Source organism: Pinus tabuliformis, chromosome 1_1 (assembly GCF_031772625.1).
Source record: "Pinus tabuliformis cultivar Carrire ecotype Pingquan chromosome 1_1, CPIR1, whole genome shotgun sequence".
NCBI lineage: Eukaryota > Viridiplantae > Streptophyta > Pinopsida > Pinales > Pinaceae > Pinus > Pinus tabuliformis.
The window spans coordinates 213,705,649-213,777,737 of NC_142297.1; positions in this window are offsets into that span (position 1 = coordinate 213,705,649).

A 72,089-nucleotide genomic window follows, 5' to 3' on the forward strand; every position below is an offset into this window, starting at 1 on the left:
CAACTTATTCTAATTACATAATTGAAATTTTATGTCTGATTGCATAAGGGAAATACTAATGCTAAATTGCAGAAAATAAATCTTAACACTAATTGTAGAAAAGGAAACTTAACTCTATCGGGAAAAATGAAATTTAACTCTATCTGCAGAAAATGAATACTAATGCTAATTTATTGTAGAAGGAAAATAAATTAAACAAAAACTTGTAACTTCAAGTGATTACAAATGTGCACTAATAGCTCTAAAAAACCATCTCTCATTATCCACGAATTTAATTGAGTTATAAAATTAAATTGCTTGAATGAAATGCATGCTAGAAATACATCTTTTTAGTATTTTCGTTTATGGATGCTATGGAAACAAAACAATAGGTGATTAAAACACAACATAAATGTAACTAGTCTAAGTAACATAAGGAAAACTATACAGAATTGTGAAATGAATGCAAACTATCTATCAATATAAACAAAAACTAACAAAAAATAACTATCCTTACAACTCTCCAAGGGGCCCTCTCGTGAGCGTAAGTCTGTCACTGATCAAATATTTCTCAACCATGCATTGAAGAACAAAGTATTCTATTAATCCATAGATGTTTCTTTAATTTTTTTTTGCAAAAACTAAAATAAACAATGATCATCTTAGCTATCTTTTTGGTTTTGCCTCACGTATTTTATACAATTATTTATCAAACGATTCTAATAGTTCTTTACCAATAGGAAATTAAAATGATCTTCCATCTAAGAGGTAAACTTAAATTAAAACTCTATCTTCTCATGATTTTCTACTGGAAGAGAAAATAATGAAGGATCCTTCTTGAAAATTTCTTCTCAATTGAACAAGTCTTCTCCACGCTTGCTTGATCTCGTCATGATCTTCTGTTGATCTTCGCTTGACTATTGCATCGTCATAACCTGAGTTTGACTTTTAGATCTGTCAATCTCTATAATTTTTCATGTCAAGCCAATAGGTGGACATTCATGTGGGAAACATCTGTCATCTTCAGGTACCTTTAATTTCCTCATTGGTGCAATGAAACTTGTATAACCATGGAGATGGATGCAAAATCCAATATTAGCTATGGAATGATCAAAATTTTATAGTTGTAGAGATTTTTTCATTATAATTCACAAAGAAACAACAAATTCTAAAACATGGATTATTAATACCTTTTACATGCTTGAGTAAATCTTAGATGACCTTGATTAGGTTGAAACTACTACAAAATGGTCACAAAAAGATAAATGAGAGGGAAAAAGGATAGTAAATGTCAGACTAGGCAGTAACTCCTCAACCAAAAATTGATTCATGTTTATTCCTTCAGGTAGGTCTTCATTATATACATGAGGGAGAGACTGTTCACTTCATCTCTCGATGATTGTTCATATTATTTACTTATCTACTTACATTATATTCACCCAATCATGAGGATTATATGTCAACATTCATCCCCTTAATCTGAAGGGTTGTTGGTGAGTCCAAGCATCATTCTGAATCGTTCAAGCTTTTCTCTTCCAAGCGCTTTGGTGAAGATGTCTGAAATTTGCTCATTAGTGGAACAATGACGAAGATGGATTGTTTTGGCCTCAACATGATATCAAATTAGATGATATTTAGTATTGATGTGCTTTGTTCGATCATGGAACTTTGGGTTCTTGACCAACTTTATTGCAGAGGTATTGTCAATCATGAGTGGAGTTGATTGTACTTGTTTTACCTGCAAATCTTCAAGAATTTTCTTGAGCGACACAATTTCTTTTGTTGCTTCAGCTGCTGCCACATATTCTGCTTCTGTTGTGGAATCTGCTGGAACTGATTGTTTGCGTGATCTCAAGGAGACAACTCTTGATCCAAGACTCATAGCATATCCTGAAGTAGATACCCCAGTTTCTTTGTCTCCATCAAAGTCTGAATCAGAGTATCCAATCAAGCTGAAGTCGTCCACCTGTGTATACTTGATTCCAAAGTCTTGAGTTCCCTTCAAGTACCTTAGAACTCTTTTTGCATCAGACCAATGTCCCTCACAAGGCTTTTGCATAAACCTAGAGAGGATTCCAACAACAAACGAAATGTCTGGTCTGGTAGTAGTTAGGTAGTTGAGACTTCCTACAAGCTGTCTATACTTTGTTGCATCCTCAAATTCTTTTCCTTCAATAGATGTGAGCTTTAAGTTTTGTTCCATTGGAGTAGTAAGAGGATTGCATTCTGTCATGCCAAACCTGTTCAACAGATCTCCAATGTATTTCTTTTGAGAAAGAAATATGGACTTCAGATGTTGGGTTACTTCAATGCCAAGATAGTAATGAACATAGCCCAAATCAGTCATTTCAAAACTTTTCCCCAATTGCTTCTTTATGGATGCAATGTAGCTTTCATTGTTCCCCATCATCAAAAGATCATCTACATATACCAGAAGATATAAAACTATTTTGCCAACTTTCTTGACAAATAAAGTTGCATAATCAAGATCATAATGTTTGAAATTGAGTTTCAGAAGATGATCAGTTAGTTTTTCATACCAGGCTCGCGGTACTTGTTTGAGGCCATACAAGGATTTCACAAGTTTGCATACTTTATGTTCATGTCCTTTCACAGCAAATCCTTCAGGCTGAGACATAAAAACATTCTCTTTTAGATCTCCATTTAAGAAAGCAGTTTTTACATCCATTTGATGGAATTTCCAACCGTTCTGAGCTGCTAGTGCAAAGAGTGTTCGGATGGTAGCCCATTATGTTGTGGGGGAAAAAGTCTCCTCATAATCGACCCCTTCCTTCTGTGAAAAACCTTTTGCCACAATCCTAGCTTTGTGCTTGTCAAGTGAGCCATCAACTTTATACTTGTTCTTGTAGACCCACTTGCAGCGAATTGGTTTGGTTCCTAATGGAGGATCAACCAGCTTCCAAGTTCCGTTCTTTATGAGGGCATCATACTCTTTTTGCATAGCTTCTTTCCATTCATCATGAGAAGAAGCTTCTTTGAAGAAAGTTGGTTCAAAATTTGTAAACAAGTTCAATTCACAATCATAAGAAACATCCATATCAACAGGTGAATTAGAGTCATCCACATCACCTCCATTTTGCTGGTTTGAATTTCTAGTTCCTGTCTTTCCAACCTCATAAGGATGAACACTTTCAAGTGTCTTTGTTGGCCACTTTGGGGGACCTTTCTCAAATGGTCCAGGTTGCTTCGTTGATTGAGTTGGGACTGAATCAAGATTGAGTCTCCCAATTCTATTAATCACATCACTTAAAGCATCATCTGTTGTTGGAGTTTCATGCGGGGGAGAGTGTTATTCAGAAGAAGATTCCACATGTTGCTCTAGTATAGGAATCCCCCCTTCAAGATGTGGAATTTGATTATCAAATTCTTGAAATGATTTTTCTTTTGCAAATCTATCCAAGCGATCAAGTTGCCGCTCAACAACATTGTCAGTTTTGGATGATTCAAGAAAAATTACATCTCTAGATACAATTTTTTTTTTATTTACTTCATCATAGAGACGGTATGCTTTGGAGGTGTTTGAATACCCCAGGAAGATACACTTACGACTTCTAGCACCAAGTTTGTTTCTATGTACCTTTGGTATCAAGGCATAATAGGTGGAACCAAAGACCCTGAGATGCTTTACCGAAGGAACATGTCCATACGACATTTCATAAGGAGTCTTGTTTCTAATAGCATTAGATGGACATCTATTCTTTATATATGCAGCACATAGAACAACATCAGCCCAAAACATTATCTTTACATTTTTGAAGAACAACATGGATCGTACCATATTTAAGATTGTCCTATTCATTCTTTCAGCTACACCATTCTGTTGGGGATTATAAGGCACAATTGTTTGATGTTTGATCCCATGTTGGCGAAGATAGTTTTCAAATTCATTTGATGTGTATTCTTTTCCATTATTAGTGCGAATATACCTAATATGAGATTGTGCATCATTTTCAATCCATTTATGAAAATTCTTGAATGTTTGAAAAGCATCAGATTTGTTCTTCAATATATAAACCCAACAAATTCTAGTGTAGTCATCAATAAATGTCATCACATATTTATTTCCATTTGCAGAAGGAACAGGCATTGGACCACATAAATCTGAATGAATGAGTTCAAGTTTTCTATGTGCTCTTGAATGTGAATCATGAAAAGACTGTTTGCTATTCTTTCCTAGAATACAAGCATCACATTGCTTAAATTTCCTAGGAATTGTAGGCAAACCAGCAACACCATTTTTCTTCAACAAGCGGAGGCTATCATAGTTCAAATGTCCAAATCTAGCATGCCATAATAAACTTGATGGAAGTGTACCTTCTTCATGATGATAATTGTATCATAAATTTTGTGCACGAGCAGAGGTTCCTTGCAACTTTAGACGCCTTTCTTCTTCTATTCCCCTCATGACAAGTGAGTGGTCAGATGCTTTTCTTACCTCAAGCTTTCCATCAAAAATATGAATGGAGTGACCTTGCTGGCAGATGTGGAACAAGGATAGCAAGCTTCTCTTGAGCTGTGGGAGATATAGAACATGATGCAGAAGAAAGTCTGGAAGAGTAGGCAGTTTAAGCCTGATTGTGCCAAGCCCTTATGGCTTGATTTTTGATTGGTCTGCAAATTATACTGCTCCATCAACATTGTCAGTGAAATCTTCAAAAAAAATCTTTTCTATGAGTCATGTGGCAGGTTTCTCCTGAATCAAGCAACCAATCATTTTTCCAAGAAGCAAGTGAAGCATTAAATAAATCTTCATTTACTCCAATGTTACATTGTGCCACAACATAGTTAGCGGATTCAGGTGCTTTACCTTTGTCTGTATCATTAGTTTTACCTTTCTGTTGGTTTCTTTTCTGCTCAATTTTTTCCCATGGTAGCTTGCATGTAGAGGCATCATGTGATCCATTTCTTTTGCAACGAATGCAGTGCAAATCTGCCTTTTCTCCTTGAGAATGTCTGCCCCCCCTGCCTCTGAAATATCTTCCTCTTCCTCTTCGACCGCCTCTTCCTCTTGAAGAATCTTGAGTAGGATGCTTTTATTTACGAGCAAGACACACAACCTCTTCAGAAGATTCAGGGGCTGTCTTCTTTCCAAAAGCTTTCTCTCTTTCAGCAAACTTTTTCACATGAGAGTCAAAGGTGATATCTTTGAGATTTCCATTTGCTTACAATGACTCAAGATAATTGGAGTAAGTAGGATAAAGTGCCTTGAGAAAAGCGATAAGAGGAATTTCCAATTCAACCTTAGTGGATTTGATATCATGCATTATAGACTTTACTTCAGATGCAAGAGCAAGAGGATCATTATTTTGCAGTTCAAGAGTGAAGAGTTTAATCATGAGTTGAACAACTTCAAGTGTAGAATGTGAGTCATAGAGTTCTTTAAGCTTTTGTATGGCTTCAAAGGCAGTTGAAAATGACGAAATATGGTGACTCACCTCTTCATTTACAGATGCTGCGATTAATGCATAAGCTTTGCTATTCTTTTTTTCCCAAATGACGAGTTATTTGTCTGAGGTAGGCTGTACTGGTTCATTGTCTCTGTCTCTGACACACACTCCTTTCCGCAACTCATTGAAAATGAGGGTGTGTATTATCATCTGTGACAATTCAGGAAATTTCTCCTTGCTAGCGAGAACTATTCTCACCATGGATATGATTGAATGCATTCTGTAAAAAAAAATTACTTTTGCTGATAGAAAAATAATTCTGCCAATATATAGTGAAATTGTACTTTTGGTGGTATTTTTTTTAAATTACATTTCAAAAGGGCATTCTCTCCATGTACTATCTTTGTCTTTAATGAAAATATAAAACATTGAGCAGCTAGGCATTCTCAAAATATTTCAAATCTCTTTAACAGTCAGCGTACCAAAAAATAGATAATTACACTTAAATTTATATAACTCGATTCCCAAATATTTGAGGGGTAGATGATGCTAGTGCATGGAAGCCATTCTAGTCCTGATGCTGTCACATTAACTGCACTGTAGCTCATGAACCTAATATTACATCAAATGCGCATATCTGACACCAATCTTGTAATCTTCGTGGAGCGACTCCTCTGCTTCCGCTGGTGGAGTTAGGCACTATTACCTGTGATATGGAGGCAACATTTAACCAAGGCGGAGGGGTGGAGTTATATGAGATGAAAAGGCTTACTGGGTTAATGTGCAATGTTACACCAGTGCGGGAGCAAGCGTGGTATGGGAGCGTGGTTCACTGTGTATGAGCACGGGAGCAAGCGTGGTATGGCAGCGTGGTTCACTGTGTATGAGCGTGGGAGAAAGCGTGGTATGGTTAAGTGGAGCTGTATTAACAACCACAACTGTATTAACACTGTAACTGTATTAACACCAGAACTGTATTAACCACAAATTTATTAACACCCGCAGATAATATGCGAAAAAACGTGAATGGGAATGGAGTTGGGCAGTATGAGTGGTGTAACGCAATAACCATAACCATGAACCAACACATAGTCATGCTAACAACATAGTGTTGCCAACGACATAGCTCATAGTCTAAAAAAGAGGAGTTGGAATACCGTTCACCTTGATATATCAATGAGCTCGACAGAATACCAGCAGATATACCAGAAAGCTCCTTCGGCTTCAATGCACTAGCGTTTAATCTTTCACAGCTATCACGCAGAGATTTGGGACGTAGAGATTTGGGACACAAGGGTTATGCATTGCAGGACAGTTTTTTTGTGAAAGGAGAGGGACAGAGGATAGACTACAGAAAAATGGTAGGAGGGAGTTACAATGGCAAAAAGGGATGCCAAAAATGGAGCTGGCTCTGATACCATGTCAGACCGGACAGTAACTCCTCAACCAAAAATTGATTCATGTTTATTCCTTCAGGTAAGTCTTCATTATATACATGAGGGAGAGACTGTTCATTTCATCTCCCGATGACTGTTCATATTATTTATTTATCTACTTACATTATATTCACCCAATCATGAGGATTAGGTGTCAACAGTAAAAAAGAAAAAAAATTCAGACTTCAACACTAAGTTTTGCGCCATATTTCTAGTGATAACTCCTGATGGGTGAGAACCACCTTCGACATGTCCATATATGGGGGATAAGTGTTCAGTTATCAACAAAGAGGGATGAGAAGCAACTAAAATCAACTCTGCTGAGGGAGGGGTTACTTGATCTGCGATGAACTCTTCCTCATCCTCATTAATTTCTCATTCATTTTGCTCTTCCGAGTTTGTTTCTTCATTTGGAACACCTTGATTCTGATGGTTGATGCCCTAGTCATTGTTTGACAAATTCTACAAAGAACTATATGGATTTGATGAGGAAGAGGCTCCATTTTTGTTCTGAACGAGTTGTTGCTTGGTCCCATTAGATTTACCCTTGTTGTTTCCTCTCCTTTGGACTTGTCAATTTTCTCATTGATCCGATGGTTGATCTAATCCTTTTCTAGAATACCCCTTTCTACAATCTCTTGCAAAATGACCATAATCATGGAAGAAGTGACACTTGAATGGGATCTGTTTGTAATCTAGTGTTTGGTAGTGTGTCCACCCTCCTAGGGTTAAATTTATCTTTGATGGTAACCCCTTTTCTAGGTCCACTTCAACACAAATTTTTGCACATGAAAACTGGGAACCCTTTGGTTCAACTCGATCCAAGTATTTACCGACCCCAGTTCCAATTACATTCGAACAATCATCACTCTAAAGGGAAATAGGGACATGGGGAAGTTTAAATCAGACTAGGTTCACAGTCGGAATATCTTCATCTGGGTTGAAATATAGATATGATTGTTTCAAGTACATTCCCCTAGATCTGAAGAAATATGTACCTTTTCTGAATATTAAATCCCTATCCTCAAGTTCAAACATAAGCATAAATAATCAATTACGACATGCATTAGAGTGGATGTTCCCTTTCTTTTTTGGCTTCCAAGATTGCTTGATCCAGGATTCCATTGAACGGGGAGATGACCACATCCCCCTAAACTTTTTGGCTAAGTCTGACTACAAAAATGCAAGAGTCGTTCAAATCACCCCATTGGGGAGTGCAATCTAAGGAATAACTTCATCCCACTTATAAAATTTGTTATGCGCATTGGGTCGATTTTCCAGAGTAGCGATCAGGGATTCGAAGGCCATCACCTCATCCTGTGAAGAGATAGGAGGAGGAAGAGGAGGGGGAGTGGGCCATGCACATTTGCAAAGCTTGAAAGCTAAGGTGTAATACTCTATCAATTCTAGTACAAAAGTGTTACAATTTCAAGCTTGAGAAAAAAAGTCTTTTTGTTAACTCTTATTTTCATTTTAAGGGCCGATTTAAGATTTTAGTTATAATTTTGCCAATTTTAAGGTTCTGATATCAAAGAGGTTGTAGATTCAACTCTGAAAAAGTTAAAACAAAAAATGCTACTTGTCACACTACTTTTTTATTCTAGGTTAATTTTAAATTTTTTGTTGCAATAGTACTAATTGTTAAGGCCATAATTTTAGACAAGTTGTAATTTTAATCCTATAAAAAGGGTGCTATTGGTAAAATCAAATTTTTTTATCTAGGGATTTATTTTAAACTCTTTGTTATACACATTATGGAATGCATTTGAAAATTGTTGTAATTTAATATGTCCTCTAAGAAAACAATAATTCACGATGCTTCTCATTAAGTAAGAAAAGTAGTTTGGAACCTAGTGGGAGTCAATAAAAATTTAGTCAAAATAGAACCACATGCCTCATGGTGAAATCCACCTTGGAACAACCCTTCAAATGAATTGAACTAATGCTGAAAACGATTGTTATTGATTTCAAAAGTTTTCCAAATGGAGAAAGATAGACAAATAACATGTTTCAAGACCTTTCTGATCATATGTTGCATGCCCTATAACTCATCATGTTTGAGGAGATATGATTTTTTGAAGATATCGATTTAATATTTATTATCATGCCTTTTTCCCACAACTCGGCCCTACTTTTGGGCGTTAAACACACTATATATTGGTGTTGAGGAGGATATATTTAGTCCATCGCTCAAGTGCAAGTTCAAGTCTATTCTAGGGAAACAAAGGAGAAATTCTAAGGTTCATACCTCATGAAACAAGTAAAAGGAAGTGTAGTCAAGTTGGAGGAATCTTTGTGGGATATATTTGCTGAGGTGCAAAAGTTTTTTCTGAAATAATTTATGCAAAAGGTTTTTTTATTTTTTATTTTTCTATTGAGGCTTGTTAAGGCTGATTCTATACTTGTTGAGGTTAGGTTCTAGTATAGCTGAAGGATGCTGAGTTTTGGTACAAGTAAAGGACGCCAAGTTCTAGTACAACTAAAGGAGGTTGAGTTATGTCCTGGTTGAGGGTTGAGTTTTTGTGTTTGAAGGCCGAGTTCAGGCACATTTTGAAGGTCAAGTCCTGGTATTTTGAAGGCTGAGTTCAGGCCTAGTTTGAAGGTTGAGTCTTCGTGTTTTGAAGGCTAAGTTCAGTTTTGGTTTGAAGACCAAGTTCTAGTTCTATTTGTTGGTTCTGAGAAAGGACGAATTTAGCGTGGTGACAACAGATTTGTGAAGAATAGGGGAACAATTGCTAGCAAACCTTCTTTTACTAAGGCTAAATATTGACTCTTAAATAAGTGAATAAGATGTAATTTGGAGCTTACTTAGGATTTGTGTATGTTATAAATATAATATATAAATAATATAAATAATAATAATAATCACAATAATGATTAACTAAATGATGATTAGTACACTAAAGAGGCATGTCTCTAAGGGCATAACGGTTCATGAAGGGGCACCTGCCTAGGTATATAAGCGGGCCATCATTTGTAGTCATATCTCATATCTCTTATACATTTAAATATTATTTATATATAAATACTACTGTCATGCCATGGATATTACTTTATTCTAAATATTCTAAATATTTCTGCTGTGTATACGATCCTTGTTCGTTATAGTTTCCTCATCTTCTTGATAGGTTGGAGTCTATAATTTTATTGTAAGTTGTTGCTTACATAGGATTGGTGTCCTCACAAGTGGTTGTAGTAAATTGAATATGGTTTTCAAGTGTTTCTTCTTCAAGTTTTCATTTGCACTTTAATCTCTGTGTTCATACATTGTGGATGATTGATTATGTGATGTGAATTCAATTCCAATATTAACTTAGTGAAAATTTGTTAAAAGAAATGAAATATTGATTTACCCCACTCTCAATATTTCCATCAACTAAGCCATAAAGCTTCTAAACTAGGAATGTATACAAGACATCCTACACATTTAGATCACAAGGTCATAAGTTAATAACTAAAATCCGAACATTTTTCAAATAAGAGTATTATAGGTGTGGTAATCGATTCATTTCCACATGCCCTATTTGAATTATATGTATTATATATTGACATATTATTTTTTCTATTAATGGTCCTATACATATTTATTTTAACTCATAGGCTAAGGGTTTTGTATTTTAAATTATATTTCCTTTAATAGGAATTATTTCTCAACCTTTTTTTCCAAAGTTATTTGAAGAAGCCAAAATCGAAAAATAGAAAAACAAATAATTAATATTTCTAACAATATCATGAAGTGAAATTTCATTTGATGCAAGGAAACAAATGAATGATCCAAGGCTCAAAGACCACGACATGGGCGAAAATACACCTCTTAAGAACTATCAATGGATTATTTCAAGTAGTATAGTTCTCCTTAAGCATGAAATAACTTCTTTCTTGGGGTGAGGAGATTGTGGGAAATAGTAGGTTGGGTGCTTATCACAAATATTCCCATAACATGATGAGTCAACCTATATCTGGAGTGTTTCACCATTGGACAAGATTCAATTCCCATGAAGCCCTAACTTGGAGCCATGTTGACACCTTGAGGTGGTGAGAAAACATGTGGTTACACCTAGAGAATTGTATTAAATGGTCTTGTGACCCACACACATATTTGTGTGGTCTATAAACTGTCGTGGATATTCCACTTGAAAATTCATCACAATAGTTTGGATAAAGAAAATTTACTAAACTTTGAAATTTATACTATGATGATTAAATTTTACTTATATTTGTAGAGCTATTAAGTTAGTATTTAGTCCATGTGCATGCAAAATAAAATATGTATAAAATATAGATATGACTTGGGAATCCCTTTTAGGATAAAACCCGACTAGAAGGTGAGGCTAATTTTCTCTCTCTTTCTTTGAATGGAAATGGATGCAAGTAAAAAGGAGCGAGACATATGGATCATGGTCTACTATAGAAAATAAAACCTTCTCTATTTTTTTTCTCTCTCTCTATTCACTCTCAACTACTTTGCTCATATATGGAAGAAACTACACTTGAATAGAACGGAACCCCTTTTCCTCTAGGTGGCTCGATTATAACACATCTTGATAGCCAACTAGTGGTTAAATTTGACCCATTCAACCATTAATATGAGCTACAAATAAACCATTCTAAAGTATTCTTCATAGTGCCCACATGGCTAGCCCCTTTTCCATGAGTAACAGGTGTTGAGTGGCATCCTCTAGAATTATAGTGGTCAATTTCGATAAGTCAACTTTTGGGAGGTATAAATTTCGCACATGAGCTCCGATTGAGGCAATTCTTACACTGTTCTAATGTATCAATATGTACATTTTGGAATCTAGATCCATAATAAGGTAGGGATAAAAAAGAATGGTCATTTAAGGCCTCAAAATGACTCCTAAATTTTTTCACCCAAAATTCTCTTGTGAAATTTCCTTGAAATTGTAGCAACTGGAATTTATTCTTCTAAATGATTAAAAATTTAAAATTGTTATACGAAAAATAAGGAATAAATATCAATACAATTATTCACAAAATAAATATGATGTGGAGGTAAAATCAGGAACTAAGAAATGGATACACACACATAAAAATAGACACAATATTTTTCGACTAATAGTCCTTGGAAAAAAACTTGAAGGGAAAACCAAAGTAGCAGATGAGGGTTTATTTTTATTATTATGCAGTAAATTTGGAGAGTACGATAATATGGATTCCTAATTATAAATCCTCTGGCAAATATGCTTGAAAAATATCTAGGAGATAATTTTCTCCCTCTGCAAATCAACTTGGCCTCCACTGGCCTGTTCACATTCCTCACTGGCTATGTGCATTGCTAGCATAGAATAATTCACACTACCTGCTAGTTGGCTCCAAGTGAGCCATCCAACCTCATTTTGTCATTGGAAAACCCTTGCACCTCTTTCTGGAATTAACTATGGACTCTAGTTGTTGATATGTGGCTCCCCCGACAACTCGCAGTGGAGTTTCTAGATGCTCACACCAACTTCTGAAGCCCTTTCTGCAGATAATTCAACCTCCTATATCTTGCCACTATGACACTAGAGAAATGCTATAAAACCTCTAGAAATATCTTCCTCAACTTCTTTATTGCTCCGTCTCTCCTTTGATCTGCCTAAGCTAACTCACTCTCCCTCTTGTGTCTTTCTCCATCCTATCGAATTGCTATTATAAACTTTCATTGGAGATTTAACAACAAATATTTAATCTTGATCAATGGCTAAGATCATCTTAGACTTGATCCAAGTCATTTTCTAGAAGTCTCTAGAGCATAAATCGATCTCCTAAACTAATTCCAAATAATCAATCAATTTTCCTAAGTTAGACTTAGGAAATTTTAGTTATTGATCAATCAAATTAATTGAGTGGTCTATAGGTGTTTTCTACCAAAACCTTTTTATGGTTTTGGATATCTCATGTTCCTTAGCCTCTTAAACACAAATCAAGACTAGAACACTTGTCTGATGCTACCAAAAATATAACACTCCCTCTTACGAGGAAGGTGTGTTCTCTTCTCCCTATCATCTCTCTCCTCTGCAACCCTTAGCTGGATTATCTATGACAATGATGTCTGACATCTATGATACAACTAACTCCCACTATCCATCATGCTAATACGTATGATTTGATCTACCTCACACTAATGTTGCAACTACTACAATAGTGAGTCTTGATCTCATTTGATCTCCCTCTGAAATAGAACTGGGAAATCTATCCTTGATGGAAACCCCTACATGGAGTCTCTCTCTAGTTGGAGTTGTTCCTGCAATTTGCAGCTAGGAAATTCACACTGCCTCCTCCAATCACACAAATTTCCTGTACCTGCAACTGGAAACTTGATCTCTACAGACATACTGTGACTTCGTACTAGATCTTCAACTATCCCTTGAGTTTCTGACTACAACTCGCTCTGCATTGTCTACTTAGCAAGTGACCGCACTCAACAATCTCTGCGCCTCTCTAGTATCTGACTACAACTAGCTCTGCAATGTCTCTTAAGATCTGATTGCACCTAATGACATTGATCCTCCTGCTTCTGAAGAATGTGGGCCCCTATAGCAAAGGTAATGATACATAATGAAACACCTGTATGATGCTATGCCTCCTCGGACCCTACCCAATTCTGTAACTTTGAAGCATCATTCTCCTCCCCCATCTAGAGGTATAATTGTTATGAATGCAAACACCTCCAACCTATAGGTCAACTCATATATCTCTATCAAAGTTTTCATTTTCTCCCCCTTCCTGTCCTTTTTTCTGTTCAAACATTGGGTGACATTGTGACCAAATTCACCACATCTAAAGAATTTGACCTTTGATATGTCCTTTGTCTTCTTCTCGACTATTTTTTAGTTCTGTCCCTAGCTTGGACCCTTCTTTGCCTTCCCTTTACCTAAAAGGGATATGTTTTATTCTTCCTCCTTCTCAACTTTCGGTCCTCTACCACTGTTGTTGGTAGTTCCTTCGACTAAGTTGAGCCTTATCTCGTCTTGTGTGAAGTAACTCCATAAGCGTTCCTATTCAAGAAGCTGACCTTGTCTAATGATCCCTTAAAAAAAGGTTTGCCATTCCTTGGTAAACATGTTTTGAGATATTTTCACAAGTTCTTTATCCTTAGTTTTTCCTTCCAAAAGATGGTAGCTCATCATGGACATTTTGAATTCTAGTGAGATAGGAAGTCATGCTCTTACGCTCCTACATATTCTTTGTCCTCAACTTCTCCTTGAGAATCATTTTGTGATTCTCTGATGGATTTTCATACAACTTTACAACGTCATCCCACATGTACTTTATCGTAGTTTTGTTTGTAATGTGTGGAATGAGATGGTCTCAAACCTCATCTAAGACCATCCTCTTTGTCTTAGCCATCTCTTTCTTGAAGGTATCCAATTATTGTTGATCTACTCACTTTTCCATGACAATTGTCATAAACTCCTTTAGACCGTGATCATCCAAAAAGAATTGCATTTTTGTCTTCTAGAAACCAAATTTAGAGGCTTTGTTAAGTCTGCCTTGATCCCTGAGTTGTAACAACCTCGAGTTAAAAGTTCATGTAATAAAGGTTAATGAAGGAAAAATAAGACCAAGGTCACGGGACACGTATTCCAATTTGAATGTTGGCAAAAAATCCTGGTGGGTGTCACTTTTAATTTATTATGGCTAAGGAAATTGGAAAAGGCATTAGAAAAGGAAAAGAGGCATTAATTGGCATTAGTTTATGAAAATAAAGTGAAATAGGAGAAAAGGGAGATGAAGGGTCACAAATTTTCATGAGAGGGAAATTGAAGGAAAAATAGAGGAAAATGAAGAAAATAGAGGCCTTAATGATAAAAATGTTTATGAGGATCAATTCGCAACTTTTTGTCAATTTAGATTTGGAATTAGTTTTAGAGAGAGAAGAGCACCAAGATGAGAAAGCAAGCAAGAAAGCAAAGCAAAGAGAAAGGAAGGACAAGGAATGAAAAGGACACATAAGGAAGGTTGGATCAACAACTCCAACAAGAAGATTTTGCAGGTCACAGGTTGAATGTGTGATTTCCTCGCTGATTTTTGAATCCATGGTACATGCATTTATTCATTTGGTTCACTTTCTGTCATTGGTATGGGTTCTACAAGGTTTGACTATGGTTTCAACCTTACCTGATGGGATTTTTTTTGGTTGATCTTTGGATTTCCAGAAGGTTTTGGAACCGGGTGAGGTTGTCTTAGGAAAATTCCCAAGGGTTGGTATGGATGTGGTTTAATCTCTGGGAATGCCTTGATAGGTGGGTGGAGGCAGGAAAATTCCTCAACGTATTGGTGAAGAAACTCTGAGGTATCACAACTTATTTTGGGCTTGTGATCTCTTGAACATATTTGGTGAGATCGTGGTAGCCTAAGGGTGGAGGTGCTTTAATCTTCGAGTAGCCCCGATTTTTTATGTCTTGAGATCCCAAATTCATGCTTGGAATATGGCACATGGGTGATTGGCTGGAAGAAAAATTTGGTTCAGCCAATCTATGGTTTGGTGGTATGTGGAACCCTGATTTGGTTAGCTTTTGCATAAGTTAATAAGAATTATTTTCCTATTATAAATTATGAGCACTTGTACCTGTTATTATGATGATTTGATGGCTATTATGTCATGGTTACTAATTTGGTTATATGTTTGTTATAAGCATGGATCTGTAATGTGATATAGCTATGACTTGTTCAAGATTTGATAAGTATTTGATGGTTAATGAATGCATGGAATAACAAGTATTATGGCAAATATTGTGAGAGGGAATTAGACCTTCTTGTTGATTCTCAAATAAGTTTCAGACTCCTATGATTACATATGCATTCATGACCTATAGTTTACATGTTCACAATATGTTTGACGAAATGTTTTTCATGGTTAGGCTTGGTTAGGTCAAGTTCTTGTTCAAGTTTTGCATGATTAGCATCGTCTTGATGTCATTTATCATTCTGGAAAGTCTTAGATAGTTATGGGAAATGGTCCAGAGGTTGGATTGGAATTATGGCTCAGATCTCGAGATGACACCCTCTGAATTGAGGATTTTTGTCTATAACCGCACTCTTATAGGCTTGTGCATGCAGTTTGAGGGTCATAAACATACCCTTGAAAACTTGTGCATGCGATTGTGGGCTCAGGTCACTGAAAAAGAAATATAGCTCAGGTGTTGGTCACGTGGGGTGGTTCTTTGGTCCCTATGTAACCTATAAGCCCTGTAGGATGTCAGGTTGTGGTAAGAAAGTCTTAGTTGTTGGCCCCACTTCCTTAATTGGAGCTAGGAGGTCAGGTCATGTCATAGTGACAATTCACTTCACATTTACCCGAAGGACTTGTAAAAGAAGGTAAATGCAGGGAGGGGGCATTACATATTGGTATCAGAGCATGGTTCAAACACTTGAATTGGATGGGCTAGATGAATGTAATTATGCATTCATTTTCATGGTTATGGTTTTCGTGCATGAGGTCCTTGTATGCAGTTAGTGTTATCATGCATGATGTCGATATACTGATATGGTTATGTATATATATGTATCATGCTAGTTTGGACTAATTTTGTAGATGAGATAACCTTCTCTGAACTTCACTGAAGTATGTTGATTATGTTTATATTTGTTTTATCTGACATGGTATATTTGTAGGAAGAATAAGAGGATCAAAGATGACTAGAAGAATGGTGGATTATAGTTCACGAGACTCCCCTTATAGATTATATGAGAAACATAGAGATGAGTACTCTGTTATGAAACGAGCTCACAAAAATATAGGAAAGATAGATGAATGCCTTAGAAATAAGCCTCTTTGAGGGGGAAACCTCCTTTACATTACACAAATGAACAATTCTTGGATGCCTCAAATGACAAAACCTCCTTCCTATATATAGTAGTCTAAGGGGTCACAATATAACCAAGCCGACCTAACAATAATAATATAAAGGCAACAAAAATAATAATAGAGGGTTTCTATGGGGTACAGTGATAACAATATGGGGACAATAAGGGCACAACAATATTAATAAGGGATACAACTACAATAGTAATGGGGGAATCACTAGTATTATAGGGACCCAACATGCCCCTCTCCTTAAAAAAAGTGTTGTCATCAATGCTTGAGTAGTTATGGATGCTTCTGTATAAAATTCTCATCCTCCCATGTGGAATCTTCAGCAGATAAGTTCTTCCCCTTGATGAGATACTCCGAAATTGATTGATTTCGTAGCTGTCGAGTTCTTGTTTCTATAACTGCTTCCAGTTCCAATATACTTTTTCCTTCCTCGTCAAGTTCTGGTAATATTGTTTGAACAGGGAGCTTGTCACTTATAACCTTCTTTAAACATGAAACATGGAAGACTGGTTGTACTCGAGAAGCTACAGGAAGCTCTAATTTGTTGCCATAGTACCAATCTTTTGCAACACCTTGTATGGACCATAATACTTTGGTGATAATTTATTATCCTTCTTAGCTTGCTTGAGGGACATTTGTTTATATGGTTGTAGGCATAGGAATACCTAGTCACCTACCTCAAAACTTCTATCGCTGTGATGTTGATCTGCCTGTTGTTTCATTCTATTCTACGCCAACACGAGGTTATCCTTTAAGAGTTGGAGAGTTTGTTGTTGATGCTCGATGTGATGTTCCACTGCTTGAACCTTAGAATTTTCTCTTAAATATGATGTGATGGATGGTGGCTGATATCCATAAAGTGCCATAAATGGGGTCATTTTTGCTGCATTATGGAAGGAAGTGTTATATCACCATTCAGTCAGAGGCAACCATTTGACCCATTGTGTCTGTTTATCAGATACATAGCACTGAATATATCCTTCCAAACATTTGTTTAATATCTCAGTTTTCCCATCAGATTGAGGATGATAAGATAAGCTATGAGCTAACTAAGTACCAAGACAAGAAAATAATTATGTCCAAAAATTTCCAGTGAAAATGGGATCTCTGTCACTTACAATAATCTTTGGGTTTCCATGTAGCTTTTGAATTGTTTCCATAAATGCAGTAGCAACTGTACTGGCTTTAAATGGATGTGATAATGCAAAAAAGTGTGCATACTTGGTAAGTTTGTCAACTACCACCATGATGACACTCTTTCCTTCAGACTTGGGTAAACTTGTGATAAAATCCATTGAAACCTCCTCCCAATGTTGGCTTGGAATGGATAAAGGTTGTAATAGACCTGGGGTCTTAATTGTTTCAACTTTATTTTTCTGGCAAACCAAACATTCCGCCACAAACTTTTGAATATCCGATTTAAGGCCAAGCCAAACAAATTCCTTCTTAACCCTATGGTATGCTTTTAAAAATCCTGAGTGCCCTCTTAAGGGAGAAGTGTGCAATTCCATAAGAATCTTTTGTTTGAGTTGGGAATTCTTACAGAGGTATAAGTGATCTTCGTACCATAACGAATCATTTTTCCAGCTAAATGTATTAGATGTACTCGAATCTTGTTGCAAATTTCGAATAAGTGCCCACACTTCTTCGTCATTCTTCCATTCCTCCCTTGCTTCGTTTATCCAATCTGGTTGATTAATAGAAATGGCACACACCAATGCTTCCACATCCTCATCCTTTCTTGAGAGTGCATCTGCCACAACATTTTGCTTCCCCTTTTTGTAGATGATTTCAAATTCATAACCCAACATCTCTTGTGAACCATTTTTGTTGCTCTTCAGAGGATAATCTTTGTTATAAAAAGTATTTAAGGCTATCATGATCTGTTTTTACCTTGACGTGTCTTCCCATTAGGAGGGTCGCCATTTCTTAAGTGCATGTAGTATTGCCAACATTTCCTTCTCATAAATAGCTTTGTGTAAATACTTTCCCTTGATTGGATGACTTTCGAAAGCAATGGGTCTTTCATCTTGCATTAAAATAGCACCAATTCCATTTCTTGAAGCATCACATTCCACAATAAAGTTTTTTGTGAAGTCCAGTGTAGCTAAGACCGGTGCTTGGCACATTGCCTCTTTATGATGTTCGAAGGCCTTTGTTGCTTCTAGAGTCCATGAAAATGCATCTTTCTTCAATAATGTTGTTAGAGGTGCTGCTATTCTCCCATAATTCTTAACAAACTTGTGATAATACACTATCAACCCAAGAAATCCTCGCAGATGCTTTATGGATGTGGGGATTTTCCATTCCTTAACGGCTTTAATTTTGCTAGGGTCTACCTTAACACCTTCATGAGATACAATATGACCCAGATATTCCACCTCTTGTACTCCAAAGAAAAATTTGGAGCTTTTTGCATATAATTGTTTCTCCTCCAATAGTTGTAGCACCCTGTCAACATGTTCAACATGATCCTTCCAAGACTTGTTGTAGATTAGTATATCATCAAAAAATACTAACACAAATTTTCTAAGGAAGGGTTTGAAAATGGAATTCATCAAACCTTGAAATGTAGAAGGTGCATTGGTAAGGCCAAAAGGCATGACCAAAAATTCATAATGACCCTCATGAGTTCTAAATGTTGTTTTCGAAATGTCTTCAATCTTCATTCTGATTTGATGATATCCTGAACGAAGATCCAACTTGGTGAAGTAAATTGATCCATGCAATTCATCTAATAATTCATCAATGACAGGAATGGGAAATTTATCTTTAATAGTGAGCTTGTTGAGCTCCCTATAATCCAGACATATGCGCCATGATCCAACCTTCTTGTGCACCAATACTACTAGATCAGAGAAAGAACTTTGACTGGGTTGAATTATACCAGCCTCTAGCATTTCTGCAACCATACGTTCAATTTCACTCTTTTGGGCATAGGGATATCTGTGCGGCTTGATGTTTGGAGGAACACTTCCTGGAATCAAATGAATAGCATGATCTTGATCATGAATAGGTGGGAGACCTTTGGGAGTCTCAAATACCTTGGAATGATTGTCCAAGGATTTTTGGAGATATGGAGAAATAGGTGATTTCAATGTGGAAACATCTAGCGAACATAATTGTGCAATTACACCTCATTGTTCCTTTTTTAGAAGCTTTGCCATACCGTTAGAGCTGATTATCTTTCCCAATTTCCCTGCAATACCTCTTAATTCAACTTCCTTTCCTTCCGCAGAAAATTTCATGAAAAGTTCTTGAAAATTAAAAGCTATTCTATCCAAGGATTGTAGCCATTGGACTCCTAGTACAACGTCAGCACCTCCCATTGGAATGGAAAGCATTGGGCTATTGAATGCATATTCTCCCATGGATAGCTTGATATTATGGCACTTTCCAGAGAAATTTATGGTTCCTCCATTTACAACCATCACTTGACACTCTGGTGCTGGATATAGGAAGCAATTCAATTCTTTTGCTATCTTACAATGAATAAAATTGTGGGTACTTCCTGAATCAATCAACACTATTACCTTTTTCTTCTTGATATGTCCTTCTATCTTGATAGTTTGAGGAGTGGTAATTCTAGCCAATGCATTACAAGATATGGTCGGATTCATTTCTTCTTTATCTAGGGTTTGTTTCTGGAGTATATCCTCTTCTTTTGAAATTTGTTGTTCCCTTTCTTCCTCCTCTTCACAATCTATGTAGAATAATTTCTTCTCAGCACACTTATGACCTTTAGTGTATTTGCTATCACAACTGTAACAAAGCCTTTTTGCTCTTTTTTTTCCAATTTTTGTGGTGTCAACCTTATAGGTTGTGGAAGGCTAGGGGCAACAACACTTCCATCTTTATAGTTGTGAGTGGTAGGCTTCCTGGTTGCCATAATTTTGCTTTCCATTTTTCTTGCTAACCTGAATGCCTTCTCCAATGAATCAGGTTCCCAAAGGCGAACCTCATGTTGGATATTATCCTTTAAAGTCCCTATGAACACATCAATCCTATGCTCCTCTGGAATATCTTTTACCCTTATGTTTAATTTTTGGAAGTCCTCAATGTGCTCCATCATTGAACCCTTTTGTTTGAGACTTATCAATTGGCTAAAAAAAGTGTTGCTTTTTGTATCCTCATAATGTGTTGTCATTTCTTCCGTAAAAATTTCCCAAGTGACAATTTGTTTATGAGATCAAAGCCATCGATACCATACAAAATAATTTGGTTCCAAATATAAAGTTGCAATACGTACCTTTTGTGTGTTTTACACATTATGGAGATCGAAAAATTTCTCCATCTGTAGTATCCATGTTGCGGGATCTTTTCCATCAAACTTCCTCATATCGCTTTTTGAAATATGGTGGGTCTTCAATCCAACATTAGAGTCTATTAAATCATGATTAACATTTATTTTGTTCTCATCATGAGTTTCCTTTACTACCCTTTCACCATTAGTGACCATTTCTTGTAGCAACTTATTCAAATTTATCTTGAATTCTTCCATCTTATTGTCCATGCCATTCATCTTAGCTTCCATCTTAGTGTCCATGCCATTCATCTTAGATTCCATGCCATTCATCTTAGTTTCCATGTCATTCATCTTGGCTTCATTTACCTTTAGTGAGAGTGAAATTTGTTGTACTTGGTCTTGTAATTTTGATATATCATGTTGCATTTCTTCCTCTTCTTCATGAGTCATGCTAGAGCTTTCAGGTTGCTTACTAGGTGTTTCCACTTTCTTTCTTCGGGGAATTAATTAATGCTAATAATTCTTCACTATTTCCTTTGAATTCCTTCAAACTAATTTTTCAAACAAATCTTATGCAAAATTAAAAAAAATTACACACCTTTTTTCACTTTGTAGGAGCTCGATATTTAATCTGATGTATCTCTGTAATTTCGGATCATCCAGTTCTAAAATTGTGACCTATAGTAGCCCTCTGCGTCCTCTTTCCAATGCCACCAGACTGATCGAATTTAGATTCTCCAAGAAAGAGTTATGCATAATCTCCCAAGATGACCTGATTATATAAATTTTCAGAAGAGCGAACTTGTATGAAGTGCCACGTGTCACTGTTTTGACCTTTGAATCTAAAAATATACACTGGAAACTACAGTCCATCCTCTTTCTGTAACTTCTTACGAAATTGAAATCTGATGCTCAAAACAAAAGTTATGATGATTTTCCCCAGGTCACCTATTTGGAATGTAATTCAGGAGTCTACAAAAAGACCAACTTCCTCAAATCATATCTCCGCAAATATAGCGCAAAAAGCTCTAAAATTTGGACCCGAGGTTCAGAACGATTTCAGCCCAAATGGGTTTTTGTTTTTAGCATCTGAAACATCACACAAAAAAAGTTATAGCGCAAATGCCACGATGACCTGTTTGGAGCAGCGAAACCCTAGAATCCAAAGCTCTGATACCAAATGTTATGAAACTAGCTCACAAAAAGATAGAAAAGATAGATGAACGCCTTAGAAATAATACTCTTCAAGGGGGAAACCTCCTTTACATTACACAAATGATCAATTCTTGGATGCCTCAAATGACAAAACCTCCTTCCTATATATAGGATTCTAAGGGGTCACAATATAACCAAGCTGACCTAACAATAATAATATAAAGACACAAAAATAATAATAGAGGGGTTTTATGGGGCACAGCAATAACAATATGGGGACAATAGGGGCACAATAATATTAATAAGGGATACAAATACAATAGTAATGGGGCAGTCACTAGTATTATAGGGACCCAACATACTCTATTGACATAACATATACTTTGAGGAGTTTAAAGGCATGGATCAGAAGTTGGAAGGTAGATAACAAAAAAATAATTCAATCACAGGAAATTCTTGCCAGGGCACAAGAAAAACAAGAAGAGGACAATTCAGTCATCCTTTAAAGTTTTCCAGATTTATAGAGATATGGACAATCACATATTAGTTATGAACAAGAGGATAGGACTAATGGGGCATATTGTAGAAAGTATCATGGAGGGCACATGTCAGATAGGGATGACATAGTCATAGATGGTAGGTTCTTGCATACACCTAACAGGAGAGGTGGTGGTTATGTGTTCTACTCTAGTTCTGTTTTAGATAAGTATCATGGTCATCATCACTATCATAATTATAGGAGGAGTGAGAGGGGATACTTGCCAAATGAGTTCAAGAAAGCCAAGCCTCCTACATTTGATAGAGAGTTGAAGAAACCAAAATATGCAAAGGCATGGTTACTTGGGATGAAAAATTTCTTTGAGATGCATGATTATATAGACAACATGAATAGGATAACTATTTTCAGTCTCAAAGGGAAGGCATACATATGGTGGGAAGATGTGAAGCGTGTCAGAGGCATCGGGATAAAGGAGTTGAATTGGCATGATTTTAAAAGACTCTTCCAGAAGAAGTACTTGTCTGAGAGTTACTACGATGATAAGGCTAAGGAGTTCTATGAATTGAAGATGGGATCTATGCCAGACAAGGAGTATATGACTAAGATCTAGGAGTTGTTGAGGTATGTGTCGTATCTTAAGGACGAGAATACAAAATTTCAGAGTTATACAATGGACTAGCACTAACATTTTAGGATCGGATTGAGTATGATGAGCCTTGGTCATTGGAGGAAGTAATCGAAAAGTTGAAGTGCTTTTATGGGAAATCGAAGCATAATTTTGAGCCTAAGTGAGATTGGAAAGGGAATGATAATACTAAAGGAAAGTGGCCACTAAAATGAGCAATACCTCAGGATGTAGATGAGAAGCAAAATGTTGCTCCTTACAAGAAGTTTAATGCAGTAAAGAAGGGACATGAACCTCAACCTAGAGAGCAGAAAAATAAAGGTAGTGACAGGGAACCATTGCAAAGTTGGATATGTAGCGAGGATCATCGCAAGAAGGCTTTTATGACATTTTATTAGGGTGGTAGACCTTAGATAAATAATGCTCAAGAGGCGCAAACAGTTGGGGAGTTTGGACAAATCATTCCTTAGATCTATGAAACATTTGATAATAAGCAGGTGAATCACCAAGAATCCATTATTGAGATGGAAGGTAAGCTCTGTGAACGAGTTGTTTCCATTTTGATTGACACTATATCTAATTATAGTTATGTTAATCATGACCTGGTGGATATCTGTGGCTTGAGGAAACAAGTGCATGCAGAGTATTGGTTGGTGAAATTTGCTACAAGTACTAAGAAAAGAGTTCATATTTGGGTAAGAGATTCTGCATTTGAGGTGAATGGTATGCCTACATCAACACATCTAAATGTGCTTCCATTGGAATCATACAATTCTTATGGGTATGGATTGGTTGTATCTTCATAGGACTAAGGTGGATTATTACGAGAAGGCTATCGAGTTCTTGGATGATGATGGAGAAAAGAGAATCTTGCAGGGAAAGAAGAATCCTACATTGGTAAGAATGGTTACAACTATGCAGGAAAAACACAGTTGTAGGAAAGGGTGTGTATTGTCCACTCTGCATGTTGTAAAAATTTCCTAAAAATCTACCTCTGATACCATGTAGAAAATATGATGTAGGTTAACCCGATAATGCAATATAAATCAAAGCAAAGTACTATAACCTAATTCTACTATCAATTTGTGGAAGCTTAAAGATCGAGTTGAACAATATAACTAGAAGAAGAAGAATCAATGCACAATACACATGAAAATACTTTGGGGAAAGCCTCAGCTTAAAACCCCACTATCTGTATTATCATACAAGGTGGAAATACATAGGAATTATACAAAGCCTTAGCTCTCACAGCTAGCCAGCTCTCAGTGCAATCCTCACAGATGCTCATAGGAAATCTTGGCTTCTCTCCAGCCTTCCTCTCTGCATTCCAAGCTCCTATTTTCTTGCGTTGTTCCTAGTGGATGATCTTCCTTCAACCAAGTGGAACACACTCTCACACACTTTAAAACTGTGCAATGCTCAAGGAATGATACCTTGACTGCATGCATGAGTTTTCTTTATAAGAAAACACGTGCAACTGATAGTACACTATCCTTGACATTAATCTCAATTGGGTCTTTCTCAGAATAGACATGCATGAGTTTCTGATGAGGGAATCTTTAGTTAATGGGAGTGGCACTAGTTAAGTGCATGCATGCATCAACTGACTGTTAACTCCCAATTAGTTCCTCAAATAGTTTGGAACTAATTTAACTAGACTTAACTCACTAAAATAAGTTAACTAATTACAACTCAAATATAACTCAATCTTATCTCCTTAATTTAAGGGATAACTCTTGCATGACTTCAGAAAGAATTCTAACTTGAATTTCTCCAACTAATTAATTTAAAATTAATTAATTAATTATTTCCAAGTAGTTTTTAAGACTAAATTTGATTTTAATTCACAATTTAACTCAAGGACAAATTAAATTGGAATATTCTTGTTGCCATATTTCAATACTCCCTCTCAACAAGAAAGGGATTATCTGCCACCCCGATCCTGTCTCTATGGAACTCGAATTTACACTTTGACAATGCCTTTGTCAAAATGTCAGCATCTTGCTCCTCTATCGAAATATACTGCAACAACATGATCCTCCTCGCTACACAGTCTCTGAGATGATGATAAAACTATGATTCTCAGAGAGTTTGATACAACTCTGATTATCACAATAGATCACACTTGGATCCATCCTCTGATCAAACAAACCAACTAGGATTTTCCACATCTGGATGGCCTCGCATGTTGCTTGACTTGTAGCCATGTATTCTGCCTCTGTCGAGCTGAGTGCAACCGACCTCTATTTCCTGCTGTACTAAGAAACTACCACTAACCCAAGGTTTAAAATCCCTCTTGATGTGCTCTTCCGATCTGATGGACTCCCTACCCAATCTACATCAGTGAAGCCCTGTAGCTTCACTCCCTCTATCCGTTTGTACCATAATCCATACTGAGATGTGCCTTTGAGGTATTTCAATACATGCTTTGCTGCCTTCCAAAACATCTTGGTAGGCTGAACCATCGCTTGACTCAGCTGGTTCACTACATAGCACAAATCTGGTCATGTGTTCACTAAGTACATCAGTGAACCCACAAGCTGCCTGTACACAGTAGCCTCTACTACTTCTCCTGAAGTAGCATCCTCCTTCCTCTAGTTACCTGATAGAGGAGTCTGCATGGGCTTTCACTTCTCCATGTGGAATATCCTGAGTATCTCGTTGGCATACTTGCCCTGAGACACAAATAACTCCCCATCCTTCTTCCACACTTCCATGCCAAGGAAGTAATGCATGAGACCCATGTCTTTCATCTCAAATTCTCTTGCAAGGTCCTCCTTGCAAGACATGATCAACTGATCATCACTAGTCAATATGAGATCATCAACATAAAGTACAATGATAAACAACTTACCTTTCACCACGATGTGGTACAGGTTCACATCCGCTTCATTCTTTGTGAAGCCCAACGTGGTAAAGTAGTTGTCTATCCTGGTGTACCAAGCACGAGGTGCTTGCTTCAGTCGTACAACACTCTCTTGAGTCGGCACACATGAGACTCATGATCGAAGGTCTCAAAACCTTCAAGTTGCTCTATGTACACCTCTTCCTCAATCTGGTCATTGAGTAATGCAATATTTACATCCATCTGATGGATCTTCCAACCCATTTGTGCTAATAGTGCCAACATAGATCTGATAAATGAGTACCTTGCGACAGGAGCAAAAGTCTCATTATAGTCAATCCCCTTGACCTGTGAAAAGCCACGGGCAACAAATCTTGCCTTATGCTTCTCCACACTACCATTAACAACTTTCTTTACTTTGTAAAGCCAACGGGAACTCATTCTTTGGTCACGGAACCATGTCCCAAACACTGTTACGAACTATGGAGTCATACTTCTCCACCATAGCATCAACCCAAATCGGCTGCTGCACTGCTTCCTCAAAGGAAGATGGCTCGGTCTCAACACATTCCCTAGCAAGGGCCATGTATCCAGTGTACCTCTCAGGTGACCTCCTCTGTCTGTGCTGAGAAGATGGTGCTCCCACATTCTCTCTCACATCCTCCAACAATATGTCAACTTCTCTTGTGCACTTCCATCCATCTCTGGAAGACTCTGCTTGAGTGGATGTCTCCACTCCTGGAACCTCTACATGTGGCTGCCTCGCATCAGTCTGAGGCTCCTCCTCCTTAGGAACTAACAGTTCCTCCATATCTTGTAGTTGGAGCTCCCTCTCAAGGGAAACTTGCATGTCCTTCTACTCATCAAACTTGAGATCTCTGCGAACCACTGTCCTTCGACTAGTAGGAAAGTACACCCGATAGTTGTAAGGTGTATCAGTGTCCCCCACAAGTATCGCCAACTTTGCTGTCAGCTCAAGCTTCTTTCGTGCATCCTTTGTCACATGGAAATATATCGATGAGCCAAATATCTTGAAGTGACCCACATCTGGTCTCTTACCAGAGAAAGCTTCCTCTGGTGTCTTCATCCAAAGTATGTGATGTGGGCTTCTATTCTACAAATAGATCACTGTGTTGCATGCCTCAGCCCACAAGTGAAGTGGTAGGCCTTAGTCATGAAACATTGCTCGTGTTGCCCCTACAATAGTTCTGTTCTTCCTCTTGGCCACCCCATTCTGCTGTGGGTTATGAGGTGTTGTCAACTCTCGTTTAATTTCTTCCACTGCACAGAAGTCCTTAAACTCTTGAGAGACATATTCTCCACCATTTTCGCTTCTCAAGGCCTTGATATTCTTCCTTGACTCTTTCTCAACCAAAGCTTTGAACTCACAAAACTTTGTGAAAGTTTGGTCCTTCTTCTACATGAAATAAATCCAACATTTACGAGAATAGTCATAAATGAAAATCACATAATACTTTTGCTTCGCCATGGATGCTGTCGACAATGGTCCACACACATCAGTATGAACTCACTCTAAGATAGCCTCTGCTCAACTGTCTCGATCATGAAAGGAAGACTTGGTGTACTTTCCCAAGGTACAACCTTTGCATGTGTCAACTTGCTCAAGTTTACCTTTGGGAAGTCCTATAGATATCTGCTGCATTATCTTCAAATCCCCATGATGCAAATGGCCCAATCACCTATGCCACAACTCGCCAATGTCTTGGATTTGCACCAATTCTTCTTTCGTACTCTATGTTGCACAATCATCTACCTTTAGTTTATAGAGATTCTTCACCTGAATCCATATCCTCTTGGTCTGACCCGTGGCTATGTGTCTTAGGAATGCCTTTCCTTTACTGAAGACAACATTGTAGCCTTTTTCCTCCAACATCATGACTGATACCAAGTTATTCTTCAGTCCAAGCACATACTTCACATCTTTCAAGGTGATAGGAGCTCCATGCTCCCTCTAAAAAGTAACCGTGCCCACTCCAGAAACACTATACCTTTCGTCGTCACCCATCTCTATGCACATCTTGAGGTATTTCTCCTCCAAGGCACTGAATAAATTGTTATCACCAGTCATATGGAATGAGGCTCCACCGTCAAGATACCAGACACAACTCATCATCGATAACACCATGCATGTGATGAGGGTAAAGTCCATTTTGAACTAAGAGGTTAATGCCTCACCTTCCAAGGATCCCTTCTTGGACTTCTTTGATAGGCAATTAGTCGTATAATGTCCCATCTTGTGACAATTAAAGCATCTTACTTTAGACATGTCACCATTCTTCCCTCCATGAGAAGAATTCGATTTGAAATGGGAAGCCTTCCCCTTCCATTTCCTTGCCTTACTTGCTAAGGCCAGATTTTCTTCATCATCATTCTTAGATGAAGAACCATCTCGTGTGCTCCTCCTGATCTCCTCCTGCATAAGATCTGACCACAGTCATTCCCAATCCGATAGTTTCTCCCTTCCATTTGTTAGCACCTAAATTTTCCTTAGGCTGAAGGAAGGCAAAATTCAGGGTAACCACAAACCACGCTCAGTCTGGTAGCTAGCCCTACCAAAACAGGAGAGGGCTCTCTCTGGGTCACACTCAGGAAAATAAACAATAGGGTCTGAGATGACTCAAAAATGAATACTGGTTTAGGCTAGGTAAATAAATATGACAGAGGTAATTTGAAAAATGACTGAGTTTTCTGGGATGTGTGGGGGCCAAGGAATAGCATGAGCAAACAATTTAACTCAAAGACGTAGGTTATTTCGTGAGGCAAGACAGGCAGAAAGTCTAGCAATTAGAGTTGAAAAAAATGTGAGGTGGAGAGATTGTTTGAGAGTGTGAAAAGGGCATAAATACATGAATCATTTTCAACAGAAGAAAACATAGAACATGAAAACTATCCCAAGGTAGAGCAGTGCACTGAATTCTACCTTTTTTACTTAGAAAGCTTTCACTGGAAATGAATGTGAATGAAAATATGCAACATAATGAAATACATATGAAACATAAAGAATATACATTTTCTAAACTCACGCCATAGGAATCTCATGAACCAGAGTTGCAATCTTTCATTAATTCTCTGTCAAAATGTACAGTGAGTGACTGGGTGTCTCTCCCACAGTTTCCCAGAAATTCCAACCAACCCTTTGCAAATGGTTTGCATACAATAAATAGACTATGCCATTGGGAAATAGAACGACCTAGAGTTGGGGAGTTTTCCAAATGATTACAAACTGGAAATGGAAAGCCAACCATTAGTTACAGGTGCAGCGTTACAAAAATGACAAATGTCTTGGGTGACTGCTCGCCTTCCTTTGCCACTTGGATAGAAGCCAACCTTTAGTGAAAATATTATTTAAAATTTGCCTTAGCTTCCGAGAAAAATATAGTGTAAATGAGTGGGCCCACTTGGATAAAGTCGCGAATCGAAATGTCGCGGAGCAGAAGTGATTTTGGCCTTTGGGTCTATATGCATCGCGCCCAAATCTATATGCGTCGCGCCACTTTGGAGGCAATTTTGAGGTACCTGTAGGAGTCCAAATTGTGCCCAAGTGTGCTTGTTGGAAAGCCTGGCCTGTCTACTTTCTAACCCAAGTGGAATTTCTGAATTTGGTGCTCATTTGCCCCTCCAAAAATTCATTTTCCCAAGACTACTTCCTGTGTGTCAAAATAGGGGCAGAGAGGTCATTTTTTGAGTGTTTTTGATCTCCTGGGGACTCAAATCAAGCCCAAATTTCTTGTCCATGCACCAACAGGCATGCGTTTTCATGATAAATCCAAAAATGCAAACCATTTGTGATTTGGAGCTCCCAATCCTAAGCGTCGCGCCAGTGGCGTGGCGCACAGGGAGAAAAACCTTGTTTTTTGCACAAAAATTTCCAAAAACACTAAAAATGCCCCAAATTTCTTGAAATTTGGACTGGAGCTTCCTTATCAAGTGTTATGCTGGGCCAAAGAGGCTTCGGCTAATATTTGAAGTCGATCGAGCTCCCTTTGCCTCTTTTGCTTCTTGATTGCCTTCCTCAATTTCGCCTTCAAATTCCTTATCCGAGCCTTGGAACTCATATTGCATGCCCTGTAACCATATGCCTCAATAATGGTTTGTCCTTGTCACTTTTGCCAACAACTTCTCTAAGTGGATGTTGATCATCTTGAGCCAAATCTCTCGATCAGCCTCTATCTCCTGCTGAATGGGTGTCCTCTCATTTAGGCTTCCTTGGGCAACCTGCTGGTCTTCACGAATGTTTTGCCACCTCTATGAGGCCTCCTGGTTGCATGTACCTCTGTTGGTGAATCATTGTGTGTCTCTTTTTCATGATCATATGATGGATCAGATGTCATGTCTGCTGGTGGACAAACTGTCTTGGACAAATAGGTGTTGATATGTCACACTGTCTTGTAATGCCTTTGATGATGTGCTTGACCTTTGTCAGCAAGAGAAAATAATGACATGAGGGACAGTAAGGGGAGGGAAAAATAGTGAGGGATTAGGGACTATCGGGGAAAGATTTGTTTGGGAAATATAGGAGGGTTTGAGGGGTCTTATGTGTGGGATAGGGTTTAGGGTTTCGCCTTTGAAAGTTTTGGGAAAGGGAATTTAGGATAGGGTTTAGTAACTTTAGGGGATGGGGAACAAAAGGAATTAAGGACAAGAGAAATAATGGAAAAGAGTAACCTTGGTGGTGAACAAGTTTTGAAACCCTAGGCAGCAGTTTACATGTGAGGAATTCAAAATGAGAGGGGTTGAATTTTTGTTTCAATCATTAGCATCCATAAACCACCATACCCTAGCACAAACTTGGATGAAACACCAAAATGGAGGCTTTACCTACTTGTGGAATGAAGAATTTGCAATTTGGAGGAAGATTTCAATGAATTTCAGGCCTTTTAGCCCTGTGCGCCGCGCCAGTGTAAATTTACACTGGAAAATTTCTCCCAGTGCGCCGCGCTCCCTCTGTGCGCCGCGCCTTTTTGCAGGAGCCTTTTGGAGGCCTTCCCGGTGTCCAAATTGGGTGTAGGATAGTTCTTTGGAAAGGTATTTGAGTCTAATTTCCAACCCAACCATAATTTTTCAATTTTCAGTTCATTTTCCCTATCAAAAATCAAATCTCCCAACACTAGTCAAAATGTGCCAAATGAGGCTGCCTCAAGGTAGAGTGTTGTTGCAGTCAACTTTTAAAGGTGTTCCTCAACTCCAAATTGAGCTCATGATAGCTCATTGGAAAGAAATTTGTGTCTAGCTATCATTTGAATCATCAAGAAAGTCATTTGGCCAACCGATCTAGGCAAAAACTTGATTTTCCCAAGGTCACTTCAGAGGTGCATCAATTCTCCTGAGGCAATTGTATTTTGGACATTTCTCTAAAACCATGACACCTGTGTAAAAAGTTAAGGAGGTTTTTATTTCTTGGCTTATTTTGGACAAAATTCTCTCTCATTTTTCCCAAATTCATCTTTTATTGCTCAGAAACATCATTGGAGTAGAACCTATCCCGATGTGTGGAACAAGAGATTTGTCGAAATGAAGCGAAATGAAGGGGATAAGCAGCTTCTAAATTCTTGGGAAAATTCTTGGAAGTAGGGAGGGATATTAAGAAGTAGGGGAAAGTGGAATTTCAAATATTGAGTTAGAGGAAGGGGTCGCAAAAGGAAAAACACAGGTCCAACCTAGAAAATTGCCAGGTTGTAGCAAGAAACTAGGGTTTGTGCGAAAATGAGGAATCTGGGGGATCTCAGTGATGGGAAGTGTTTGATAAGGTACTTTAAGGATAGGGGAAGGTGTATGAGCATCAGGATACAAGTTTTGCCAATGATTTGACCGTCCAAGAGAAATTGCCTTCAAAACCCTAGGAGAGGGAAATGACCTTGCCTAGGCGCAACTGAAGCATGAATAAGGTGTAAAATGACCCAGTGGAACTTGACATGATAATGAAAACCCTCTGAATGATGGTACACTTAGCTGAACGGTGACATGGACCGACATTTGGACAAATTTGACAGGAATAAAAGCAAACCCTAGACCTAATGCCTAGTGACCAAATTTTGCTTGAAGACTTACTGAAATGACAAAATTTGACCTTGACACTCTGAGACCACTTTGTAAGAGCACATTTGATCACTGGAGGAAGGCTGCAAAGATTGACACTAACACCATTCACAAAGTCCTGGTGGCTATTCCAACTCTTTGGAAGGCCAAGGAGAGTGAGGATCACCAAATCATCATCGACAGTAGTTATTCCCACACTGCCAAGCTCATCTTTGCAGGTGGTGAGCTTGTTTAGATATGTGGAAATAGTATTTCCCTTCTCCATATTGATTCTTCGAAGCTTATCCTTGAGCGCCAATTTCCTCTGGTCGCTACTGTTTTGGTAGAGGTCCTTCAATGGCTTCCACATTGAAAATGGAGTATCCTTCCCATGGAGACTCGAGACAATATGGTCTCGAACTCCCTCAAGAATGATCCGTCTCGCCCTCACCACACACTTCTTCCACTCAACGAACTCTTGTGCATTAGTTGAAGCTGGCTTTGGGATTTCTTGATCAATGAATTCCTTCAAGCGATTGTCTTCTAATACAACCTCCATTCTATCTTTCCATGCTATGTAATTCGAGCTACCTTCCAAGGCATACTCAAGTCTCAAGCCATAGAATGCCATTGGCCAACCTTGAAGTATGATATGAATTCGATTTGAACCTGCAACCCTGAACTTAAAACTTCGAATTCTCTTCTCAGTATACTATTCACAGCTCTGATACCATGTAGAAATTTCCTACAAATCTAGCTCTGATACCATGTAGAAATTTCCTACAAATCTACCTCTGATACCATGTAGAAAATCTGATGTAGGTTAACCTGATAATACAATATAAATCAAAGCAGAATAATATAACCTACTTCTACTATCAATTTGCGGAAGCTTAAAGATCAAGCTAAACAATATAACTAGAAGAAGAAGAATCAATGCACAATACACATGAAAATACTTTGGGGAAAGCCGCAGCTAAAAACCCAACTATCTGTATTATCATACAAGGTGGAAATACATAGGAATTATACAAATCCTTACCTATCATAGCTAGCCATCTCTCAGTACAATCCTCACAGATGCTCACAGGAAATCTTGGCTTCTCTCCAGCCTTCCTCTTTGCCCTCCAAGCTCCTATTTCCTTGCATTGTTCCTAGTGGATGATCTTCCTTCAACCACGTGGAACACACTCTCACACACTTTAAAACTATGCAATCCTCAAGGAACGATACCTTGATTGCATGCATGAGTTTTCTTTATAAGAAAACACATGCAACTGATAGTACACTTTCCTTGACATTAATCTCAACCAGGTCATTCTCAGAATAGACATGCATGAGTTTCTGATAAGGGAATCTTTAGTTAACTAGAGTAGCACTAGTTGAGTGCATGCATGAATCAACTAACTGTTAACTCACAATTAGTTTCTCAAATAGTTTGGAACTAATTTAACTGGACTTAACTCAGTAAACTGAGTTAACTGATTACAACTCAAATATAACTCAATCTTATCTCCTTAATTTAAGGGATAACTCTTGCATGACTTCAGAAATACTTCTAACTTGAATTTATCCAACTAATTAATTTAAAATAAATAAATAAATTATTTCCAAGTAGTTGTTAAGACTAAATTCGATTTTAATTCACAATTTTATTCAAAGACAAATTAAATTGGAATATTCTTGTTGCCATATTTCAACACATGTTTCCATTGACAAAGGTAAGGATGTTGAGGATGCAGAAATCTTGAAGAGGTATTAGGTTTTACAACAATTTTAGGATGTATTTCCAACATATGTTTAAGAGATATCGCCTCATAGGGAAGTGGACTTTTCTATAGAGTTGGTATCAGTAGAAACACAACCATCAAAGACACCTTACAGGATGAGAACTATAGAGTTAGTGGAACTGAAGCTGCAGTTTAATGAAATACTTGAAAAGGGATATATTAGGCCATGTGTGTCACCTTGGGGTGCACCAATGTTGTTTCTGAAGAAGAAAGATGATACTCTTAGGTTGTGCATTGATTATAAGCAGTTGAAGAAGGTGAATATCAAGCACAGGTACCCATTGTCGCAGATTGATGACTTGTTTGATCAATTAAAGGGAGAAATTATGTTCTCAAAGATTGATTTGAAATGATGGTATCATCAGGTACACATCAAAGAAGATGAAATTTATAATACTGATTTCCGGACCAAGTATGGTCATTATGAGTTTGTTGTGGTTCCTTTTGCTTTGACTAATGCTCCAACTACTTTCATGTATTTGATGAATACTATGTTTCTTCCTTATCTGGACAAGTTTGTGATAGTATTCATTGATGACGTATTGATATATTCTAAGAATGAGGAAGAGCATGCAGAACACTTGGAAACACTATTGGGATTACTCAAAGAGCATCAGTTGTATGCCAAGCTTAGTAAATGCAATTTCTTTTAGATAGAAGTTCATTACTTAGGAAACGTTGTTTCCAAGGAAGGCATAAGAGTGCAATCAGAAAAAATCAGAGATGTCATGGAATGGGAAACTCCTAGGAATGCGGATGAGGTTAGATCATTCATGGGGTTAGCAGGTTATTAAAAATGTTTCATTAGGAAATTATCACAAATTTCTTATCATATTACATCATTGCAGAGAAAACGAAAGAAATTTGAATGGACATAGGAATATGCAACTAGTTTTGAGTAGTTGAAGCAATTTCTTATAAACACTCCAGTTCTAAAGATTGCAGATCCAGATAAAGAGTTTGCACTGTGTAAATATGCTTGCAAGAGATGATTTGGTGGAGTCATGATGTAGGAGGGATAGGTGGTATGCTACAAGTCAAGGAAACTGAATGAGCACAAGCATAATTATGTGACTCATGATATTGAGTTGGAAGCGATCATTCATGCATTGAAGATGTTGAGGAACTATCTTCTTGGCAGGAGGGTCTTTTTGATGAGTGATCACAGTGAGCTGAGATACTTGTTTGACCAACCTAATCTAAATTCTAGGAAAGCTATATGGTTGGCCATGATTAGTGAGTTTGACTTTGAGATTAGGTAGATTAAGGGAAAGGAGAACAATGTTGTAGATGTTCTTAACATAACAGTGTAGGTAAATCACATTGCAACAATGAGTTCATATGGCACAGATTTGCAGGAGCGGAACTTGAAGGCAAGGCAGTAGGATGGCAAGTACCAACAAATTAATCATAAGTTGCAACAACAGGGAATTTCATGTTAATCCATATCTAGGTCACTTGGGATATCATAAGACTTTGAAAACTATGAAGAAGTTTTACTACTAGCCGAATCTGAAGAAATAGGTAGCTGAATTTGTCTCAAGGTGTTTGGATTGTCAATAGCTAAAAGTAGAGTGCAAGCATCCAGGTGGTTTATTGCAGCTGGTTCCAATTTTGGAATGGAAATTGGAGGTCATTGCCATGGATTTCATTATAGGTTTTCCGAGGACATCTAGACAACATGTTTCCATTATGGTCGTGGTTGACAGATTGAATAAGGTAGCTCACTTCATTCTAGTGAATTCTACGAATTCAACTAGTGAGGTAGCTTAGGTCTTCATCACGGAGATAATGAAACTGCATGGTGTTCCTAAGAAGATCATATCAGAAAGAGATCCCAAGTTCACTTCCAAATTTTGGAACGTGTTGTCTACAGTTTTTGGGATAGAGTTGGCTTTTAGTACAACCTATCATCCCTAGACAAATGGACATATAGAAAGGGTTAACAATATTCTAGAGGATATGTTGAGGATGTACATTATGCATCAACATAGGAGGTGGGAGGAGTATCTTCCATTGATAGATTTTGCTTAAAATAATGGGTATTAGGAGTCCTTGAGGATGAGTCTGTTTGAGGCACTTTATGGGTGGTGTTGCAATACTACCATCATTTGGAATGATCCAGTTAAGATGGTATTGATTGGACCAGATATGTTGCCAGAGATGGAACAAGAAATGTAGGTTATCAAGAAGTATCAAAAGGAAGCACATGATATACATAATAGTTATGCAGATAAACACAAGGCATTTAAGGAGTGTTACACAGTAATTTGTCACCATCCCTGTTACTCCTCTTGTCACACCTTGGAGGACCCATCCCAGGAGTTATAAGAAGTGACAAAGTCTAAAAACACTTGCATTATGTTCCCCTGAGCATGTATTCCAAGTTCCCTGAAGACATCTTCTGCTGATTACCCCTGGAAAGTGATCTTTTTCCATTGGCGCAAGTTCACAGTATTATACCCGCGCCAATGATGAAAATCCTCAAAAGAGGGCGCGACCACTGGCGCCCTGTCTTAGACCAACAGTCGCGCCAACCAAATTTAGTCATGCTTTTTGCCTTAATGCACGTCCGACTGTTGTTTCCTTCATTACATGGAGCTTTTCTGAGGATAAAAAGTCAGTTTTTGTCGAGCTTTATCCATCTTTATGGCTTTTGAAGCTTTTCATGGATTTTTCCCATTCACAGAAGTGTGTCCTTGTACATCGAACCTTTCTACCACCTTCAACTATAAAAGCTTGTCATTATGCATTGAAGGGGGGGTTGGTGTTAGTGTTATGCTAGTGATTTGGTGATTCAAGCTAGTTTTGAATAGAGTTTGTGATGGAGTTTGTGAGACTTCTGGAGTAAGGGTGCTGTAGATATTGAGTTGTCAGAGTCATGCTAGAGGGGTTATGCTGCCGAGATTCTGAGAGAGGGAGAATGCTGCTGCAGGACATATAGCTGCTCGCCCAGTCAAAGGGAAAGTTCACAGCGTCGGAACTTGGTTGTAATTTTTCCTTTCTATCATTAATAAATGAGCGACTGCTGTTATAGTTCCAGTCTCGTTATTTATCATAGTAGCGTGATTTATTTCCTTTCCGACTGAAGTATACTTGTTATTATCAGTGAATTGTATGCTTGTATCTGTTTCTTCGTTTGCCTGTGCAGGAGCTCACTTACAAGGATCGTGAGGACTGTGGCTTTTCGTAACGAGGGAGCGGGGATACGAACTCAACTGCTTCAACCATAGCGTGGACTACAGGTTGGTCCCTTCAACTCACTTTTAATATATAAGTAGGAACTTGCGCGGCAGCGCGGACTGTTTGTGGCTAGTTCTGTATTAGGCTAGTGGGATCGCCTCTGTCCGCAGAGGGGATTTACCTCACCAACAAATTGGCGACTCCACTGGGGAGGCAGTTCCGTGTCTTGCATGTCAGTCGTTCTATGCCTTGCATGTCAGTCTTTCTCGCTTGTCATAAACTTTCTGGGTCGATTCTGAGATTTCTACTTGCTGTGTGAATCTTCTGGTCATTATCAGTCAGACCCTAGGCTGTCCTATTTACTTCCTGTTTCAGTCAACTCGCCTGGCGCGGTTTTTCTTCTCACAGTCGCGCCAGTTGGCGCAGGTTGCTCCACATACACCAGCGCCAATTCCCTCTTAGCGCGAGTTGCAGGTTCACAGTCGCGCCAACCCTGTGAATTTTGCCTGTTAGTACTTGACAGCCCTTCAAACTCTGCTTTTCATATCTTTTCCTGCTTCTGGGAGTGTGCTGGACCTTAGTGTGGCTTTGCATCGAGTCAGTTGGTCATTTGTTTCCCGCGCACATCTGGTAGTTGTTGGAATTTGATATCCTATATTTTCGAGTGAGTTACCTCTATCTTGCTTGGATCTTACTTGACTTGATTGAACGTCTTCGTGTTCCTTTGCTTGACAGTTCGTCTTCTTGTTTCTGAATCGGTTCTGTGTCCATTGACTAAGTTGTGTTTGTGTTTGTGGATATCTCCTAAAAAGTTTGTTTACATGCATCATGCCTTTTTAAAAAAAAATCAAAAAACAAAAGAGCTTTTTGCATTATTAGTTTGCATTATTAGTTAGCTTTTCTTATTGTTTATCGCTTTTGAAAAAGGAAAAAGAAAAACTTTTATTTCCCGTTAGTAGATGCATTAGGATCTGTGGTGCTTGTTTGATAATCATTTTGTTGGAAAAAGATCTCTACCCTTCTGTACGTAGGATTCATCGAACAAAACGGTATAATTACAGCATATAGATTGCATTTAGGAACTTTGGAGAGACCACATACGGTAGGACCAGAAACAGAGACATAATTAAAGATAAACTTTAAAATGAACTCAATGAACATAACAACGCATTGGAACATAACGCAAACACTCTAGAGGTCTAGGTTAGAGACGTGTTCCGGCGTCGTTAAACCTGGTAGTTTATCGTCGAGTGGTTGGGTGATTCCTCCACGGTGAAACGGTAAGTGCCAATACGGACTGTGCTCCCACGTACCGTCGAGTATATAGGGAGACCCCTATAGGAATAAAGCCTTTATCCATAGGAAGCCGTGTCAGCCGCCCTACGATTCGCAATGCAGTGAACACAGCATTCACGAAGATTGACCACCCGTACCCTAAAAAGTATTCTGTGGTTTTGCGAAGAGTTTGGCACACCCTCTGCCTAGCATTCCAGAGCAGTCACTTTTGATCCTTTTCGGACTCCCTAAACGAAAAGGTGCCTGTGAGCTTCTTGTCACTTCGTGCTCATTAAATATTCGAAGGAGACTAGAGTCATCTTTTCGCCCTTTTCTCGACTCTTAAAAAGTGAAAAGGACAAGTTTAAGTCGGTGTCTTAAAATTTATTTGACCACGATTACACATCCCGGTTAAGATTTGCTTAGCTTGAGTAGGACTCTTTCTCAATGGCTTCCTTCTCTGGGCCCACCGGCCAAGGTGGTCCCCCGGCTGGTCCCATTCCTACTGTCGGAAATGTTGGGGTTCAGTACATGGCAACTTTGTCTTTGCCTGGATTCACCATCGGTTTGCCCGTATGGTTGTTTCCAAATACGATGGTCTCAAGTGTGGTAACTCCTGTTCCGCCACCGCCTCCTCCGCCCGAACAACATCATGTTCGTTCTAAAATGGATCCCTCCCCTTCTTCGCCTACGGCTGCGTCTTCATCTTCCACTTCGCCTGGTGACAATGTCGATTTCAGTAACCAGGTGGCTAAGAAGAAGCAGAAGAAGACCAAAAAGAAGAAGTCTCCTAAGGGAAAGGTCGTATCTACCCCGAAGTTATCCGAAGTGGAACCACCTTCTGCTTCTCCACGGAAGCTTCGGTCTCCTTGTCGACTATGCAAAGGGGACCATTTTCTTTCTGATTGTCCTGGTATTTCCAGGGTCTTAGACATATGGTCTCGTGACCCGACTCGCCCCTTGCTGTCGAAAGTCGACGATACCTTACTAGTTGGTAACAGACGAGGGAAGGTTCGTTTCCCTTGTCGACTTTGTGGAGGTAACCATCTCCTTCGCCTTTGTCCACTTATGCCTGAAGCTTCCCGTCTTTTGGCAAGTCCGTCGGATTCCTTACCCCGACTACCCGCTGCATATAAGCGTCTTTTTACAACTACAGAGCATATCTCCGCTAACCAAGTGGTCAAACATGATTCTTCTTTGGTACAGCTCCCTCTTCCTGAACCTACTTATACTCCACCTGCCCCCGGCCAGTCCCTGGTCGGGACGAGTGTTGATTTACCTTCATCATCCACACCCCACTTTGTTCCCAAAAAGTTTATCATCCAAGGTGAACCATCTGAATACAAACCGAACGAAAGTCCAAAGGTCCAGCTCACAAGTGACCCGGTCTTTCAAGACGTCCAGCTCACAAGTGACTCGGTTATGTCTTCAGATGATGAACCACCTGAGTCCAAACCAAATGAAAGTCCACAGTTCCAGCTTACAAGTGACCTGGTCTTTCTTTTGCCTACAGAAGTTCCGTCTTTAGGTGCTCTAAAACCTGAATCCAAACCAGACGAAAGTCAAGCGGTCCAGCTTACAAGTGACCCGGTTTTGCATTCAGAACTTCCAACCCTAGATGATCTAACATCTGAATCCAAACCAGACAACAGTCGAACGGTCCGGCTTACAAGTGACCCGGTTTCGCATTCAGATGTTACCTCCTCGGATGATGTTATCACTACCAAGAATGAAGAACTCACCACTCAAATTCTGTTCATTGACATAGACGTTAATGATCAAGTGAGCATCCCTCTCATTTCTTCACAACAGGAAGAAAGCCCATTAGAGGCATATCTGGCTGTCTATCCAGTCCCACCTCCGAGCAACCTAGCTATTTCCTTTAATTGGGATCAACTAGTCAATCCTCGGTTACCAGCCTCCATACCATTTCGAATTATAGTTCAAGTCTATCGCATGGTTATGGCTGGTACAATTATTGATGAAGGATCTCCTGTTAGTATCCTTTCTTCAACAGCTTGGGAAGCACTTGGCTCCCCACTGCTTCTGCCTGAGATGAGAAGCCTTGTCGGTTTCCATCGAGAAATCACTCGACCTTTAGGAATTCTTCCCAATGTACCTATCACATTAGAGGGGAAGACTATCCAAATGGGTCTTATGGTGGTCCAAGGTCCATTAGATTACAATTTGCTCCTTGGACGAGACTATATTTATCGCATACGTGCTATTGTGTCCTCACTCTTCAGAGTGATGTGTTTTCCGCATGAAGGAAGAACGATCAAAGTCGTAGACCAACGTTCATTCCCCGGTTCACACTTCACATATAGCCATTTGCCTTTCTTAAACGGTCTTATTTCCACAAGGAATGCCCCAGCACCCACCCCGTCATTCTGATGACGGCAGCTCACCCGGGTGCGTGACTGAAGCCCGGGGGGCATCCTCCAATCGAGTCTTTCCAAGTAAACCTTCATTCCATCCACTCCGTGAATGCCATGAAGCTTGGGGGGCATCTACCTCGATTCGATTGGTATGCGACAAAATTTTTCAAGCATAGTTTTTCGTTTCAAGCTTGTGTAAACATGAAACCGAATCCAAGCATAGTTTTTCATTTCAAGCTTGTGTAAACATGAAATCGAAACCGAGCATAGTTCTTTTCCTGTGTCAAGCTCGTTAAAAAATGAAACAAATCCTCCTCTACTTGAATCGAGAGTTTGACTAGATCTCAAATGTTAAGTTGAATTTTTAGGTTAGTTAGTTTTGCATAGTTTTCTTATAGTTTAGGTCAGGTCTTTCAAACGATCTCGTTCATTGAACCTTCGTTTCATCCATCTGGTTGAAATGAAGTAGGGGTGCGCGCACTCTAGCGGTTACGCTTAGGGGGCATCAAGCACAGTTTTTCTCTGTTTCAAGCTTGTGTAAAAATGAAACTACCTCCAAGCAAAGTTCTCCATGGTTCAAGCTTGTGTAAAAATGAACCTATACCTGATTTACATCCCGTGATTGCCTTTTATCTGCTAAATTCTGCTAGATGAGCCTTGGTTGTTTCATTCCATCGCCACCATCTCTTTGGCTGATCATATGCTTTCACTTGGTTGTTTATCCTTTCCTGAGGAACCGCAGCAGTGAGTGGTTTTATTAGCCAGCCTCTTGACCTTTACGTGTTTCAAGTAAAGTTCCACCATTACCGGAACCAGTTGCTGTCCCTTATACCACTCGTTCCTTCAGGACGAGTTGCCTTTACGCTCTTTTCTGACTCGTAAAATATGAAAAGATTGCCGAGTATTTTTCCCTTTTTGACTCGTTAAAGAAAATAAAAATGGAAGGTCTTCTTTCAGCTCTTTTCCGACCCTTTAAAGAGAAAAAGATTGCCGAGTTTTCCCTCTTGACTCGTTAAATGTTAATAAGGGGCGGTCGTTTTAAGTTCTTTTTGTCGACCGTTAAAACTTAAAAAGATTACCGGGTTTTGTCGTTTCGAACTCGTTAGTGGTCATGAAGCGACGTGGTCTTGACCGCTTTTTTACTTTTTCGGGTCAAAATCACTATTTACGAAAAGTACTCCTCGATTGTAATGATCGGGCGGTTCTTTCGGGTATTATTTTATACTTTTTCGGGCCCGAGAGACACAACTTTACGAAAAAGGACACCCCTGGAGTTTCCTTTTTGCGGTCTTTTCAAACTCTCTAAACAAGAAAAGACGCCGAGTTCTTCCTTTGTCAGACTCGTTAAAACTTAATGACATCGGATTTTGTCACAACACAAGCATATGCTATCCCCATCAAGCTTGTCAAAAATAACTGGGGTACTCGCCAGAAATGGTGGGGGAAAATAAAATTTTTTGGAACCGTAATTATTACCATAACGGCAGTATGTCGCTCTTGAACATGGCACTTTTTGCTTTCGTGTCCAGGGTGGGGATATCTCATCTCATATCTTTCACTTGCTTCCATGGATTTGGGTACCCTATTTGACCTCTCATTCACTCATTGCCTCGTCATTATGACCTTTGATACATTGATGTCAAATACTGCCAATTCCGTTAATGTGCCGCCGATATGTTCAAGAGAAGTTGACCTCTGCAAATAAACAACCTCCCTCTGATAGCTCACACCATCTTGATTCACAACTTTCTGTCTCTGTCTCGTGTCGATGATGTGGGAAACATTATGGCCCACCTTCGATCAAGGTCACTCCCTGTCGACTTCAGCTCATTATCCAAGAAGTTGACCTAGAGACTCCCTTCCGGTGCCTTAGAGCCTGCATGCCTCAATGGCAGTTTCTTCGTGTTCGACGTGAGGTTTTCATTATTGGCCTCCGATTGAATGATTCTACGGGTGTTCGACTTCAGCTCATTAATTCACACGCCGTAGATTGTACCTATAGTACCTTGAGGGCCATTGTCATTATTGGTGGTACCTCTCGCGTCTGTTAACGGTTTCCATTATTGACTGGTAATCAGACGATGTCCATGCATGTTCGACTTCAACTCATATATTCACATGCTTGGACTTGTACTCTTGTTCGGGTCGAGATGGAGCGCAAGACCCTGGATTGTGTCTGTTGTAATCCAGGCGTGATTCTTGGTACTTGACTCATTCACTGGATGGCTGCGACCATACCTGAGTCAGTTCATTGATCCTCATCAGATGGCTGCGTCCATGCTATGGATCTATTTTGTCATGTACTCTCTTATGGATGGCTGCGACCATGCCACGTACATCATATGTTTGAGTTATCAGTACAGGTTCTCGGCAGCGGCTATATATGTTCTTGCAAAGCTTTTCACCCCTCTCTCTCGCTCGGGCCTCATGCTTTGGGGGGCATCTGTTACACAGTAATTTGTCACCATCCCTGTTACTCCTCTTGTCATACCTTGGAGGACCCATCCCAGGAGTTATAAGAAGTGACAAAGTCTAAAAACACTTGCATTATGTTCCCCTGAGCATGTATTCCAAGTTCCCTGAAGACATCTTCTGCTGATTACCCCTGGAAAGTGATCTTTTTCCATTGGCGCAAGTTCACAGTATTATACCCGCGCCAATGATGAAAATCCCCAAAAGAGGGCGCGACCACTGGCGCCCTGTCTTAGACCAACAGTCGCGCCAACCAAATTTAGTCATGCTTTTTGCCTTAATGCACGTCCGACTGTTGTTTCCTTCATTACATGGAGCTTTTCTGAGGATAAAAAGTCAGTTTTTGTCGAGCTTTATCCATCTTTATGGCTTTTGAAGCTTTTCATGGATTTTTCCCATTCACAGAAGTGTGTCCTTGTACATCGAACCTTTCTACCACCTTCAACTATAAAAGCTTGTCATTATGCATTGAAGAGGGGGTTGGTGTTAGTGTTATGCTAGTGATTTGGTGATTCAAGCTAGTTTTGAATAGAGTTTGTGATGGAGTTTGTGAGACTTATGGAGTAAGGGTGCTGTAGATATTGAGTTATCAGAGTCATGCTAGGGGGGTTATGCTGCCGAGATTCTGAGAGAGGGAGAATGCTGCTGCAGGACATATAGCTGCTCGCCCAGTCAAAGGGAAAGTTCACAGCGTCGGAACTTGGTTGTAATTTTTCCTTTCTATCATTAATAAATGAGTGACTGTTGTTATAGTTCCAGTCTCGTTATTTATCATAGTAGCGTGATTTATTTCCTTTCCGACTGAAGTATACTTGTTATTATCAGTGAATTGTATGCTCGTATCTGTTTCTTCGTTTGCCTGTGCAGGAGCTCACTTACAAGGATCGTGAGGACTGTGGCTTTTCGTAACGAGGGAGCGGGGATACGAACTCAACTGCTTCAACCATAGCGTGGACTACAGGTTGGTCCCTTCAACTCACTTTTAATATATAAGTAGGAACTTGCGCGGCAGCGTGGACTGTTTGTGGCTAGTTCTGTATTAGGCTAGTGGGATCGCCTCTATCCGCAGAGGGGATTTACCTCACCAACAAGGAGTTTCAGGTTGGGGAGCATGTGTACTTGCGCGTCAAGCCCAAGAAGAGATCCTTGAGGATTGGATCATGTGCCAAGTTGGCACCTCGGTATTGTGGACCTTTCGAGATCCTTGAGAGGATTGGACCAGTGGCCTATAGACTTGCACTGCCATCGACAGTGAAAGTCCATGATGTTTTCCATGTTTCATTGCTTAAAATATATGTGAAGGATATTGCAAGTGGAGCCAGAAGGAGAATTCCAGCTGGAACCTCAATACATATTACAATGGAAACAACTAATGATTTGGACCCGAGCAATTGAGAAAGTTAAAGTGTAGTGGAAGCAATTTGGGCCCGATGAAGCTACATGGGAGATGGTAGATTAGATTCAGGTTATGTATCCTTTATTATTTTCTAATTGAGGCAAAGGAGTTTTGGTATATGTACATATCTATGTATGGTTTTTATTATAAAAACCACAATGAGTTGAGTTATAAAGCTCCAATAAGCAGTGTGATTGTCATGTTGGTCATGGTTTGTAATGGTTGTTATTGTAAATACTGCATTGAGCTAAGTTATACAACTCCATAGGCAGTATGTTTTGTTTTTAGCGGTTTGATGGTTATAGGTGTCAAAAAAAATTAAGGACAATGTTCCCCTAAAGGGGAGGATTTGTAACAGCCCTGGGTTAAAAGTTCATGTAATAAAGGTTAATAAAGGAAAAATAAGACCAAGGTCATGGGACACGTATTCCAATATAAATGTTGGGAAAAACATCATAGTGGGTGTCACTTTCATTTTATTATGGCTAAGGAAATTAGAAAAGACATTAACAAAGGCAAAGAGGCATTAACTAGCATTTATGTATTAAAATAAAGGAAAATAGGAGAAAAGGAAGATAAAGGGTCAAAAATTTTCATGAGAGGGAAATTGAAGGAAAAATAGAGGAAAATGAAGAAAAGAGAGGCCTCAATGATAAAAAGGATTCAGAGGATTAGTTCACAATTTATTTATTTATTTTTTTAATTAATTAATTAATTTATTTTTTCTTCAGTTTAGCTTTGGAATTAGTTTCATGGAGAGAAAAGCACCAAGAGGAGAAAGCAATCAAGAAAGAAAAGGAAAGCAAAGGACAAGTAAGGAAGGTTGGATCAACAACTTCAACATAAAGATTTTGTAGGTAACAGGTTGCGAGTGTGATTTCCTAGCTAATTTGTGAATGCATGGTATATGCATTTGCTCATTTTATTTACTTGTTGTAATTGGCATAGGGTTTTCCGTGTTTGACAGCTGTTTCAGCCTTGCCTTGATATTTCTGGATAGCCATGGTGTGATGGGATTCTTTTCTAGTTGAGATTTGGATTGCTGGAAGGTTTTGAAACCAGGTTAGGTGGTCTTAGGAAAATTCCCAAGGGTTGGGGGTGGAGGTGGTTTAATCTCTAGAAATCCCTCGACAAGTGGGTGGAGATAGGAAAATTCCTCAAGGTATTAGAGAAGAAACTATGAGGCATCCAAGCTTGTTTCGAGCTTGTGTTATCTTCACCAGTTTTGGCGAGAGAGAAGTAGGCTGAGGGTTGAGGTGGTTTAATCTCTGGGAAGCCCTGGTTGTTTATGTATTGAGATCCCATATTCATGCTTAAAATATGGCACGAGGGTGATTGGATGAAAGAATGATTTGGTTCAACCCAATCTATGGTCAGGTGGTACGTAGAAGTCCCTAACTTGGTTGGATTTTGCATAATTTAATAAGAGTTAATTTCCTATTGTAAATTATGAGCACTTGTAATTGTTATTATGGTGATTTGATGGTTGTTCTCTCATGGTTACTGATCTGGTTATATGTTGGTTATAAGCATGGATATGTAATTTTCTCTAGCTATGACTTGTTCAAGATTTGATAAGTATTTGATGGTTAATGAATGCATAGGCTAACAAGTGTTATTACAACTATTGTGAGATGGAATTAGACCTTTTTTGTGATTCTAAGATAATTTTCAGTCTCCTATAATCAAATATGCATTCATGACCTGTAGTTTACATGTTCATTATATATTTGACAAAATGAAAGTCATGATTAGGCCTGGTTAGGTCAAGTTCTTGTTCAAGTTTTGTGTGCTTAATATTGTCTTGATGTCATTTATCATTATGGAAAGTCTTAGACAGTTATGGGAAATGGTATGGAGGTTGGCCTAGAATTGTGGCTTAGATATCAGAACCGCACCCTTTGAACTAAGGATTTTGGGCTATAACCACACTCTGACATGCTTATGTGTGCGGTTGGAGGGTCATAACCGCATCCTTGCAAGCTTGTGCATGTGGTTGTGGGCCCGATCATTGAAAAAGAAATCAAGTTCAAGGTTTGGTCAACTGGGGTGGTGCTTTGGCCCCTGGGTGTCATTTAATCCCTATAGGATGTGAGGTTATGGTAAAAAAGTCTCAGTTGTCGGCCCCACTTCATTAACTGGATCTAGGAGGTCGAGTCATGTCATAGTGGCACTCTGCTTCAAATTTACCTGGAGGGCTTGTAAAAGCGGGTAAATGTGTTGAGGGGGCATTACATGAGTCTTGCTGAAGCCATCTCGCGAAACTCAAATAAATTGGAGACTTGATCTGGAAATACCTTCTCCTTCCTTCTTGGCCTTCCTTCTGCTACTTGCAATCCATTAGAAATGCATAGATCAGCCTCTGGAAATCATTCTCTGACTAATATAATGCCTTCGTATGCTCATTGAGACTACTCACTTTTCTTTTGGATGTCCTTCTCCAGGAAATAACACATGAACTGCAACCTATACAACTCGAATTGAATAGTCTGGTAAACTTGCACTCACAAATTAATTTTCCTACTTCAGCCTACTGCTACTGGAAATCTTAGATCTCCTTCTGAAAACTGGAAGCTAGAAATCCTTTGAGAATTCTGGAAATCTCCTCATGTACTTTTCTCTTCCTACCCAATGCAGATCTGCAATTGAAACCCTTGTTGAGAATATTATGTGCCTAGATATGCTCAATGAATCAACTGATTTTCTCTCCAAATTCCTCTATTTCACGACCACATTACCTGCAAATTATGCTATGAGAAAATCAAAATTTTCTTGCACCCTACCTCTGGAAAGAGATTTATGCCCAATAATTCGCACCCTTGGCTTGGTTTGCATAGATACGAATACTGTGTTTCATATATCCCTTTGAAACTACATGATCTAATGATTTTTTGTCTCCAAGCCTCCGATCTAATCAACCATTATATGAAACCATGTGAAATTTCCTTGAAATTATAGCAACCAAAATTATTATCCTAACTGATTAGAAGTTTATTTGTTATACTGAAAATAACGTATAAATCACACTGAAATTCTTCAAAAATAAATATGTCTCAAAAGTAAAATCAGTAACTGGGACATAGGTGCACACACATAAAAATTGACACAATATTTTTGGACTAATAGTCCTCAGAGAAAAACCCAAAGGGAAAATCGGTGCAGTATATGGGTTTTTTTTTTAATTATTATGCAACAAATTTGGAGAGTATAATAATCAAGATGCCCAATTGGAATCCTTTGACAAATATACTAGAAAAATATGTGGGGGATAATTTTCTCCATTTGCAAATCAACTTGGCCTCCACTAGTTTGCTCGCACTCCTCACTGACGATGGGCACTGCTGACCTGGAATAATTCATGCTACTTGCTAGTTAGCTCCAAGTGAGTCGTCCAACCTCCCTTTTTCATTGGAAACCATTCGTATCTGTTCCTGAAATTAGATCTGGCCTCTAGCTACTAATTTGTGGCTCTCCCAACAACTCACACTAGAGTTTATGGCTTCTCACACTGGCTTCTACGACCGTCTCTGCAGATAATTCGACCTCCTATCTCTTGTCACTTCGACATTGGAGAAATGCTAGAAAGCCTCCATAGTCTCATCCTAAAATTCTCTGCTTCTATCTATCTCTGATTCTCTCTCTCTCTAGCTCGAACTACGCCCTTACTGAATCACTACAATTGGGTAGTTATAGCTACTTGAGCTAACTCACTCCCCTTCTTGTGTCTTTCTCCATCCCATTGACTTGCTCTTATAATCTCTCATTAGAGCTTCAACGACCAGGATCTAATCATGATCAATGCCTAAGATCATCTTAGACTTGATCCAAGTCATTTTATGGAAGTCTCTAGAGAATAAGTCAATCTCCTCAATTAATTCCCATTAATTAACCAATTTTCCTATGTTAGACTTAGGTAATTTTAATTATTGATTAATTAACTTAATTGAGTGGTCTCTAGGTGTTTTCTCTTGAAATATTTTTTGGGTTTTGGAGAACTCATGTTCCTTAGCCTCTTATATGCAAATTGAGAATAGAAAACTTATCTGATGCTACCAAAAATATAACATTTCCAACTAGGACCGTAGGTAATAATGACCATGCAAGTTGATTGCTCCTCACCCCCATATCCTTCAAAATTAATTCTAGGGTTTTAGCTTAGGTGGTTGGGTGGACAGTTTGTTCTCCTCCTCACTTGGGTTCAATTGCTGCAAAGTGACATGTTGGCCCATTGTGATAAGGATAGAAGGGTAGATAGCCCTAGTATAGAGGCCTACTCCAATTTTCCTTGGGACACCTTGACCCTCTCTAAGTCATAAGTTATTGATATAGTAATATTTTAATTTTAATGTGATGTCCAAGTTAGATACCAAATTGGTGCATGAATCCCCCTTGTTTGTGAGGAAAAGGTTCGACCTACACACAATTATTTCACTATTAAAGTTTGTGGAGATATACATACTCTACCCTCATTTGGATTTGGAACTTTTCTCTTAACTTGTGGACTATTGGATACACTTTTTAGTTATGGTAATAGCTAATAAGTTTAATCCTAAACCTAACTCAAGTCACACCAATAAATTACCAATAGACCAATTTCTATAATAAAAATAATAATATTTATCCTCACTAATCATTGATGACTACTTTAAAAATTATCAACTTCTATAATTGAATGACACTATTAGAATACTGGGAATTTTTTTTATCATTAAAGTAACGAGAAAGAACCTTAGTTTCAATTTGATATTTTTAAATTAATTTTATGATAAAATAATTTTAATTTTTCTATGTATTGTAAAAGCATTTCACTAAATAATTACACCGAAGGTGTTCCCTTTTGTTCACCACCCACTTTCATCTACACTTTTGTTTTGCACCGTTGGTTTGTGCAAACAACTATCATTACACTGAAGAAGGTAGGCAACACGTATCGCGTTGGCCATGCTACATCTTTACAAATTTTACTCCTGCCAAGCACACCCATTATTAAATATGCGAGGAAGAAGAATTAGTGATTGTATAAGTTACCAAATCCACCAATTTCATGGTCACCCACTTTAAGAGACATTTCTGATTGATGTTGGTTATGAAGCTAATCACTGTTGATTTGGTGCAATTTTCTTGGAGAAAATCTCACACACACAATGAGAGATTTGACACCTTTTTGTTTATTAAGAGCAAAAGATTTCGACTCTACAAAAATATGATTAAAAAAACAAAGTACAAATTTTTAGTACAGTTCATATTGATATATATAGATTAGACCTATGCCTGTAAGCCTCATTCAGTGATGAAGTTGTTTCTTGAGCTATAATTGGTGGGTTATCAAAGCAAAATTATTTAAGTCTTTGAGGGAGTAACATGGGGACAACTTTGAAAACTTTGTGTTCCAGAAAGTTGTTCTTGTAGTTGGAGATGTTGCAGCATATCATGATCTTGGAATCAATATAGAGAGCATGAGAGAACATCTGTGGGATGTTCTTGACACCATTTTAAATAATGCAATAAGCACGATGTTTGATGACATGTTTGTCCAGTTCGTAGCTAGCTGTAACTTTCCTTGTTATTGGAATTAATTATTGGTCCAATGTAAAGCATAAATTCAACCCAACAATGTAGATATGACATTTCACTCAATATGAACACATTTGGAGGTTAAAATATTATGGAATTCACCAAGCGATGCGAAAAACTTCAAATCCTCCCGCACGTCTCTACTAGTAAGTGGAATCCATTAAATGCTTGTTTCTGAAATGTAGTGAATTGGATATATAATAGACATTTCATATTTTATGTGAAAACCCCACCTAAGGTTCTCTCATTAGCCATGTTGTAAATATGATGTAAATATTAGGCAATGTTTGAAATCAAAGAAAAAGGGGCTGAGTCTAAGGGACATGGATTTTAGAGTTAGGGGAGGAGGATTGTTGCTTGGGATGTGTTGACAATGCTGAAAATCCATCAACCAAAGGGGTCTCCGTGATCTGAAGTCCCAATTAGACCTCACACCGTTTCAAATAGGAGCCCCATCTGGAGTATCAACAAGGTTTCCATATTTTCTTATATATTTTCCTTGGCTTTAACTATCGGCAAGAGAGAGAAGCATATATGTGCCTTTGCGAAAAGTAAGTGTGCCTGGTGAATGTTCGGTTGTGGTTGTATCTAGGTTCTTCTACCACGGAGGGAGGAAAGGTGAACCTCTAAGAGAGAGGTAATAATACCACCCTAGTAGAGGTGCACACAAGTGGAAAGATAACCACCTAACATCAAGAAAAATAGTCCGCATAGATGCATCGATTGTTACAACCATTACAACACATTTTCAATTAGATAAGCACTAAAATAACCAAAATAATTCAAATGCTTTAGTACAGGTGAAAGAAAACATGAATCATAAATATTCACAGAACAATATTACAAATATTCACAATCCATGCATGAAAATGTGCCGGCCATCTGGCTTCAAGTATTAACTTGTTGAAGGCTCGAAAATCGTTGCCTCAACAAGGGGGATAACCACCTGGTCTGAACCTTGGGACAACTCCTTTTCCATTTGGAATAGTGGCTTCGACTAGGGATGATGGGACCAGTTTCCCAATCTATTTTTATGCTTGTGCTAATGGGATGATGTTTTTGAGATTTTTGGAGTAATACTTAACCTCAAACTAATCTAATTTAACTAATAATCATGTGCAGTTTGTCCTAATCAAAAAATATTTATCTAACTATAACTAGCTCAGGAGTAACATGATATATGCCATCTAAAATGATATGTGAAAGTAATTAATAATAAAGATCATTCAATTACGATAAGAAGTGAATCCGTTTAATAATGATCGTTTCGTATAAAAAGTTAGCTAAAACGATATGAGAGATATATCGCATAAAAATGATTCATGTATTTAGCATAAACTATAAATCATCATCAGACAATAGTGCAATAATGGCAATCTAAAATTCAAACCTTCATACATAAATAACTTGAAGATAATGTATTGCTTGACGCATAAATAAAAAGAATTAAGAGATAAAAGTACCATTTATAATACGTTCTACTCATGTGCTCTAGTAATATTGATCTACTTTCAAATCATCCAACATCATCTAAGAGTACAGAAGTGCAATTTCAATAGAAGATGTCAAATTCAAGTAGAAAATAAATCATGTTCCTTTAATTTCACCAGAACTTCCTTAAAGGGACATAAGTGCATGTTCTGAAGAATGTTTCTGATAAAATTTCTGGACCTCTTCTAAATGCATGAGAGGGGTTTAAATAATAACTTATGAAACTAAAAATAGATTATTACAAAAAAAAGTTGAGGAGGTTTAAATGACCTGCCTCAATTTAAGCAAAATAAAACAAAAATAGAAATGTGCATAATGACTAATCCTACATTTGATCTTTCAGATCGCAAATATCTAGCATGGTCTTGAGGAGTGTAGGTTGGCTGACTTCGGCTTTCAGTTGTCCTGTAAACATGACATTGATGAGTGTTAGCATCATTTTCTCGGTAGAAACAATTAGGCATTTCAGGGTCATACACTGGCTGTGCAGTTTTACCAGATATTGCCAATAAGCCTCCTAGTTTAACCTGGTCACTTGCCTAATTGCTTATGTTCTTTCTTTTGCTGCCTGTTTCCACTGTAATTCAAGTTGTTTTGCATTTGGAAGGAAACCAGGAGTGGTCTCTGCCACAAGATTAGCACTATGAAAATTTTCATTTACACTTTCAATGACGTTGTTTGCTGCTGCTGTTGCATCCTCTGTTGCCTGTTCTACCTCTTTGAGCCAAGAACCCCAACTTGCAAATAAGATCTCCTTATGTGATTCATCCAGTTTGGGCATGTCGGCTCTTCTCCCATTCTCAGAAATTTTCCAAGTTATGAAATATGAAACCTTTAAGAATTTCATCATATTCAAGTGGAATTTCCACAACTTGGCTTGTTAACTTGTCGCTTATTTTGCAGTGAGAGTTCCACTACGAGATTTTTTGGCATAGCAATTATTTTTGGTGTCTGAGCTGGGAGTTGACGTTGAGTGCTTCGGTGACAAACTGATTGATTTTTGGGTCGTCCTTACACAAATTTGTTATGTTCTGTATCGGTGCCTCCTTACCTGCCAAGCTGCTTTGATGTTCTATTTGCATTTGTTGGAACTCCTGATGTAACTTAGCTAATTTTACTTCTGCTTGTTTGTTGGTTTTGGCTTGATGTAAATTTTGCTCTAGTGACAAAATTTTATTTTCTTTTTCTTTAAGCAACAGTTGTACTTCTGTTGCTTTGTCAATAGTTTCTATAGCATATGCACCTGTGAACTATGAGAGCCTGGTGAGGCTGGCCGATGGGTCTGTTAGCTACCTATACCAATAGGTTTCATATTTCATGATTGGCAAAGAAAGTTCCAAATATGCTCTGCTTTGGTGATGCAAAGATCCCATATTTCCAAAGAGAAGACACTGTGTGTATACAGCTTGATGTTGACTCAATTTTGATGGGTGGTCCAACAGCCTAATCTGGATCATGCCATGTTTCAATTTTCTGTTGTAGAATAGAGAAAGAAGTCTGTCCAAACTGTTTAATCTTGGCAAACCAGTAGCTAGGTAGAGAAGTAAGGTTCCCAACTGCTTAATCTGGGACCTTGGAAGCAATAAGGGTAGCCTTAGATAGAAAATCAAAAGAAAAAGCCAAAAGAAAAGAAAAGGCACATAAGGGTCTGCAAGTCTAAGTGCACCCTCCATGAAGAAACAAAAAATGCTAGGCAAGTAGATGGGTAGGCAGATGGGGTTGCAGAAATGTCATTCCTTACAATTGAATGTTTGGTAACCTTTTATAAAGGAACATCATTGGATAGAGAAGGTCCTCTTCTCCATCATGTTGCAGCAAAGCAAAGGAGCATGACTAACTTCCTTTTCCCCCCTTTCACATCAGTTGTGTTCATAAAAGAATTTAAGGTATTATGTTGGTTCTTATTCCTTTAAAAGCCACATTTCTTGTCTAAAATTCTTTTCATTTTGATCTACTCCCTAAGCTAAGTTGTTTTCATATAAACTTAGGGATATCACTCCTCATTCACTTCTTCCATTCATATTAACCCCTAACTTCTTATTATCTAAATCCCCTATGTTACCCTTTCCCTATTATTATAAACACTATGGTGTATAAACCCCAAGCATTCTATAAATATCCCTTCCCCTTTGGCATTATAGCCATATGTTCACTGTCAGGGATTAAATTGACATCTGGTCAGTTTAAGAACCCAAACCCTACCCATCTTCCCACTTCAGAAGTTATCTAAACCATTTAACCCCTTCATTTGCTAAAGAACCTTGTAAAAAACCCCATTTTCACCCCTAACCCACTTCATTTGCAAAATATACATAAAAACCCACGTTTCCGCTTTACCCAAAGTATTGGCGTAATACATATTTTCACAAAATACATTGGAAAACAATACAAATTCGACAAAGTCCAAAGTCCCCTCGGGCGTGCATTTCAAACAAAAATATTATTTTAATCTTCGCCCGCTTCCGTATTGACCCGGCAGCTTAACGATCCGTCGACCGTCGGATCTGGCCCTTTTCATCTGACGACCCTCATCAATTTCGGAGCAGCCCCGACGTCCGTAAGATAGCTTCCGAAATTCGTCAGAGGGTGACGTCAGGCCTCTGCCACGCGTCACCCCCAAATCTTATCGGAGCGCCCTCTGACAATCTCGCTTCCGTATAAAGAGCGGTGCGATATTATACAGCTTACCGTTTTTGGTTTCTCTGAACCCGCCGTGCCAACGTCACTACCACGTCAGGCCCACATCACTGCTACATCACCGTCGCGTCAGCGCCCCCGTCCGCCACTGCTCCGACCTGCCCGGCACCTCACCATCCCCATGGACCACTCACAGGCCGCCACGTCACTCGATGACGTCATGCTGACATCATTCGACCTTGACCCCACCTGATGACGTCATGCTGACGTCATCCAAAAAAAAGCGCCAAATAACCCAAAAGTCTATATTTTGGCCAAAATTCGTGTTTTTCGTTACTTTTGCAAAAAAGACTGTTACTCCCCCTGCATGCATTTTACGTCCAAATTCATCGCCAACCAGCTGAAATCAACCAGGAGACCGCTGGCGCTTCCATCCCACCTGCATTTGCAAACTTTGCCAAGCAATTCACCAGGTATTTATCAAATTTACCTCCCCTGCACTCGGTTGTGTCCATAATTGTCTGAAACAAAGTTAAAAGAGGTGAAAAAAACACAGTTTACCGGCAAATCCCCTGTGGCTAGCCTCCATTTTCAACTGTTGAGTCGAAATTCACCTGCAGAGCCTTGTTTATCCAAATTTTCACCAAACCTGCAGTCTGTCCGCGCATTCGTGGACTTAGACCCCGAAACTATAATAATTCACCGTGGAGACATTCGAATCAGTCTTGATATTAGTTCTATAGTCCTCTGTGCAGTATTTCAATTGTTGTTGTTACAATTTACCCTTTGTTCCTTGCAATTCACCTCTCTATTGCAAAAATACCCCTTTGTATTGTTCTGCCCACAGTAACACCAGTTTACATACAAACAGAGTCCTAAAGTAACCATGGATGCACCAGTAGCTCCTGTGGCCCTGAATATTGCTCCATTAAATGCCCCTCAGAGAGAATTGGAGTGGAAACCATTAGCAGACCTGGATTATCAAATATCAGAAGAAATTCTAATGCACAACAAGTACCACATCCACTTGTTAAATGAATTGAAGATTAAACATGAGACTGGAACAGATGTATTGGGCATTTGTGATTCTTTCCTCCCTATCTTCAAGCTCCCTCAGGTCAACCAGTTTCTTGACCTAATCCACCTATGTGCTGACTGCTATGACACCACTCAGAGGGCTATGATTGACCCTTCAGGCTCAGTTGTTTTCTATGTCACCCCTGAAGCGATCAGAGAGATGCTGCACTTCAATACTGAGAAGAAATTAGTTCCTTTATCACTGATTGATCTGATAAAGCAAGGAGCTAAATTGACAGATGCTCAGGTCACCAAGCTAAATCAATTGTACATTGGCTCTGACACTGTGATGTACCCTCCTATTTCTCATGTATACCTCAACCAATTGGGCAGAGACCTTGTAGACATGATTAGTCCCATTCTGGGCTATAATTCAATTGAATTTGTTGATGAAACTGTGCTGGTAATGATGCTCATGTTTTCCCCTGGCAAGTCTCCAATCTGCTATGACTATGCCACTTACATATCTGACAAAATACATGAGCAACTGATGAACTTGGCAAGAGAAAAGGTGTTCAGATACACCTCCTATATCTACCACTTAATTTTGTATTATCAACATGAGAAATTTCATTTTGCTGTGAAAAGAGTGGATGCACAAGGCAATCCAAGGTCAGTGGTTTATTGGTCCTCTGCCTTCCACTGCAGATCTTATTCTCCATACACTTATTGTGAATTTATAGACCTCTTCATCCACCCAGCCATGTCTCTGCTTCTGAGCTCACCTCCTCCAAGACTAACTGATGAGATGCAGAGGGTTCTTCAGTTGTCTAAGGCATACAGCATTGGGGATTGGTACTATTACCAAAACCACACAGTTATCAGAATATATGGGTGTGAGTTGCCCCCATACAGATTGCCCAAATATGTGCCCATGAGATTGTTTGCCCTTGAATACTTCAAGCAATTTGGGAATGTTGATGTGCTACATTTTTCAGGCAAAGGCAAGAAAGCACAGCTCAAAGTCAGGAACCAATTAGGCCACTTTATTTATAACAAAAGGGAGGAAGGTTGGCAAGAGGCAGATAGAATGTTAGAATCCCTTGGCTTGCAGACCAGTTTCCTTTGGAAACCATATGACCCCAATCATTTCATAAGTTTAAGAAGGGTCAAATATAGGCTGGCCAGTTATGACCACGTAAGGTTGCCTCACATAGAAAAATATGCAAATCAAATAAAGTGGAGGAGAGGAACCTTAGAGGAGGCTGTCACACAAGAAGAATTAAATCAAAGAGCAGTTAAAAATCTCCAAAAGTTGGCTGACTTAGAGCTTTGTGCACAGGTTTTTGCTCTTCCAGGCACTCAAGTGGGAGCAGCTGCCTCATCCTCCACAGCACATCAACAAGCAGCCAAAGCTACTGATCAAACTTCTAGCAAAGGCAAAGAGAAAGAGATGGGGCCAGAGCAGCCACCTCATGAGGAGGTACAGCAGCAGGAAGTGCAGCAACAACAACAAGTACAACAGCAGCAAGAAAAAGAGCAGCCAGTGCAACAAGAGCAAACGTCATAGGCCCCAATATCCACCGGGCAGCAGGATCAGGACACTCTGCCTCCTAGGCAGGAGACAACAGTGGAGGCCTCAGTCCTCCAAACCCCACAAAAAGAAGACACAAATAGAAAGAGGGATAGAGAACTAGAGACTCCCCTCACATCATCCACAAATCAAGGGGAGAAAAGACACAGAATGAATCCCCTTTCTGAGGAAGAAATGCCTATAGGGAAATCTTTGGGCATGGGCCCACCTAGCATGGAGGCATCTGCAATTTCCTTCCAGCAGGAACAAGAGAGGACAGTGGGAGGAGAAGTCAGCTCCTCAAGCCAGCAAATAGGAGGTGAATTGGGTATCAAGCAGCAGTTCATTGACATAAAGAAGAGGAATGAGCCCATAAGAATACAACTATATAATCATTTGTTAAAAATGGCTCCCACTAACCAGTAAAGACTAATGTCTGCATATGATGTCCAGGAGGGCAAAATGATCATGAGCCACTTTATGCCAACCGTGTTGCAGCCACAGTCAGCTGCAAATTACATAAGGACCAACCTTGAGGTCCTTGCCAAGGACATCCACCCAATGGATCAAATCAAACTACATAAGCAAACTGGTGAGATGGTGTATGCCTCCTTGGTAGATAAGACATTGGTGAACTATAGGCTGGAAAATAGCCTAAATAATACAGCTGCCCAGCTTGAGTTGGAAAGAGCGTCCTCTCAAGCAAAAGACAATAAAATCAAGGCCTTAGAGGAGATAATCATAGAGCTTGGGCATGATCCCAAGGACATCAAGGCTGTACAAGCATTATTGAAGTTAAGAGATGCAGATATGGCAGCACTAAGGAAAATGGTAAAAATCCCAGCAACCATTCACCCACAAACAGAAGAAGTTGCTCAGCTGAGACATGACCAAGATGCAGCAGCTACGCTGGTGTCATTATACAAACAGCTGATCCAGACACAGGAGAAATTGGGAGAATCAGAGGCTGCACAGGCTGCACTGCAGGCAGCATTACAACAAAAAGAAGGAGGTCAAACATCTCAGCCTCCTCTAGAGATAATTAACCTTGAGGAACCTCCTCAAACTACTGCTCCTCCCACTGAACAGACAGAACAGGCAGCACCATCTACATCAGCACCAGCGCCAACAACAGAGCAGGCTCCAAGCCTGGACATGCAGAAGCTAAGGAGTGAAATCCGAGCCCTGGAAGCCCAAATGGCAGAATTAAATGAGGCCAGGGAAAATTTGGTCAAGTTGAACGAAAGATATGATAAATCAAAACAAAGTGTTGTTGAGAAAGGAAGAGAGATAAAGGCTCTCAAAGAGAAGATAAAGGAGCTGGAGAAAGAGCTCACACTTGATAAAGTAATGGCTGAGCTCAAAACAGTCTTATGGGCCAACATTGGCCAATCCATCACTGACCAATGGCAATACATTGAGACCATTCATGAGCAGATGGAACTCATAGGGAAAGCACATAGAGAAATCCAAAGAGCAAGGGCATCTCTAGGCAATATGCCTGAGGTTGCCAATAGAATGATCAATGTGCTTAATAACAGAACAAGTGCTCAGTTGGCAGCAATGGGAATTTCCAACAGGACTGAGACCATTTTGCTGATAAAGAGGGTCCTGACACTAAGAAGCCTGGTACAAACACTAGAAAGAAGAAGCCAGGACATGCAGACAGAGGTTAATAAGTTTATGGACAAATTTGTAGCATTGCAAAACAGAGGTCTTCCTAGCTTACTGAACAGCGCAGGGAGACTACTTTCACATGAAAATTATGCCAAGAGGGTCAACACATTTGCTACAAATCAGATTACTGAAAGGCCCAGCACTTCAGAAGAAACAGGGCCAGCATCAGGACAGAGTCTCTACAACAGGGTAGAGAACTTATTCTTTATAATGAATGAGATCAAACATTTGTTTGAAGTGCCTCCAAATTTCTACAAATACACAGAGGCAGATGAGACTTTAGAGGCAATTCTAAGACATCAATTGCCCACACAGGAAGTCTGGACCAAAATGATACAGTTAATACTGTAAACCAGAGCCTGTAATCAAGTTTTTTCATTTAAATACATAAGTTATCATGCACAGGAAAATTTTGATAAAATCAGCATGTATGGAGAAGAATGGGCTGAGCCAACTCAGCAAAACTATTCGGCCACTAAAGTAGCACTGACAGTCACAGGTGACAGTGCCGAAAAGCTATAGGAGGACAGAGCCACAAAGACACGTCATTCAGCATTTATAACAGAACATTCAACCGACTCAGTGGCCTCCAAAGGTCAAAAAGTCTTCTGACAGAATTGAAGAGCATTTATTTTGTATTTAAAGCTGTAATAACTTTCTTATCTGCTGTTCTGTACAAGTTGGTGAACGTATTTATTTCTCAGATGACTCAACGCTTCAGATATTTTGTATGATCGATTGTATATATTCCCCCTCGCATGAGCTTGCAGGGGTTGTTGTTGATTTCTCTTCTAGAGTTTCTTATGCTGTAAATTTCCAGAGTATTAATACAAAAGCTTATGGAATTTCCAAAGCTCTGCGTTATCTAAGTCATTGTGGTGTTTTGCTGAATGTTACAGGATTCCTGCGTACTTCATGGCACAATAAGTTTTCCTTAAAACTCTTCGTTATGTGTTTTTGTTATCTTTTCATAACTCATTCATGTTTCTGTGTTTATAGTTAATGGCAAAGAAAAAGAATAGTTCCAGGATTTATTCACAGAATACCCTGAACTCAATCTATGCTGTTATAAGTGTTTTTCTTCAGTTATAGTCATAAGGTGTAATTCTTAACTGCTGCACCTCCAAACTATATCTTTCACAGTGATTGTTGTTTCAGGAATTCAAGTATGCTCCTGTGCAATATATCTCTTTCTTACACCCCAGCTTAGTGGAAAATTCTTAATTGCTTTTCACTGGTTAAACACATTTCATAATCACAATTTCAATTTTGTTTCATGATGTATTTAAATGGCCCTGCAGTTTCAACAACTCAACTCAATATCTCAGACAACCTGTAGCCACAGACTCCATTGCCCAATGGGTTAGAACTATCTGCAGATTTCCACCTTAGCTACAGAAGACATCCCTCAACCAAAACATAAAACCATACCCTGAATTCATAACTAGCCTAAAATCATCACAAAACAGAGACAAACCATAAAGAAAGAGCCCTCTCTGATTACAGTTTGGCTAGAAGCTGTAATCCAAAGATTGGTTAGTGGTTGCCCCGGTCGTATTCCCTTGGGAGTCAAAGGGAACAACCTAGGTGTTAACAGGGTCGGTGGATGAATCTTTCGAGACGACATCCATCGGCTCATTGTCTGGAGTTGTAGAAGTCGTGGATTCCAATTTTATTTTCTTTATTTGTCTTTTAACAAAAACCTTGTTCTATGGGCTGTAAAATACATTAAGAGGGGGAATTTCTTCTATTCTTAAAACAATCTCAGAGGTGGGGGTAAAAGGAATGTGTTCTATTTCTTGAGTATTCACAGTTCCCCCTGTTATAATTTTCGAAGTTGTTTCTTGATGTGTTATTTCTGTCTCCGGTGCCTGTTCCTCTTAGTTGAGTTTTTTGTTGAAATTATCCCACTCCTCTTCCAAATAATTTACCAGAGTCTTTATTAGCTGTGTACGCGGAGTATAGGTTTTAGTCTGCCTGATGGTCGAAGTTTGTTCATCTGTCTTTGCTGTATACTGGGCTGTATCCTGGATTGATTCCCTACTCCTGCTTTTCTTATTTTCTGAATAATTCTCGGATGCCTTCCCAAAATTGGTTTTAGATTTTTCCTTAGAGTCACCATCTATGCTTACACTAGGAGTGGGCTCCCTTATTGGTTCAATTAACAATTGGTCCAATGGGACTTTTGATAATCTCTTTTCTCTGTAGCTATAAAATGTTTCAAGAACCTCTCGATAAAAAATTATCTGTGCCATATGCTTCACTTCTTTGAGAGTATTCTTCTATAAGAAAACATCATCAAATAGGTCCTTCTCATCGCTGAATATTTTTACTTTGACCATAGTGGTAAAATCCTTGACAATACCGAATGGGTCGTATTGTCTTCCGGGGCACTTAGGTAATCGTAGAGACAAAATATTATCTACTTCCCTGAATGCATGTTCAAGGTCATGTAATGCAAACACTCCATATGACATAGGAAATTGAGGCCAAATGGCCTTTTTTACTCCTTCAATGCTTTTCTCATCCCTCCTTCACTGCATGTCCGATAGGCTATCACTCTAGCCATTAATTTATCTGGGACATAGAAAGGGAGAACATGGGGAGAGGCGATGTTGCCAAACACTCTAATATATGTAAATGTCTCTTCCCCGAACCATCGGGCTACAGGGAGGATGTCTATCTTGGCTTCTTGGGAGAATCTAGGGGCATCTCAGTTATAAATTCATTTATGGATGGGAAGCATAACCCCGTGACAAATCTTGAAAAAATGTGGTTCAAAATTTGATTCCCACATGTCTTTTTTGTGGATGTGAATAGGAAGTGGATCTTGAATAGTCCACTTCCATCCCATAAGAGGGAATTTAGAACAAAAAAAAATAACATCCATAACAAAAGCACACATGAAAAATGGAGGGTAAACCCTTGAAGCAATACTCCTTTTCCTTCTATACTCTATAATTGCTTTAAAAAAATTATCAGACAAGATTTGTGCCCAATCTATTATTGTTGCATTAACGGCTGCATCTATTAAGGGAAACCACTCTGAGGAAAAATTGTTACTGTCAGGTTTTCCAAATAGTCTACAGAGCATACCTGCAACAAAACAGAAAAGGGAACAAATAGATGCGGTGGCATACATACTGTTTTTGTCTTTCTTGATTCTTTCTTCATTATTTGACCAATTCTTTGTGCAGTCTGTTAGCACTTGAAATTTCACCTCAGGCTGAGAAAGGTAAACCTCAAGGAAACATCAAACCATTTAGCCTCATAGCTAGCCCTACGGGGCAGGAGAAGGCTCTCTCCGGTCTATCTCGGTAAAATCTTCAATGGATGAGATGACCAATAGGGTAACACTGATTTTAGGCTAGTAAACTGATCAGAAAGGTTGTTTTGGGGTTTTTAGGGTTTTTGGTGGCAAATTGAGGAGAGGGCAATTTTGGGTGTGGGGATTGGACACAGTTTCTGCAGGGGGTTCTATGGGGCGAGGTAGGAGACAGTATTGATGCCTTTGATTGAGGGTGAATGATCAGGAATGAAAGGTGAGGAGCTAAAGAGAGCAAACAATAACTTTGAATTCTCTTTAGACAGTAGAAAACATTGAAATTAAACAAACTTAAAAGCAGAGCATGGCAGGCATGAATTCTTACTTTAACACTTCATTTGTTTAATGTGCAGAAGTAAAAGAAAGGAAATGATTCACATAACACACTTACAAGTACATTGAGAAACACACCATCAACACATGAGTCCACAAGAATCCCAAAGAGCACTGCAAAACCCTAGTCTTCCTTAGCCAAAAATTGCAGAGATACAGTGAATAATACAATGATAGCTTCTCCCTCAAGAGTCCAACCATGAAAATGAACAAGAAAGTACATAATATAGATGATCTAACCTCTTTCCCTGCCTCCATGGGTCGAGCTCACTATCCTAGGAGTTGTTTCAACCACTTCTAAACTAAGCACTACAAACTAGGCAGTCAAAACAACTTGCCTCTATAAGCTAGGAAACCAATTCATTCATTTAATATTTACCCTTTACATGAATGAATCTTCTAGAAGTGTTACATGAGAGTAAAAGTGCCTTACAAGTACAATAATTACATCAAAAGAATCAAAATTCACCCCAAAAAGTCAAACTGGGTCAAATCTGTGTTTTCTGAGCTGTACAGTGCATTTTGGCAAAATCTTCCTGACGGGTCGCGCGCCCCTGCCTGACGGGTCGCGCGCATTTGGAGCCATGTTTGGGGAACTTTCAGGTGTCAAAATTTGGCAAGAGTAGGCTTTTTGGAAAGGTCTGTGAGTCTACTTTCCAACCCAACTGGAATTTTTGAATTTGGAGTTCATTTGCCCTGTCAAAAATCAAATCTCCCAAGACTGCTTTCTGCAATTCAAAAAAGTGGCAGAAAGTCATTTTTTTGCTAGGTTTTTTAATTTTTGGAGGCCTAAAACTTCACCAAATCTCAAGTCCATCCATGGGCATATGTAACTTTGCATGAAAAATCTGGAAATGCTGAGATTTTTCCAAACTGAGTTGCCATGATGAAGGGTCGCGCGGGGGGTGAGACCCGTTAATGGGAAAAACCTGCAAATTGCCTAAAAATGCCAAAATTCAACCAAAATTCTCAAAATTTCTTGGGATTTGTGCTGTGGCTGAGCTATTTAGTGCCTTGATCCTTGAGGGAAGCCTCAGCCAAGATACGGAGGGGATTGGGCCTCTTTCTTCGTTTTAGTGCCTCGGTCAACCGCCTTTGAAGCATTTTCACTTATGCTTTGTACACGTGCATCCGTGCCCAATAATGATTTTTCATGTTTCTTAGCAACTTTTTGTCTTGGTTGGCCTTAGCCAACAGCCTCTCTAAGTGTGCATTGACCTGAATGAGCATAGTCTCCCGCTCCACTGGCACTAGATCACTGGGCCTTCTTCGGTTCAAGACTCGGTCACTACGGATGCTCCACAACTCATCAAGAAGTTTCTCATCCTCCAACTGTTTGTTGCGCTGCTCCAGGTATGAGATTGTCCATTGTGAACCCTCTAGTCTCTTTTGAAATATATCATTTTCAGCTCTAAGGTGCTGAATGGTCTCCTTTGCCTCTTGGCTCAGAGAACCGGCCTCAAGATCAACAAGCTCAATCTCGGGAACTCCTGATGGCCCCTCATAAATCATGGGTTGCTTGCCCCTCTATGCTGCCTGTGCTGCTGAAGAGAGCGAGGCCCCTTCCACCTGATGTGGAGATAACACTCGCTGAGCTGATGATGAAGGCGAGACCCCTTCCACCTGCTGTGGAGATAGTACTCGCCTAGCTGCTGCAAATAAGGCCCTCGGGCCTTTCTGATAGGTAACCAAAGGTGAGGAGCTGACATGTCTAGTGACAGGGATGTCATGCTGCTGTGATGGTCCTCCCTCCTCGTGAACAACCTCATGATTTGGTGGTGGTGCTGTGCATGACATATACATCATCATACAATTTCATTTGCAAGGATGTTATGGGAGGTAGGGTTAGGGTTTAATTTTTTGATTTCTTAGGAAGAGGGGTAGGGTTTAGGGCTCTTAGCAATTGTGGAAGGGAAATTTAAATAAAAATGATAGGGAATATGGAATGGGAGGTGAAAAATAGGGAAGACAAGGGATACCTCAAAACAGCATATAAAACCCTAGCAATTTGACAACTTCAAGCCAAAGCACAATGGAGACTTCTACTTGCAAATGGAGACCTCTACAAATATAATCATGATCTTCTTAAACTGTAACAAGCAACAATTTTTCATGATTTGAGGGCCTACCTTACAAAATTTGGCAATTTGTGGCTTCTTGGAAAGTTTACTGGAAAATTTTTGTGGAGAAATCCCCAACGGGTCGCGCGCCCCTGACAGGTCGCGCTAGTGTAATTTTTGCACTGGCAGAGGGTGCCTGACGGGTCGCGCGCCTCTGACGGGTCGCGCGCCTTTCAGGAGGCTTTTGGAGGCCTTCCCAGTGTCAGAATCAGGTGCAAGATAGCTCGTTGGAAAGGTCTTTGAGTATAATTTCCAATCCAACTAGAATTTTTCAATTTGGAGTTCATTTGACCTATCAAAAATCAAATCGCCCAAGACTGGTCAAAAAGTGCCAAATGAGGCTGCCTCAAGGAAGAGTGCTATTGCAGTCAACTTTTGAATGCCTTCCTCAACCCCAAATTGAGCTCATGATATCTCATTGGAAAGATCTTTGTGTCTAGTTATCATTTTACCCATCAAGAAAATCATTTGGCCAACCAAGCTAGGAGAAAACTTGATTTTCCCAAGGTCACTTCAGAGGTGTCTTTGATTCTCCTGAGGCAACGATATTCTTGACATTTCTCTAAAACCATGACACCTGTGTAAAAAGTGAAGGAGTTTTTTCTTCCTTGGCATTTTGTGAGCAAAAAACGCTCTCAGTTTTGCAAAATTCATCTCTCATTGCTCTGAAACATTGTTTGAGTGAAACTTATCCCGATGTGTGGAACAAGGGATTTTGTCGAAATGGAGCGAAATGAAGGGGATAGGGGGCTTCTAAATTCTTGGGGAAATTTTTGGAAGTAGGGAGGGATGTTAGGAAGTAGGGGAAAGTGGAATCTCAGAGATTGAGTGAGGGGAAGGGGTCCAAAAGGGCAAAACACAGGCCCAACCTAGAAAATTGCCAAGTTGTAGCTAGAAACTAGGGTTTGTGCAAAAATGAGGAATTTGGCGGATCTAAGGGATGGGAAGTGTTTTATAAGGTACTTTAAGGATAGGGGAAGGTGTATGAACATCAGGAAACAAGTTTTGCCGATGATTTGACCGTCCAAGAGAAATTGGCTTCAAAACCCTAGGAGAGGGAAATGACCTTGCCTAGGCACAACTGAAGCATGAACAAGATGTAAAATGACTCATTAGACACTGACATGATAATGACAACCCTATGAATGATGATAGACTCAGTTGAATGATGACATGGACCACCATTTGGACAACTTTAGAAGGAGTGAAAGCAAATCCTAGACCTAATGCCTAGTGACCAAATTTTGCTTGAAGACTCACTGAAATGACAAAATTTGACCTTGACACTTCAAAATCACTTTGTAAGAGCACATTTGATCACTGGAGGAAAGCTGGAAAGACTGACACTAACATTGGCTCCAATGGGGATGGTAGCTCCTTGGAGATTCCAAGAACGACAGATCTTTGGGAGAGCAGACAGTGCCTTCGTCCATTGGGCAATGGAGTCAAAAACTCAAGCTGAAATGCATGACTGAAAACTGATGACTTGACAACACAAATTGACTCTCACTCAACTAAAAACTGACTCAATACTTAAACACAACCGACAAACTGAAAATGATGCTCAAAGTGGAGCTTATTCATCACAACCTAGTCTAACAGTTTCATTCATCACTTGATCAAGTGAAATGAAACAATCAGTGCAACCAAGTAAGCATTCCATCTGCTATTCGAATTGTCCGCAAGTGCTCACTCATGAACAACAAGAGAGAACTACTGAAAGGCAACTCCCATGACAACTTGGAAACAGATCCATTGAATGATATGAATTCTCTATCCGCCTCCAAAAACACTGCATAAGGATCTTGAAATTCAAGCACACTGGAACTTAGCTCATCCAATGGATTACTTCTCTTTTCCTCATACCATAAATGCAAACTTTGATTTGAACCTTGTGACGAGACCTCTGCTAAAAATGAGAAAGAAACTGACTGCCGGATCAAGCTTGTATCAATACACGTTTCAAGCTCACATATAGACAATGGAGATAGATTTTGACTACACACCTCATCCAAAACATCAGCTATTGGATCATGAAAAACTTGAAAAGACTGCTGCAATCCCATTTCTATTGGTTCCATTGTGATTACATGATTGCCTACATGCTGCTCATCTTGTTCTTGAGAGATTTTACGAGAATTCTGCCTTATAAACTGAAATGCTTCGAAACAAAAGGGTATAGAGTCTTCCTACATCATCAAATCAGGTATTTCGGCTGCCACACCTTCATCTATAATCTGCCCTTCAATTGCATTTGGTGGCTGCAAATCTGATGCTACAGGTTGCTCAAGAATTTTGTTATCTGTCTCATCCGCAACATTAACACTGAGAGATTGCTGATTTGCTATAGGCTGTTCATTTGAAGATTTACTATGCAATCTACCTTTTAAAAACTGAAATGATTCAAAACAGAATGGTACGGAGTCACCTTGAATCATTAAATCATGTGTGTCCACTTCCAAGTCTTTAGCTGCAACTTGACAATCAATGGCTTTTGGGGGTTGCAAATCTGAATATGAGAAGTCTTGAACAAAATTTTCATTGCTCTCAAGATGGTCCAAATCAAGACTTGTTGACAGCTGATTTCTAATTGCATGGTAGTTATCTCTGATGAGCTGAAACGAATCAAAACAAAAAGGCAAAGATCCTTCACTTACTTCAAAATTTGCTGCTCTTTCCTCGTCACTGTCATAGCTGATATGTGATGGCTGAACATTGTATTCGAGCTGCTGAAAATGAACTTCTTCCTCCCACAAACTAGCTGCTGGTTCGTCTGCAAGATTAGCTTCTTTTTGGAGAACATAATCATCGTCATACTGATCAAAATGAGGCAAATCATCGGTATAAAACATATCATCAAGCATGCATGTCATATCAACAGATCTCTCTTCTCCAAGGTGATTAATAAGACAATCATCATCAGATCTATGACAACTAGGATAGGAAACAAAATGTTTTGGATCAGCAACTTGTTCTTCTTCAATCAGCGAGCCATGGGCTTGAACATCATAAGCATTTCTTGCATTGATCTTGTCCATCATCTTTTCCACTGCACTTACCAAAATGTCAAGCTTTACCTCTAAAGATGTCGATTCCCCCGGATCCATGTTTTTCATCTCTTCTTCCTTCAACCTTGCCCTTCGGATCAGTAGATGAGCCTCTACATTTACTGCACGGTTTTGCATCTCGTGAAGTGTTGCAATATCCCTTTCTCTCAGCTGAAACTCCATCTCCGGATCAAAGGCACCCGGATAGTGCAAGAGAGCAGATCTAGGAGTAGGCCTTATATCAATTGGGATCGAGTAGTAAACTTGGTTAAATCTGGCCGAAAACTAGTGTATTGTCTCCCCTGGTAGTCTTTTTAGCTGGTTATACTCTTCTACAATCAAGAAAAGGTTTTGCCCGATCACCCACTTATCGAGAAAAACTTTGACAAATTGCTGGAAATCTGAGATGCTCGCATCAGGCAGGGCTTTGAACCAACTCTTCACTTTGGCTTGCAAAGAAAGAGCAAAAAGCCTTATACTAACATCTTCTTCATCAACTTCAAAAAGATCTAGAAAATTCTCAAAATTCTGCACATGCCGCTCAGCGTTGACCTTGTTACTTTCACCATCAAACATCGGCAAGTATAGATCATAATTTTTTGGGAAAGCATGAAGAATAGAAGGTAAAACAAGAGGTTTATACCGATCTGGAATTTTACAAGGTATAGGGGTATGTACAACAGGTATAGAATCAGTCTTGGTCTTTTGAGATTCATCAATTTGAATATGATCATCACAAATTTCGGAAAAAGGATCTTGATCAAGCTCAAAGGCATGCAAATCGTTGGTATTCACAATCTTCAAAGGGAAAGAATCAACTGCAGGCCTGGGATCTCTTCTCAAATACAATATACTTTGCAAAGCCTTCTTGACATTCTCAGGAAAAGAGAAGAAATAATTTATGACAAAGAACAAAATGTCTTGGATGAAATTCCAACTTGAATACCTAATTTTGCCATATTCTCCTTTCATGTTTCTGCTGGTCGGGATCATCCTCCAGTGGAGTCTTTGGATCTGATCTTCAAAACTGATTTAGAGTCGCCAAGTGAATGATTTCAGCCTTTCAAGTGTCTGATCGTGGTCCACCATCAACAATCAGATCTGAACTTGATACATGTACTGGGGTGAAATGCAAATGAAGTGTTACATTCACAAGCTCACGGAGGTCGACTGAAGCAGCGTTTATCTACTTGCGCTGATGCAAAGCAAGAGCATTTTCGAAGGCTACCTGGCGTATCTTCAAACTCCGTCTAAGACTTATGAGATAAACAAATCAGTCAGCAAACAAGTTTGTTCGTCCCCAGTATGGTCGCCAGTATGTTAGTGCTTGAAATTTCAGCTCAAGCTGAGAAAGGTAAACCTCAAGGCAACATCAAACCATTTAGCCTTGTAGCTAGCCCTACAGGGCAGGAGAAGGCTCTCTCCGGTCTATCTCGGTAAAATCTTCAATGGATGAGATGACCAATCGGGTAACACTTATTTTATGCTAGTAAACTGATCAAAAAGGTTGTTTTGGGGTTTTTAGGGTTTTTGGTGGCAAATTGAGGAGAGGGCAATTTTGGGTGCGGGGATTGGACACAGTTTCTGCAAGGGGTTCTATGGGGCGAGGTAGGAGACAGTATTGATGCCTTTGATTGAGGGAAAATGATCAGGAATGAAAGGTGAGGAGCTAAAGAGAGCAAACAATAACTTTGAATTCTCTTTAGACAGTAGAAAACATTGAAATTAAACAAACTTAAAAGCAGAGCATGGCAGGCATGAATTCTTACTTTAACACTTCATTTGTTTAATGTGCAGAAGTAAAAGAAAGGAAATGATTCACATAACACACTTACAAGTACATTGAGAAACACACCATCAACACATGAGTCCACAAGAATCCCAAAGAGGACTGCAAAACCCTGGTCTTCCTTAGCCAAAAATTGCAGAGATACAGTGAATAATACAATGATAGCTTCTCCCTCAAGAGTCCAACCATGAAAATGAACAAGAAAGTACATAATATAGATGATCTAACCTCTTTCCCTGCCTCCATGGGTCGAGCTCACTATCCTAGGAGCTGTTTCAACCACTTCTAAACTAAGCACTACAAACTAGGCAGTCAAAACAACTTGCCTCTATAAGTTAGGAAACAAATTCATTCATTTAATATTTACCCTTTACATGAATGAATCTTCTAGAAGTGTTACATGAGAGTAAAAGTGCCTTACAAGTACAATAATTACATCAAAGAGAATCAAAATTCACCCCAAAAAGTCAAACTGGGTCAAATCTGCGTTTTCTGAGCTGTACAGTGCATTTTGGCAAAATCTGCCTGACGGGTCGCGCGCCCCTGCCTGACGGGTCGCACGCCCCTGCCTGACGGGTCACGCGCCTTTTGAGCCATGTTTGGGGAACTTGTAAGTGTCCAAATGGGGCAAGAGTAGGCTTGTTGGAAAGGTCTGTGAGTCTACTTTCCAACCCAACTGGAATTTTTGAATTTGGAGTTCATTTGCCCTGTCAAAAATCAAATCTCCCAAGACTGCTTTCTGCAATTCAAAAAAGTGGCAGAAAGTCATTTTTTTGCTAGTTTTTTGACTTTTTGGAGGCCTAAAACTTCACCAAATCTCAAGTCCATCCATGGGCATATGTAACTTTGCATGAAAAATCTGGAAATGCTGAGTTTTTGCCAAACTGAGTTGCCATGATGAAGGGTCGCGCGGGGGGTGAGACCCATTAATGGGAAAAACCTGCAAATTGCCTAAAAATGCCAAAATTCACCCAAAATTCTCAAAATTTCTTGGGATTTGTGTTGTGGCTGAGCTATTTAGTGCCTTGATCCTTGAGGGAAGCCTCAGCCAAGATACGGAGGGGATTGGGCCTCTTTGCCTCGGTCAACCGCCTTTGAAGCATTTTCACTTTTGCTTTGTACACGTGCATCCGTGCCCAATAATGATTTTTCATGTTTCTTAGCAACTTTTTGTCTTGGTTGGCCTTAGCCAACAGCCTCTCCAAGTGTGCATTGACCTGAATGAGCATGGTCTCCCGCTCCACTGGCACTAGATCACCGGGCCTTCTTCGGTTCAAGACTCGGTCACTACGGATGCTCCACAACTCATCAAGAAGTTTCTCATCCTCCAACTGTTTGTTGCGCTGCTCCAGGTATGAGATTGTCCATTGTGCACCCTCTAGTCTCTTTTGCAATATCTCATTTTCAGCTCTAAGGTGCTGAATGGTCTCCTTTGCCTCTTGGCTCGGAGAACTAGCCTCTAGATCAACAAGCTCAATCTCGGGAACTCCTGATGGCCCCTCATAAATCATGGGCTGCTTGCCCCTCTGTGCTGCCTGTGCTGCTGAAGAGAGCGAGGCCCCTTCCACCTGATGTGGAGATAACACTCGCTGAGCTGATGATGAAGGCGAGACCCCTTCCACCTGCTGTGGAGATAGTACTCGCCTAGCTGCTACAAATAAGGCCCTCGGGCCTTTCTGATAGGTAACCAAAGGTGAGGAGCTGACATGTCTAGTGACAGGGATGTCATGCTGCTGTGATGGTCCTCCCTCCTCGTGAACAACCTCATGATGTGGTGTTGGTGCTGTGCATGACATATACATCATCATACAATTTCATTTGCAAGGATGTTATGGGAGGTAGGGTTAGGGTTTAATTTTTTGATTTCTTAGGAAGAGGGGTAGGGTTTAGGGCTCTTAGCAATTGTGGAAGGGAAATTTAAATAAAAATGATAGGGAATATGGAATGGGAGGTGAAAAATAGGGAAGACAAGGGATACCTCAAAACAACATATAAAACCCTAGCAATTTGACAACTTCAAGCCAAAGCACAATGGAGACTTCTACTTGCAAATGGAGACCTCTACAAATATAATCATGATCTTTTTAAACTGTAACAAGCAACAATTTTTCATGATTTGAGGGCCTACCTTACAAAATTTGGCAATTTATGGCTTCTTGGAAAGTTTACTGGCAAATTTCTATGGAGAAATCCCCAACGGGTCGCGCCAGTGTAATTTTTGCACTGGCAGAGGGTGCCTGACGGGTCGTGCGCCTCTGACGGGTCGCGTGCCTTTCAGGAGGCTTTTGGAAGCCTTCCTAGTGTCAGAATCAGGTGAAAGATAGCTCGTTGGAAAGGTCTTTGAGTATACTTTCCAACCCAACTAGAAGTTTTCAATTTAGAGTTCATTTGACCTGTCAAAAATCAAATCTCCCAAGACTGGTCAAAAAGTGCCAAATGAGGCTGCCTCAAGGAAGAGTGCTGGTGCAGTCAACTTTTGAATGCCTTACGCAACCCCAAATTGAGCTCATGATAGCTCATTGGAAAGATATTTGTGTCTAGTTATCATTTTACCTATCAGGAAAATCATTTGGCCAACAAAGCTAGGAGAAAACTTGATTTTCCCAAGGTCACTTCAGAGGTGTCTTTGATTCTCCTAAGGCAACGATATTATTGACATTTATCTAAAACCATGACACCTGTGTAAAATATGAAGGAGGTTTTTCTTCCTTGGCTTGTTTTGAGAAAAAAACTCTCTCAATTTTGCAAAATTAATCTCTGATTTCTCTGAAACATTGTCTGAGTGAAACTTATCCCGATGTGTGGAACAAGGGATTTTGTCGAAATGGAGCGAAATGAAGGGGATAGGGAGCTTCTAAATTCTTGGGGAAATTTTTGGAAGTAGGGAGGGATGTTAAGAAGTAGGGGAAAGTCGAATCTCAGAGATTGAGTGAGGGGAAGGGGTGCAAAAGGGCAAAACACAG